General features: G+C 43.5%; 1 protein-coding gene across 1 annotated transcript; it reads right to left on the minus strand.

The window, feature by feature from the left end:
• Positions 1 to 10,167: 10,167 nt before the first annotated feature.
• LOC306928811 (guanylate-binding protein 1-like) lies at positions 10,168 to 54,375 on the minus strand (the record flags this gene model as incomplete). The annotated part of the gene is made up of 10 exons (XM_079509082.1): positions 10,168 to 10,371; positions 27,737 to 27,906; positions 34,623 to 34,725; positions 34,868 to 35,080; positions 44,742 to 45,019; positions 45,397 to 45,630; positions 45,746 to 45,930; positions 47,698 to 47,807; positions 47,960 to 48,087; positions 54,186 to 54,375. 10 exons carry the CDS (start codon positions 54,373 to 54,375, stop codon positions 10,195 to 10,197), a joined length of 1,788 nt encoding a protein of 595 aa, XP_079365208.1. The 3' UTR covers positions 10,168 to 10,194.
• Positions 54,376 to 72,089: the final 17,714 nt, after the last annotated feature.

Raw genomic sequence — 72,089 nt, forward strand, 5'->3', positions numbered from 1 at the left:
TGTGAAAAATTCCAGGCAAAGGTTTTTCCTTGGCCTCTATGGAGTTGGCATACAAAGTTATCCACAGATCCGTGCAGTTAGAGGTAAAAACACTTTTCGGCGAGTTATAGCGCCACCATGAGGCTGAGTTGAAAATGTTCACGTGGCATTTCTTTCTCGGCCTAGTGGGAATGTGCGTGCACAATTTCACGGAAATCACACGATGTGTTCATGATTTGCAGCATTTTGTTTGAAACTGAGCACTGCAAACTTTGGAAGCCAATCTTAGCCAATCAGGATGGAGTCTGAGAAATCTGAAAGACCCATTTCGTTGAATGGCTCGAGAGACTGTGTACCAATTTGCGTATGGACGGACGGAATGCAAAACATACTCTCTCACCATGCCGTTGGCCTGGTGGAGACAATAACTGATTACTTGAATAGCATAACCAAACCTTTATGTTCAATTCTCGAAAAACTCATGTACTTAAAAAAAGTAACACTTTACCCCAACACTGTCACTGGTAGAAACAAGGCAAAGAGATGATTTTAAATTACCCTATTGTCGCACTTCCAAACATCAATCTTTCATCAAATTTAGAGGCCCTTATCTATAGAATTCCCTAGATGCTTCACTTAAATCCTCATTATCCTTGCCAATATTCAAAAAACATCTAAAGAAATATCTTGTTTCTTCCTCTCTGTAGATTACATGATTTACTTTGATGTGTTATATTTTATTTTGTGTGTTTGTTGTTGTATTGTTTATTCCCTTTTTTTTGTGCAGTCTGTGTTTGTATTTCTTTATTGCACAGCTGCCCCCCTTGTAGACTTTTGTATTGTTCTTAATGAACTTTTAATCTGTTTAAATCAATGACCTCTTCCATACAGGAAAGGATTCCAAATAAGCCAGCTGATTTCTTCCCTTCCTTGCATTGTATTTTTGTTCTTTGATATGTTATTGTCTATTTTTTGTACTAGGTGCTAAATAAATAAACCTAAACCTAAACCTAAACCTTAATGTTCATCAGGAGTAACATTTATCAACTAGAGATATTAAGAACCTACTTATCAATAATGTTGACAAAGTCAATGAACATCATTTTAGATATGCTTTTAATGTAGGTACAGCAGGTGCTTATCCATTGAATAATAAAACCAATAAAAGAAATACAGAATTACAAAAAATTATAAACTTCAGTATGGTTAAAAAACGAATCAAAACAAAAAACATTAAAACCTAGAAAAAGTGCCCTTCTGGGCACAGGTCTCCACCAGGAGGATAGGAGTACTGTGTGTGATGTTTGGCAAAATGTTTAGGAGTAATATTGTGTGTGTGTGTGCGAGAGACGCGGCTTGACCTGTTGTAGCGCCACCATGAGGCTGATTTGAAATCTGTCAAGTGGCATTTCTTCCTCAGCCTAGTGGGAATATGCATGCACAGTTTCACCGCAATCGGACGCTGCGTTGAGTAGTTGTGGCAATTTGTACAAAGCGGGCTACTCCTGAAAGGTTTAGAAGCCAATCGTAGGCAATGGGGGTGGATTATGAGAAATCAAACAAACGCGTCTTGATCACATGACTATGGAAAGCATGTGTACCGATTTGCGTGAAATTTGGAGTAATATTAGAAAATGTGTTTTACATATGTCGGCCTCCTGGTGGCACTATAAAGAGCAGATGTGAAAAATTCCAGGCAAAGGTTTTTCCTTGGCCTCTAGGGAGTTGGCATACAAAGTTATCCACAGATCCGTGCAGTTAGAGGTAAAAACACTTTTAGGCGAGTTATAGCGCCACCATGAGGCTGAGTTGAAAATGTTCACGTGGCAACAGACCAACAGCACGTGCACCAAGGCCCACCCCACTCTATCATGATTGGAGGAAGGCCCCTCATCCTGATTGGATGAAAGCTTTGCCACCCAAAGCCCAAACTGAAACTAGGGTTTTTTGACTCCAGGGGCTCACTGGGGACAGGGAGGAACTCCTTATATGGTCAGCACACTTTATAGTAGGGAGGATTATCCAAAAAATAAGAAAAAATAAGTGATATTTGAATTAAGTGAAATCACTGAATATACCTTTAACAGACGACGTCACACTGATAAGCAACAGCATGCGCGCGCATAAAGGCTGCAGAAGAACAACACCTCTCATAAGATGCAATGGAAAAGTTCTAACTGCACTCACGTGTAAAAGATGCACCATCAAACTTTCAGATGCTGTTTTTCTCCCAGTGTGGAGGAAGAATGATTAGGATTTTTATTGTGATCTCTCGCCCTTGAAATACATAATCCTTGGTTTCTGCTGTGTTTGAACAATAATAGCAATTCAAAGCATTTGTCCTCAAAACCACACCTCCAGTCGCTGTCATAAGAACGGGAGGTGCGCTCATGAAGAGCCTGTTTGTCCTGTAGTATAATTTATGATTCGTCCCGCGATGGTGTCGCGCACGTAGACCTCTACGCTCACAACAGTCGCATCCGCGATGCGATATGAGCTTGTATATTATCTGTTCTCTGTGTGCAATACTGTTGCGCTTTGAAGTATAAATGTCTCCTAGGGTGCACCTCACTATCCAACACACAAGAGGAGGTTGTATGGACTGAAACCAGCGCTCCCCAAAACAACAGGTTTGGAGATCTGCTGGGAATTGATTACATGAAACAGTCACCCGTGCGCCCAGTCCCAATGTTTGTAAACAAATAATTGGTCTATAGCAAGAATCAACCCAAATTAAAATTATAAACGAAATAAGGAATTTAAAACAAAAATTGCCATCTTCAGTATGGTAAAAAAAAGAAAGCAAAATAAAAGAAAAAAGAAAAACAATCAGATAAAACAAAAACATATTGCTACACTATGAGGGAACCAGACCAGATTTCATTGACAGCGTCTCTGTAGAAGTGCTATAATAGAATACGAGACTGCTCGCCCCTTTACCAATTCGCCCCGGGCGTACAGCCGGCGGAACAGCGCGGCCTGGTATTCCTAAAGTAATCTAAGTAAATTATGCTTAAACGGTTAAACCTAACCTTATTCCTAACCTCAACCTCAGTAAAACGATGCCTAAACCTAACCCTATTCCTAAACTTAACCCCAGTAAAACTATGCCTAACCCTAAACTTATTTCTAACCTTATTCTCAGTAAAACAAAATAAAGAATACAAGAACCGCCGCACCGAGCTGTCGGCGTGAGGTCGGTGGAAAAAATCTGGGGCGAGATGGAATTGGGGCGACCTGACCCTATAATAGCAGTGTTGAGAGACATTTGCATTCTTAAAGGTGTAGTGAAATGAAAAATACGTTTTTCACACTTTTAGACCATATCCATGGTCAGCATATGGGCATACCTAACAATGGATGCCAAAATTTTTTGAAAATTCTCATGTTTGTGTGTTTTTATATCAAAAGTCCATAAATTATTACTTCCTGAAAACGAAAACGTGCTGCGTGATGACGTGTCGAGGCCAACATCGATAAAAGCCAATAAAAATGAAGCTCACCAGTTTAATTCCCCATATCTCCGCATCCGTCCAGCACAGGCTGCACAGCTGCTACTGATTACAGACATCTTCCGTTTTTATTCCCATTCAAGATAACATCCAGAGAGTGTATTACTCGGTTTCAACTTAATCATCACGCTAAAAATGTATCTGAAAACATTATCGGGTAGAAATAAGCCACATTAAGTGTAAACTGGTAAAGCTGGCTGACTATCTGATTTGTAAACAAACAACCACACGCTGTCCTGCGTAGCATAGCTACCCGTCCCTAGCTACCGTCCCATCCCCTGAAGGGATGCGACGCTCTGATTGGTTCAGAAACTTCATAGCGGTGTTTCAACTTGAGACCGTCTGAAACTTCAAAATAAAATGTCCACCATTTCCGTTTCACTACGCCTTTAACCCATTTTGGGCGGGAACCCCTTTTGGTGTTTTAAGCATCATGTTATACTTTAGCTATTGAAAAATAGCAGATCTACAAGCTCATAGTGCCGCGCTACGAGCTTGTAGATCTGCTATTTTTGAAAAATCGTGAAAATGTGGCGCAAATCTTTGAATATATACTTTCAGAGCGAGCGTTTTTAACTCAAATCTTTGCTTCTGGGGGGTCCCTGGAACAACATATTTTCAGATGGGGGTCGGCGTCCAAATACATAGATTTTTGGGAACCTGGACATGACAAAGGTTGAGCACCACAAACAAGGTTTTTCAGAAAACTGTCAGGATTTAGAAGCCATCTTTGTAGAATCGTCCTCAGGTCTAAATGTTGCATCCTTACTTTGCCAGGGTTTGTCTGCCCCAACATTCTAGGCTGGTCCAATTATTTCAATGCACGTTAACTCTGGCTCAACCAATAACATACTGAGTACACTCTGGCTCAGCCAATAACATACTGAGTACACTCTGGCTCAGCCAATAACATACTGAGTACACTCTGGCTCAACCAATAACATACTGAGTACATTTCAATGCACGTTAACTCTGGCTCAGCCAATAACATACTGAGTACATTTCCATACATCTAAATCTGGTTCCACAACTACAATTTTACAGATTACATTTTTTTTTTAAAGAATTACACTTAGTTGAAATCACTCCAATTCCCAGATGATTGATTGAACTCATGAGTGATTTCACAACCTCCAACACTCAGGTACATTCCCATATAGACAGTAATAACATACTGTATTACGTAATGCACCAGAGGTACATATCCATATAGACAGTAATAACATACTGTAATGCACCAGAGTTACAAATCCATGCTTCTAAAACACCTTGATTATATCCCATGACTTGATTAATTCATAATAATCTGTTTAACGGTATGATAAACTGATGAAAACGTAAAGCTCTTACTTGTTGCATATGCACAACAAAGGGACAGGAGTCTACCAGCGCGTCTCAGTCTAACACGGCTAGTCCGGTGCGTCACGGGAACAACCGTTGCATGATAAGGGAAAGACACTGGAGCAGCTGGGACAGTTTAAGCCTCTTTTTATTCAGGTGCTAGTACAAGAAAAATGACTGACATCTTGATCTTGTGATCTTCCTTAGAGTCATGAGGAGACCTGAATAACAAAGGCTTCAAGGGATAGTTCAGATTTTTTTTAATTTAAGATGTATGAAATACTTGCCATTAATATAGTGGTTGCAACTGTATTAATTGATTGCCCGAGTCCTGTGGTGGGAGTTCTGCTCTGGTTTTGGTCAATATTAACTTTTTTACTGCCATCTAGTTCCATCTTACGTTTATAAACGTAGATGGCAAGATAAGAATTAAGTAGTTCCGGTCATTTTGTGAGGGGCACTGGGGCCACGCAGTAAAAGTCAATTAATTCACAAAACTAACGTCATTTGTATTGCTGACCTATTTCAAAAATATTAGCGCAACTTTCGTTCAACTTTTACCCCTCTATCAAATGGAACTATTTTTTGGGCGTAGTGATATGGACACAAAAAACATAGTTCCGTGTGATAGAGGGGTCAAAAATGAACGAAAGTTGCACTACTATTTTAGAAATAGGTCAACAATACAAATGACGTTAGTTTTGTGGATTAATTTACTTTTACTGTGTGGACCCAGTGCCCCCCACAAAATGACCGGAACTACTTAATATTTCACCAAAACCAGAGCAGAACTCCCACCATGGGATTCGGGCAAACAATTAATGCAGTTGCAACCACCATATTAATGGCAAGTATTTCATACAGCTTAAAGGACCACTTCACCACTTTTCAACATCTCTTCATATAATTGGTCCTCACTAATGTTCATGATAAAACACCACCATTTTTTCCTACTCAGTCTGTGTCTCATAGGAGGGCTTTGGGAAGTTCGGACACCCGTCCACCAGTGACATCATCATTAGGCAGATTTTTTTTTAAACAAGATTTGTTTTAAAATATATTTAGATTTGTATTATCGTGAGAACGAGGGCTTCAACTTTTGCATTGCAACTTTTCAGGAAAAGAAAGCCTGCCGTTTCTATTAGCTTGGATTCACCATCGATGAAGTCACTGGTGGACGGGTTTCTGAACTGCTCACAGCCTTCCTATGAGACACAGACTGAGTAGGAAAAAATGGTGGTATTTTATCATGAACATTAGTTAGGACCAATTATAGGAAGAGAAGTTGAAAAGTGGTGAAGTGGTCCTTTAAGTTTAAAAAAATCTGAACTATCCCTTTAAACTGTCCGAGCTGTTTTGATTGATTGATTGATGTCAATACAGACAATGTTGACTTGTTCACATCAGGGTCTTCCATTTTTAATTCATCAGAGCCCAGTGTTTATCCCTTCTGCAAATGCTGCCTATGATGCATTCAGACAGTTCTCGTATTAATTTAATCCTTATTTACTCTAAAAGCTTCATAAACCGGCCCTACCACGGGGACGGCCTGAACGACCCATTCGAACCAATTTCTTTCATTCTTCTTCACAGCCTTTTCTTTCTCTTTCTCAGCCATTTCTTTCTTTTTCCCGAGAGCCTGATTCTCTTCTTTCAGCCGCTGTTCCTCCTTGATATGCTGAAATAAAACACACACATTAGACGACACTGTAATATATAAAAACACCATCTACACTTGGCACACAATGTTAATCTCTCATCAATTCTTGGTGAAGTATACCTTGGTGTCGGACGAGACGACATGCAGAGCACAGCATTTCAGTTTAAAAAGGAAGAATATACAGGTGTGTGTGTATATATATATATATATATATGTGTGTGTGTGTGTGTGTGTGTGTGTGTGTGTGTGTGTTAGGGCATTCACTTCTAGTCATTTTTACTAGTCGACTAGTTGCCTAGTTTACTTTTTTTTGTTTTTGTTTTTTTGGAAATAAATATTTGTACATTAAAAAACTGTGTACATTGGTGACTATAACTATAATCTACCTGCTATTGAGGCCTACAAAATCGGTAAAAAAAAAAAAAAAAAACTAGTACCAGCAAGGTCGACTAGTGGATTTACTAGTCGACTAGTAAACTAGTCGACTAGTTGCTTAATGACCTAGTGTGTGTGTGTGATTCTTTTAACAATCTAGAATGTTTTGGTATTTAGCAGACACTCTTATCAACAGACTTATAATAAGAAAGGTAGATAATCCTATCCATACATCACATGTAGGTGATTGCTCTGTACAGAAAGGTTTATGAATGACTTTTCGATCCTTACGGATCTTCTTCAGGTTTAAAAAGCTAAACGGATCCAAAAGAACAACAGGCCTTAACGCCATTCATATCATCACTTACAGCCATCTGCTCATCATGCCTCTCTTTGGCATCTTTCTTGTCATTTGCCATCTTCTCATTGAGCTGTTTGTTGTACTCCTCCTGGGTTTTCTTCTGCTGAGCCATCTCCACCTCCAGTGCCTTCTGTTTCTCCTCCGCGGCCCTTCTCTCTCTCTCTGCCTTCTCCCTTTCCACTTTCTCCTCTGTAGGAAACCAATAAGACAGAACCATTCAACAGAAAAACACTGTAGCCATCCTACAGATTCAGGATTGTACCTCTATGACCCATCAGCCCTGTGTTCTCCCACTCCCACAGCTGGACGATGAATTTAATTTTTAAGATCTTGATTTAGATTATTTTCTTTTAGATTTAGATTACAGCACTTCACAATCTGTGAAATACAAAAATGGAAACATCAGATTTTTAAGGGCATCTGCTTAACTTTAGTTTTAATGGATTCATGTTGAATATCAAACCAATAACTCCCATTTACCAATGCATACAGTGCCAAATCTGTATCCATTATGTCCTTTACTCACACAAGGGGTTTCACGAACTAGTCTACTACTATAAACACTAGTCGAGTAAGTACACACTGTGCAGTAGTCGAACTAGTCGAGGATTTATATTTAGTGTCTATCCCTTATGCAAATGTTGCATATGCATTCAGACAGTTCTTATATTCATTTATTTTATTTTATTTGCTGCTCTACGAATTGTATTAATCAACCCTGCCCCGGTTACTGCCAGAAGGCCCCATTCACACCACTCTCCTTTATTCTTCTGTTCATCCCATTGTCTCTGTTCTTCCAGCCGAAGTTTCTCCTTTTTATCCGCTTGTTTCTTCAAATCCTGAAATAAAACAGACACATGATTAGACGATACCATAAGATATAAAAACACCTTCTACACTTTGCACACAATATTAATTTCTGATCAATTCTTGGTGATCTATCCATTGGTGTTGGACCATATATTAGAGGTTCACAGATGTATCGGGCAACAATCGGTAGGGGCCGATATTTGCCTTGTTAAGTGCCATCGGCGCATCTGTAAATAACTTGACTTTCACCGATGACAATGGCTGATGGTCTGTTCTGCAGGCAAATCCGGTAATACACCTGTGTACGGATGTCGCTCAGTGCACTGAGTGCAGTGGTATTCCTCCTCCCCCCTCCGCCTCCCCTCACAGGCTCACACACAGGCAGCAGGCACCATTTCAGGAGTAAACTTTTTTTCTTTTTCTTTTCAGTTTACCAAACTATAATCCACAAGTTAGTGACGGTGTGAGCGCTATAGTGAATACCCTTGCGCAGTGCGGGGTAATTAACGCCAGCTGCAAACGATCAATGGTCTTTGATTGTGTGATTAACGGATTAATCATTCTGGGCCAAATAACAAATACAATACTGAGCATTGGGGGGTGCGTCAGCTCGGTCAACGTCAAAGTCCTCCACCAGGTTCTATGTTCCCCACCATGCAAAAAAGGTTATTTGTTCCCCACTTGGAATAAACCTAAACCTAAACCAGAAACTTAACCTAGTAATTTTAGTAATTCTAGTAAGACTAAAAGTATTTTAGCAACTAGTGTTACTTTTAGTAACAAATTCTGATTTAAGCTCAGTCTTTGAACAATCCATTGAACTTTAGGCCTGCCTAGGCTACTTAAACTATCTAGTCTTAGTCAACTAAAAATTAACACTGGCATAAAATAAACTAAAACATAATTGCCCCAGTTTCATCCATGCAATGTTTTTTCGTTCTGAGGTATTCTATTCATAGTGACTCATAGGAATAGACTATGTGACAACCAAGTATAGTCTGGTGACCACCGGAGAGACGGGTGACAGCCGGAATGTAGACGGCACCCCTGGAGCAGTGAGGAGGAAGCCCAAAAACCTTCGTTGAGGCCTTTAGGAGGGCCATTCGAGCCACAAGTGGAACCATTGCCCAGCGGTATACATCTTGGTGATGTATACCTTGGTGTCGGACTAGACGACATGAAGAGCACAGCATTTCAGTTTAAAAAGGAAGAATATACATGGTGTGTGTGTGTGTGTGTGTGTGTGCATGCGTGCGTGCGTGCGCGCGTGCATGTTTGTGTGGCTGTGTGCGTGTTATGTTATAACAATCTAGAATGTTTAAGTATTTAGCAGACACTCTTATCAACACGACTTATAATATGAAAGGTAAATAATCCTATCCATACATCACATGTATGTGATTGCTCTGTACAGAAAGGTTTATGAATGACTTTTCGATCCTTACGGATCTTCTTCAGGTTTAAAAAGCTAAACGGATCCAAAAGAACACCAGGCCTTAACGCCATTCATATCATCACTTACAGCCATCTGCTCATCATGCCTGTCTTTGGCATCTTTCTTGTCTTTTGCCATCTTCTCAATGAGCTCCTCCTGGGTTTTCTTCTGCTGAGCAATCTCCACCTCCAGTGCCTTCTGTTTCTCCTCCGCGGCCCTTCTCTCTCTCTCTGCCTTCTCCCTTTCCACTTTCTCCTCTGTAGGAAACCAATAAGACAGAACCATTCAACAGAAAAACACTTTCACCATCCTACAGAGTCAGGATTGTACCTCTATGTCCCATCAGCCCTGTGTTTCCTCAACCATAACCATAACCACACTCCTAACCCCAACCACAGAACTAACTCCCACAGCTGGACGATTGATTTAGATTATTTTCTTTTAGATTTAGATTACGGAACTTCACAATCTGTGAAATACAATGGATTCATTTTGAATATCAAACCAATCCCATTTACCAATGCATACAGTGCCAAATCTGTATCCATTATGTCCTTTACTCACACGAGGGGTTTCACGAACTAGTCTACTACTATAAACACTAGTCGAGTAAGTACACACTGTGCAGTAGTCAAACTAGTCGAGGATTTATATTTAGTGTCTATCCCTTCTGCAAATGTTGCATATGCATTCAGACAGTTCTTATATTAATTAATTTAATTTAATTTGCTGCTCTACGAATTTCATTAATCAACCCTGCCCCGGGGATTGCCAGAAGGCCCCATTCACACCACTCTCCTTTATTCTTCTGTTCATCCAATTGCCTCTGTTTCTCGAGAGCCTGCTTCTGTTCTTCCAGACGAAGTTTCTCCTTTGTATCCGCTTGTTTCTTCAAATCCTGAAATAAAACAGACACATGATTAGACGATACCATAAGGTATAAAACACCTTCTACACTTTGCACACAATATTAATTTCTGATCAATTCTTGGTGATCTATCCCTTGGTGTTGGACCATATATTAGAGGTTCACAGATGTATCGGCCAACAATCTGTAGGGCCGATATTTGCCTTGTGTAATGATACGCTTAGATATTCCAGGCCACTAGGTGGCACTGTGGTATGTGAGAATACACTGTTGGTAGTTGGAGGGAGAACACTGAATAAAGACTCATTCCTTGTTGACAAGCCCAGAGCGTCAGACGTCAACTCATTACATGGTGTCAGAATATACCCAGGGGGCAAAGGGGGTTGACCTGCATTTGTCATAACATACAAAGTTGTCCACCAGAAATAATATCTATGACCCCATAGGATCACAACCTAAATGGACAACTCGGTCAATTTTGTTGCGAAAGTCCAATATGGCCGCCCCCAATATTAGCCCCTATTAGTTATAATGGGGGGTGAATAGGGCAAAATTTTAAACTGAGAGATATTTCCACAAAACTTCTCAGGTTGATCAATGATATGAATACGAACATTTTTTGTATTGCAAGTTTCCATGAAATCCAATATGGCCGCCACAATATGGCCGCCACAATATTAGCACCAAGAAAATAGGTTTTGGCTCTAACTTCTGAACCAGATGAGCTAGAAATGCAAACTTGGTGTCTATTTCATGGTTTCTGACCATGAGAGACTCAATGGAATACCTATTTTTATTATTGGATGTGTCTGGACCCTTATTGTGCATATTTACAAGATGGTGGCTACCCGAAATAGTGCTTTACCATGATTTCTACCATGATTGTTGACTGTTTTGGCAAACACAAGCAATATTAATCCATTGGCTAAGATTCATGGCACAGAAGGAACATATTTTCTTGAGCTTGCATATTGTCAAAATGGCTGCAAAAGAAAAGAGACATTACCTGTCAGATCCTATTACCCAGGGGGGCAAACCACCCCTTTTTGGATACCTGCATTTGCCATAACATCAAAGGTTGTCCATCAGAAATATCTATGACCCAATAGAATCACAACCTATATGGACACACCGGTCAATTTCTTTGCTGGAAATCCAATATGGCCACCACAATATTAGCCCCCATTAGCCTATAATGCGGGTAAATAGGGCAACATTTTTAACTGAGGGATATTTCCACGAAACTTCACAGGTTGATCAATGATATGAATACCATAATGGTTTGTATTGGAAGTTTCCATGATATCCAATATGGCCACCACAATACTAGCACCCAGAAAATAGGTTTGGCTCTAAATTCTGATCCAGATGAGCTATAAATACAAACTCATGGTTTCTAACCACGAGAGATATATAAATATTTTAGCCATAATTTCCCTCTATTAAGTATTATTGTTCTGGGGTGTTTCTTTGCAGAAAGACATCCCTCTGGCTGTATTTTGGTTTTGTTCTACTGTTTCTGTTGGCATTTCCTCTGTTTATGTTGACAATCATCCCTGGCAGGGACGTGCATCGCCAAGCCGGACATCGCTTCACTGAGTATGGATGGTCTCTCAGTGATGGTCCCCTGTCCATCTAGAGCCAGCCTGGCCTATGCCAGAAAATCTGTTCATGTGCCAGGGACTGGAGACAAGATGCAGCAGGAGCTTCACTCCATTCCTGACTGGGGATGCATCACCATTACCTTGGACTCTGGCTGGCATCCTGTCATGAAAGGACGCGATGAGAGAGATCAATGTCCCTGGACAGCCAAACTTGCCAGGGATCTGCCACAGGCCCTCACGATTGACTGTGTGAAAGGCCTTGGTGAGGTCGACAAACACCATATAGAGACCCTTCTGCTCTCTGCACTTTTCTTGCAGCTGGCAAATGGAAAAGATCATGTTACAGGTACCTCTGCCTCCGTGGAAACCACATTGGGATCCAGGGAGAACATTCTCAGCATGGCTGATTAGCCGGTTGAGGATGATTCTCGCTAAGATCTTTCCTGTGATGTTCAGGACTCAGGAGGGCTATACCATGATGGTTATCGCAGTATGCCCCGTCCCCTTTTCTCTTGTAAACATGCACTATGGATGCATCCTTGAAGTCTTGAGGGACTTCCCCCTCTTCCAGATGACCTGGTACAGGTGCCAAGCCTCCATTCTTGTAGATGTCTGCGGGCAACCCATCACCTCCTGGTGCCTTTCCAGAAGTGGTTTGTTGGAGTGCTTTCACTGTCTCTGCACTGGTGGGGGGGGTCAGCCAGATCAGCTTTGATTGGCAGCTGGGGTATCGTGGCAATATCCTCTTCGGAAATTGAGGACTCTCTGTTTAAGTGTGCTAGGATGTCACTCTTGTCAGTGAGCAGGACACTTGTCAGAGGAGCGGACTGGAGTTGAGCCAGTGGTTTTGGGCCCATAAAGAGCACACAGAATGATGCATGCACCTGAGACATTCCCAGTCAGGAATGGAGTGAAGCTCCTGCTGCATCTTGTCTCCAGTCCCTGGCACATGAACAGATTTTCTGGCAGCCTTTGATACAGCTACATGATATTGTCTTGTTCATTGACATAGGCCAGGCTGGCTCTGTAGATGGACAGGGGACTGCATTCCCGTCACTGAGAGACCATCCAGACTCAGTGAAGGAAGGGATGTCCGGCTTGGCGATGCACGTCCCTGCCAGGAATGATTGTCAACATAAACAGAGGAAATGCCAACAAACAGTAGAACAAAACCAAAATACAGCCAGAAGGATGTCTTTCTGCAAAGAAACACCCCAGAACAATAATATATTTCGTGGTTAGAAACCATGAGTTTGTATTTCTAGCTCATCTGGTTCAGAATTTAGAGCCAAACCTATTTTCTGGGTGCTAGTATTGTGGTGGCCATATTGGATATCATGGAAACTTCCAATACAAAAAATTATGGTATTCATATCATTGATCAACCTGTGAAGTTTTGTGGAAATATCCCTCAGTTAAAAATGTTGCCCTATTCACCCGCATTATAGGCTAATGGGGGCTAATATTGTGGTGGCCATATTGGATTTCCAAAGAAATTGACCGGTGTGTCCACCCACATAGGTTGTGATTCTATTGGGTCATAGATATTTCTGGTGGACAACCTTTGATGTTATGGCAAATGCAGGTATTCAAAAAAGGAGTGGTTTGCCCCCCTGGGTAATAGGATCTGACAGGAAATGTAATGTCTTTTCTTTTTCATGTTTGCAGCCATTTTGACAATATGCAAGCTCAAGAAAATGTTCCTTCTGTGCCATGAATCTTAGCCAATGGATTAATATTGCTTGTGTTTGCCAAAACAGTCAACAATCATGGTAGAAATCATGGTAAAGCACTATTTCGGGTAGCCACCATCTTGTAAATATGCACAATAAGGGTCCAGACACACCCAATAATGAAAATAGGTATTCCATTGAGTCTCTCATGGTCAGAAACCATGAAATAGACACCAAGTTTGCATTTCTAGCTTATCTGGTTCAGAAGTTAGAGCCAAAACCTATTTTTTTAGTGCTAATAATGTGGCGGCCATATTGTGGTGGCCATATTGGATTTCATGGAAACTTGCAATACAAAAAATGTTCGTATTCATATCATTGATCAACCTGAGAAGTTTCGTGGAAATATCTCTCAGTTTAATTTTTTTCCCTATTCACCCCCCATTATAACTAATAGAGGCTAATATTGGGGACGGCCATATTGGACTTTCGCAACAAAATTGACCGAGTTGTCCATATAGGTTGTGATCCTATGGGGTCATAGATATTATTTCTGGTGGACAACTTTGTATGTTGTGACAAATGCAGGTTTCCTAAAAAAAGGGTGGTTTGCCCCCTGGGTAATATACGAATTATCGCCGACATGGATGGATTAAAAGCACCAGATGCATTGAACCTGGATGGAAATATTGCTGAGAACTGGAAAAGATGGAGACAAAAGTTTGAACTTTACATGAGAGCTACTGGCATTGAAACCAAGGCTCAGAAGGTACAGTCCAGCACGTTGCTGCATGTAATCGGGGATGAAGCTCTGGAGATTTACAACACATTTGTATTCGGGGCCGATGAAGATAAAACAAAGCTCAAAACCCTACTGGAGAAATTCGATGCACATTTTACACCCCAGAAAAACGTAACCTTTGAAAGACACGTGTTTATTAGGCGTGTTCAGGCTCCCAATGAAAACATTGACCAATTTGTCACGGACTTGAGAACAAAGGCAAAATCATGCGAATATGGGGATCTGCGTGACAGTCTAATAAATGACAGAATTGTTGTGGGAATAAGAGACGACCAAGTAAAGGCTAAACTGCTGAGAACTAAATATTTGGATTTGACCAAGGCTGTGTCAATATGTCGTGCTGCAGAAGCAAGTCGCACACAAATGGATCAGCTGCAAACTGCACAGGCTGAATGCACTATCAATGAAGTAAGAAAAGAGCGCCCAGAACATTCAAAAACGTCACGCATGGAGAACAAAGTGCAAGATTGCAAATACTGTGGCAGAGACCACCAGAAGGGGAAATGTCCAGCATATGGTGAGAAATGCAGGAAATGTAGCAAAATGAACCATTTTTCCACCAAATGCATGTCCAATTTACAATTTAGGCATTTAGCAGACACTCTTAATCCAGAGCGATTTACATTAGGCAAGAACAAAAGTATGGGAATACATCACATATATAAAATGCATTTATCAAGAAACATGCGTAAGCTAAGAACGTAACTAGAACATATCTATATAATGACACTATACATATTAACTATATACTATGCTATACATATGTACTATGATGTGCTATGACTACATACAATGCAATGTCCAAGACCTATTCAACAAAGAAGCCAGTACACATGGTGGAAGAACAGTCAGATTCAGAAACTGAATTCTATGTTGATATGGTGCAAGCAGACCACGGTGAAGACTGGGAAGTGAACTTGAAAATCAGTGGCCGTAAAATAAAATTTAAAATAGATACAGGTGCTCAATGTAATGTCATCCCTGCATCCATTCACAGAGACATTTGTGATAAACTGGAGAAGTCAAGAGCTAAGTTAGTGACATATGCAGGACATTGCTTAATGCCAAAGGGCAAATGCAGACTGTTGTCTGAGTACAAAGGAAAGTACCATGTCATCAAATTTCAAGTTGTGGATAAAAACGTGCAACCGGTGCTAGGACTAAAAAGCAGTGTGAGCCTGGGCCTCATAAAACGAGTTGGAGAGGTGAAGAAAATGCACAATCAAGACATACAAGAGAAGTAAAAGCAGAGCTGAAAAGGATGAAAAAACTGGATGTCATTGAAAAGGACGGAACCTAGGGCATGGGTGAGCAGCATGGTGACTGTATGGAAACCAGAAAAGCAAAAAATCTGAATATGTATGGACCCTAAAGATTTAAATGATGCCATTGAGAGGGAACACTACCCTATGAAGACCATTGAAGAAGCCATGACTCGAATGCCAGGAGCAAAGATTTTCAGCACTCTAGACGCACAATGTGGCTACTGCAGGCAGGTGAAATTAGACAAGAAAAGTTCAGAGCTTTGCACATTTAATACCCCCTTTGGTAGATATGCATACAAAAGGCTGCCCTTCGGAGTCAACACAGCCGGTGAAATATTCCAGAGACTCATGTCTGAGATGTTCGAGGACATAGAAGGCGTGGAGGTCATTGTCGATGACATCCTTGTGTGGGGGAAAGATGAAGAACAGCATGATCAGAGGCTCAAAAGAGTGATGGACAGGGTAAGAGAGAAACACATAAGGCTGAATCCTCAAAAATGCACATTCAAGGCAAAGAAAGTCAACTACATGGGACATATCCTGACAGCCGATGGATTAAACCCAGATCCAAAGAAAGTGGAAGCAGTCAGAAAAATGCAAAAACCCACTAATAAGACCGAGTTACAACAATATCTGGGGATGATAACATACCTGGGCAAGTTTCTACCACAGTTATCTACTGTCACTGCCCCACTACGGATCTTGCTGGAAAAGACCACGGAATGGAGCTGGATGGAGGAGCAGGACAAGTGCTTTGAGAACCTGATAAAAATGGTAACTGAAGCTCCAGTACTAATTTTTTATGATGATCTCGGCCTGTGAAACTGAGTGTGGATGCATCTAGCTGCGGAGCAGTGCTGTTCCAGGATGAGCGCCCCATAGCGTATGCATCAAAAGCATTTACGGACACTCAAAAACGATATGCACAAATAGAAAAGGAGTTGGCTGCTATCGTGTTCGGCTGTGACAAATTCTACCAATATCTCTTTGGACGGCCGTTTGAAGTGGAAACAGACCACAAGCCGTTGGAAAGTATAATGAAAAAACCTTTGGCGGAGACCCCATTAAGACTCCAGAAAATGCTCCTCAGACTACAGAAATACAACATGACAGTGAGGTACAAGAAAGGAAAATAACTGTATGTAGCAGACGCACTGAGCAGGAACTACATGAAGGAAACGGACGAAAGTGAAAATGATGATGATATACAGGTTTGTGCAGTCATGTGTTTACCAATAACACCTGCCGGACTAGAGGAAATTTGTACAGAGACTGCAAAGGACCAGATCCTCGCAGTGCTGAAAAGAGTCATCCTCCAGGGCTGGCCCAACGAAAAGTCAGAGACTCCAGACGAGGCCAAGCCGTACTGGGACTACAGGAGCGAACTGACTGTGGAGGATGAACTGATTTTCAAGGGAAACAGAGTAGTGATTCCAGGCACTCTGAGAAGGAACATGTTAAAGAAATTGCATGGCAGCCACCAAGGGATTGAAAAAAACAAAAGACTGGCAAGGGATATCATGTTTTGGCCAGGGATGTCAGCCCAGACAGCTGACGTGGTGTCAAAATGTCCCATGCAACACGTACAAAAGGCAGAATTGCAAAGAGCCTATGGTTGGTCATGACATACCAGACAGACCGTGGCAAAAGATAGCCACAGACCTCTTTGAATTGGATGGGGAACAATACTTGATCCTGGTTGACTACTATTCCAGCTTCTTTGAAGTTAATAAACTAACTAATACAAAAAGCCAGTCAGTCATAAACATCTGCAAACAGCAATTTGCACGTCATGGCATAGCAGACGAAGTTTTTTCAGATAATGCGACTCAGTACTCATCTGCAGAATTCAAGCAATTCAGTATGGACTATGGCTTTAAACACACCACCTCATCTCCTAAATATCCCCAATCTAATGGGAAAGCAGAGAAGGCTGTGCAGATCGCAAAGTCACTGCTGAAAAAGGCCAAGGCGGACAAAACAGACCCTTACCTCGCCCTGCTGGACTATCGAAATACACCTTTGGATGGCCTTCCTTCACCAGCACAGTTACTCATGGGCCGCAGAACGAAGACAAGGCTGCCCACATCAACAAAACTGCTGTTGCCAGAAAAAATGGATGGAGTGTGGGACAAGCTAAAGGCAAACCAAGACAAAAATAAACACTACTATGACAGAGGGTCACACACATTGCCAACCCTCAAACCAGGTGACGCTGTGAGAGGGTAAACAGTGGAGGCCAGCCAAAGTAGTGAGAACAACCCCTGAGCCATGGTCATATGTGGTTGAAGCAGATGGTCATCAGTACAGGCGAAACAGACGGGAGCTGATCAGAACATACGAGGAAACGCCGGCTGCTCCGACTGAAGCGGGACCAGAGGGGAAAATAACTCAGACTGAAGAGGGGACAAGACGTTACCCATACAGAGAGCACAAGCTCAGAGAAAAACTGGACTTATGAACAGTTGTCTCCTTACAGTCCGAAGTAACACGCACACATGCACGCACACACGTACACACACGCATGCACGCATTTTTGAAAAGTGTTCAGCATGCCCCCTTGTTGCCTTGCCCTGTTCTAATTGTTCAGTTTCTATCTATAAGAAAAGGGGAGATGTAATGATATGCTTAGGTATTCCAGGCCACTAGGTGGCACTGTGGTATGTGAGAATACACTGTTGGTACTTGGAGGGAGAACGCTGAATAAAGACTCATTCCTTGTTGACAAGCCCAGAGCGTCAGACGTCAACTCATTACACCTTGTTAAGTGCCATCGGCGCATCTGTAAAAACTTGACTTTCACCGATGGCAGTGGCCGATGGTCTGCTCTGCAGGCAAATCCGGTAATACACCTGTGTACGGATGTCGCTCAGTGCACTGAGTGCAGTGGTATTCCTCCTCCCCCCTCCGCCTCCCCTCACAGGCTCACACACAGGCAGCGGGCACTATTTCAGGAGTAAACTTTTTTTCTTTTTCTTTTCAGTTTACCAAACTAGAATCCACAAGTTAGTGACGGTGTGAACGCTATAGTGAATACCCTTGCGCAGTGCGGGGTAATTAACGCCAGCTGCAAACGATCAATGGTCTTTGATTGTGTGATTAACGGATTAAACATTTTGGGCCAAATAACAAATAGGCCTACAATACTGAGCATTGGGGGGTGTGCGTCAGCTCGGTCAACGTCAAAGTCATCACATCCCCAAAATAATAATTTGTGCCATACTCAGCCTATGCAGAACCGATTGTTTTAATTCAAAGTAGTATATATTCTGTGAAATGTTTATTGTCATCCTGTGTATCTACAAGTGTTGCGACCACATGCAGCGCGTTGTGAGCTTACTAGTTTGAGTATTTTTGGTGCGCACTCACCATGAATCCAAGCAGAGGTCCTCACAAGTATAGATAAAACACTGCCACCACAAAGTCCTCAGACATGGCCCGTTGCGCAAAAAGTTGAGATCTAACTCGTGCCATACTCGGCCAATCCTCAACCGATGTAATTCCAAGTGATCTATACTCCGTGAAGTGTATATTTTCCTTTTTGTGTATAAGTCATGTTTTTTATATGCCTTTATCAAACGATATGGAGAGAGATGGTAGGGTAAGCACCTGTTAGCCATGCAGCCTATATTGCATGAGCTGTGGTGGCTTGTTAGGCCTGCACTCTCTCAATTAGGGATTTTCCCAGCGGTTAATTTCACTGATGTGTACAACCTTTATTCAAATAGTTGAAAATGTATTCATTAAAAAACTGAGAACATGTATTTTTTATCTATAAGGCCAAACCTCATTTGAAAGAATATATTCAGAGTATAGACCCTCTCAGTCCCGGCATAGTAGTTCCGGAGTGGTTCCAACGGATTGTGTGGCCCTGGTCTTTCCCTAGTGGGTCTGATCGAGGGTAGCTACTGGGACGTAAGTCGGGACCTGATCACCCCAGCTGGGTCACCCGAGTGAGGCGTATGATGTTCGCGAGACCCGAAACCCCAATGACCTTGGGGTACATCACTGAGGATACGTCCCAGTTGCATCCATGCAATGTATTTTCGTTCTGAGGTATTCTATTCATAGTGACTCATAGGAATAGACTATGTGACAACCAGGTATAGTCTGTTGACCACCGGAGAGACAGGTGACAGCCGGAATGTAGACAGCACCCCGTGAGCACTATGGGTTAGCGCCCCAGCCTGCATCCTCTGTGAGGAGGAAGCCCAAAAACCTTCGTTGAGGCCTTTAGGAGGGCCATTCGAGCCGCAAGTGGAGCCCACTTGCCCAGCGGTGGAGTCTGCAGAACCATTGCGGCTCAAGAATGCACCACTCCTGAATGAAGTGTCTGGTGAGTGGTGATGGGAGTCTGGTACAATGCATAGGTCCTAGCTGTACTCCTGGTGAGAGCAGGAGTGGACCTGGTGAGATGTAGGAGGGGTCCGGACAGGAGTCAACCCACAGAGCCTAGTCCCTCCATAGCTACTGGGACGTAAATCGGGACTTGATCACCCCGGCTGGGTCACCCGAGTGAGGGGTATGATGTTCGTGAGACCAGAAACCCTGGTGACCTTGGGATACATCACTGAGGATACGTCCTAGTTGCATCCATGCGATGTATTTTCGTTCTGTTGTGACTAAATTTTACTGAGGGGCTGCCATTAGGTTTTTTGTTTTCATTTTTGTTTTCCATGTCATATGAAAGCAGGGAATCATAGCTTCAAATTCACATGTTGGTTGTTGAGTTTGACCCACCAGTTTTGGAGATATGGCTTATAGAGTAATGTCTTGCAGAAAACAGTGAGTTGAGAAAACAGGCTTGAAAGGTTCACTTCTGTGGTCTCTAACATTACACCTAGCTACATGTTTAAGCATTTATTTCATATTTACATGTCGATTTCAGACATGCTCTAGTATGTGAAGAGTCTCTCTGTGCTATTAACTCATTTTTTAAAGGAAAAAAAAAGGTTTTCTCCTGGTGAAAAGCTGGAGTTTACACGATGGCAGTCTCTCAGTCAAATCTGGTCACATATGACAGCCTTTTAAAATGTTTATAATATTAGAATTTTACACAGCTGTGCTACCAAACTAATTACATCATGTCAGTCCGTTTGCACAAATCTGGCTCAAATCTATTAGAGCTCCCCTATTCGCAATATTAAATCAAAAAGACAAAAGACTTTGCCTGCTATGTATGTTTATCGTACATTTTAATTTTGCACTAAATAAACATGCTCGACAATAAATAACGGCCTACTGCAAATAGCAGCCTAGTTCCTTATAAATGCCCGGGTCCAAATCGATTTAGCATATTAACACAATCAGCGCCAGGATTCCTTCAAAATAGAAGCTCTGGGGTGCCGGGAAGACATGGCCACTTTTACTCTCGTTTCCATAATATCGCAAAATATTATGGAAACGAGAGGTAGGCCTATATACTGTATATATACCTAAATTATAGATTGTTAAAACGTAATATACTAGAATTTTGCGGGCCTTCGGCCCGCTCATCCTAGCGCCATGCGATACGCAAATGGGAAGAAGGCAATGGCAACCCATGATGTTTTCATTTATGCATTTGCTTGGAAAGCGCAAAGTTGCCAAGCTGGCTGAGTGGCCTTGTTTGGTTTTGTGTATTTGCGTATGAAAGCGAGCATGGCAAGGCGCAGGAACAGTATACTGTACTGTACTGTACTGTGCTGTACTGTAAGTCTTTGTAGTGTACTGTACTGTACTCATGTGTACTGTACTGTTCTCTGTACTGTTGTTATTAGTGTTGTGTTCTTATTTTTTATTATTATTACATGGAGTAATATTCTGATGTACTGTACTGTACTCTGTACTGTTGATATTATAGTTATTAGTGTTGTGTTCTTATTTTTTATTATTATTATTATTACATGGATTAATATTCTGATGTGAGCTTTCTTTCTGTACTGTACTCATGTCTCATGTGTACTGTACTGTTCTCTGTACTGTTGATATTATTGTTGTTATTAGTGTAGTGTTCTTATTTTGTATTATTATTAGCGTTTGGGGCGTGTGTGTGTGTGTGTGTGCGTGCGTGCCATTTGAGCTGCATCGCGAGGCGATCCAAAATCCCCCCCCCCCCCCCCCCGCACGCACACACACACCACACACACGTGTATGCAGTGATACTGCGTTGTACGTAGCTGTTTTGTGTTGCAGCGCGTTGTTGCAGCGCGCGCGTGTGCGTGTAGTGTTGGTGTTGTTGTTCTTATCCATATAAGCGCCTCGGTTCATCCCGTTTGTTCCACGCCAGGTGTCGACGCAGTTGTTCGCGCAATTTTCGTGTTTGCATTATTTTAACTGTGTATGTAATCGCGGCGCTCTCCATCCAAGTTAGAATCAGTGTGTGCGGTGTGTTGTTGTTGTTCTTCTTCTTCTTCTACTTGTGTTTTCCGGCAGGCTGTACAGTGTGTGTGTGTGTGTGTGTGTGTGTGTGTGTGTGTGTGTGTGTGGCTGGCAAGCGTGTGTGTGTGTGTGTGTGTGTGTGTGTTTGTGTGTGTGTGTGTGTGTGTGTGTGTGTGTGTGTGGCTGGCAAGCGTTCGTCTTGTTGTTATCCTAATGTGTGTGTGTGTGTAGTGTGTAACGTCCGGTGGTGCATCCGGATGTGAGATACGTATCCTAAAAACTCGTGGGTGACGTGGTGGGCTTTGAGCAAATGGGAGAGGGAATATAGTGTTGCCAGGTCCGCGTATTGTAAGCGAGTGGTAGTGTGTGTAAGTAGCGTGTTAATGGCATTTTTTCTGTGCTTGTTTTCATAGACGTGGCAACAAATTAGCAACAGTAGCCAATGGGAAAAAAGGATGCAGTGTTGCCAGGTCCGCGAGTTTTAAGCGTGTTGTAGCGTGTTGTAGTGTGTGTGAGTAGCGTGTTGTATGGCATTTTTTCTGGGCTTGTTTGCATAGACCTGGCAACAGTGTTCCGTGGCCCGTGTGTGAGTGCGGGGGTGTCGGTGCTTGTGGCGTTTGTGTTTATTATTGATATTGATATTATTTGTGAGTGTGGAAGGCTGCCGGCTTTAGTGGCAGTGCAATGACAATTGTTCCGGGGGTTGTGTTGAGTGTCAGTGTGCTGCGCGACATGAGGAGATAGCCGTGGATCGACGCGGAGGGTAAGTCTGTGACGTCACTGTCGTGTGAGTGTAGCGTGTTGCAGTGTGTCAGTGATGTGTCAGTGTCGTATGCAGTGTGTGACTTTGGGTCCCTTTTCCTGGGTTGGGTACACCTTTTCAATTGTATAATAGATATATATATATATATAGGGTGCATCAAAATTCAATGCAAAACATTTAACAACAAATCTGTTCTTTTGGAATTGTGTTCCAATGGCTATAGAAATGATCTTTGCAAAGTTTGGGGAAAATTCATTCAGATTTACAGGTCCAACGCAGCATGTGAAATTTAGGTAAAATGCCAAAAAGTGCCATTTTCGGTGCTTTTATAACTCCCATTTTCTATTAACATGACATGTCAATTTATCAAAAATACAACAAATAGTTTTTGAGAAGATGTTATTGGAAAGAGCAAAATGTGTTTATTTAACAATAAACATTACATTGTCATTTAAATCATCACTGAAAAATTTGAAAATGGAGTCTTAGTCCTTCACTGTGTTCATGTTCAGCCGGCGCTTGCAGCAGCTAAGATTGGGCTGCTCACAGCTGTAATGCTCAACTGCTTGCAGCACATTCTGCAGATGTTGCTCACTGCTGCCACAAAGTCTGTTGTGAGTTTGACCCCATGCTCAACGTCGTCATTGACGACGTTGATGGCACGCACATTCACCAGTCACCACACCTGCCTGGAATGATGCACTGGTAGCCCAATCCTCTACATTGAGTGAGATAAATGCTGGATCGATCTGCAGCTGGTGCATACCGGTTGGCAAGGTCAGCCAACCTGGTGGTCGGCGAGAGGACTGGAAACTTTGGTCAGCCACCATGTTGCGTAGATGTGCGTAATGAAGTTGGCAAACGTCCGAATCTTCTGCACCTGCTGCCGTGTGGTGCCCTGGGGAAGCAAGGTGATATGCCGCTCCAGCATAGCCAACTTGAGAGTGTAGAGTAACTTGGCCATCCAGCATGCCTTGTGCAGCGCTCCCGGTCTTTGGAAGTTTACTGGAGTGCATCATCTGCACCCAGATAGACAAGACACAGCTGCACAAACTCGTGGTAGTCGCCTCGCTTGTAGTCTATCATTGCCACAGCACATGCAGTGAGTTCAGCACGTAACCTGCCCAGGAACGGTTGTTCGGCGTTGGCAGTAATGCAGCGGTACAATGGGTCACTGTATTTGTGCGGCAATCCTGCAGATGCCTAAACAAGGTAACCTCTGGTGAGCGTGAGGACTCCACCTTGAGGCCAGTGAAAATGTGGCTGAGGATCACCTCACCAATGTGATGCTGGCACCGGGCCAGAGCAGTGGTCTACCACGTGAGAGCTGGATGGCAATGCAGGCTGCTGTGAGATGGCCTGTGTTTGATGCAGTGTTGTAAAATGCCATGTTGACAATCTGGTCGGCACAGCACCACTCCTGCAGTAGCTTACATGTCAGCCTGGCAATGATCTCTACACACGCCTCGTCTTTACCCTGTCGCACTCACTTCCACGATCATGAAGTGTTTCGAGAGGCTGGTCCTGGCCCACCTCAAAGCTGGCCTCTCTCCATCCCTCGACAGGCATCAATTTGCCTATCGAGAGAACAGGGGCACTGATGGCGCCATCTCCTCCGCCCTACACTGTGCACTCACTCACCTGGACAAGAGCAACACTCACGTACGGATGCTGTTTATCGACTTCAGTTCGGCATTCAACACTATCATCCCATCCAAACTCATCACTAAGCTGGGTGTCCCACAAGGCTGTGTGCTGAGCCCCCTTCTCTACTCCCTCTTCACCCACGACTGCACCCCTATGCACGGCACCAATACCATCATAAAGTTTGCTGATGACACAACGGTGGTGGGTCTCATCAAAAATAACGATGAGACGGCCTACAGGGAGGAGATCCAGCATCTGGCGTTGTGGTGTGCCGATAACAACCTGGCGTTGAACACCAAGAAGACCAAGGAGCTCATAGTGGACTTCAGGAGGACTAGGGCTGTCACTCACGCTCCCATTCACATCAACGGAGCAGAGGTCGAACGGGTCCCCAACTTTAAATTCCTGGGGGTCCACATCTCTGAGGACCTCTCCTGGACCCTCAACAAGAAGGCCCACCAGCGTCTCTTCTTCTTGAGGAGACTGAGGAAAGCACACCTATCTCCTCAGATACTGGGGAATTTCTACCGCTGTGCCATCGAGAGCATCCTCACGTACTGCACCACGGTCTGGTACGGAAACTGTACAGCCTCTGACCGGAAGGCACTGCAGAGGGTGGTGAAAGCTGCCCAACGCATCACCTCTCCCTGTCATTAAGTCCATCTATGACAGACGGTGCCTGAGGAAGGCTCATAACATCATAAAGCACCCTTCTCACCCCAACCACAGTCTGTTTGCCCTCCTCCCCTCTGGGAGACGTTATAGGAACCTTGGTTCCAAGTCCAGCAGACTTAGGAACAGCTTCTTCCCCTCCACTGTCATCTACCTAAACTCCTCTTCCACTCCTCTCCCCCCCAGTGTCAGCCCCCAACCCATCCACCATCCCTGTCGAGACTCTAGACTCATCCTAGTCTTGCACTATGTGGACTCGTGTGATATGCCCACTGGACTTGTGGAATATGGTCTCTGGACCTTAGTTTAGCACTTTGTGCATTGGGCCACGTGCAATAAGGGCTACGTGCAATATGGACAGATCTTGTTTTTTCTCTTCCTTCTCATATCCTTATTTATTTATTTATTTATTTAAATGACTACTGCTCAGCCCATATCTACTGTTACTACTGTACTACTGTATTAATGTATCCTCCTCCTTACTGACATGTTTGCACTATTGGTGAGATGCGAAAATACTTTTCGCTGTGCTGTACTTGTACTGTACATTGACAATAAATTGAATCTCATCTCATCTCATCTTTGTATATGCTGGCACGCCAAGCAATTTCAGCTGCTCTGCATCTCCAACCACCACTGTCAAACGCTCCTCCAACTGGCGCACATCGCTTAGCGTCGGTGTCAACTTGCCGTCCCAGTGCAGGGTGCACATAGGAGGTGGTGTCCACTGCTTGTGGTGTTCTTTATTGACAGCCTCCAGCACTTTGCGCTGTGATCGAACTGTTGTGTATGATGCTGAAATCATTTCACAATTACTGCCCGACTCTGTGATCAGGGCGCACATGAAGGCAGCCTGCTGCTGCATTGGTGTGATCTTAAACCGTGTAGCCAGTGACATAAGACTCGGCCGTAGATGCTGCATGGAATGAACTCACACTCTACCACAACCTGCACACTTGCTTACAAGTCTGTTGACGAGGGCATTGCAATATCAGCCATGAAAGCACTGGAGAGGCACCTCTGGTACCTGACTGCTGAGATGCTGCCCCTGGCACTCTTCAACACCAACGTACCAGCTGAAGAGTGACGTGTACTTGCGGATGCCATCTTGGATAACAAGCCGGATGATCTTCCCATGCTAACAGCAGCGCTTTGGCACTGGTGCAAGCCAAAGTTTCCAGTCCTCTCGCCGACCACCAGGCTCTCCGACATTGCCAACCCAGACTGCTGGTTCGGTATACACCGGCTGCAGATCGATCCAGCATTTATCTCACTCAATGTAGAGGATTGGGCTACCAGTGCATCATTCCAGGCAGGTGTGGTGACTGGTGAATGTGTGTGCTATCAACGTTGTCAATGACTGCGCCGAGCATGGGGTCAAACTCACAACAGTTTGTGGCAGCAGTGAAGAGTGAGCAAGATCTGCAGAGGTCCTGCAAGCAGTTGAGCATTATCGCTGTGAGCAGCCAAATCTTCGCTGCTGCAAGCACCAGTTGAACATGAACACATTGAAGGACTAAAACTCCATTTTCAAACATTTTTCAGTGATGATTTAAATTAAAATGTAATGTAGCTCTTTCCAAAAACATCTTCTCCAAAAATATTTGTTGTAAACTTGATGAATTGACGTGTTATGTTAATAGAAAATGGGAGTTATAAAAGGACCGAAAATTGCACTTTTACCCACATTTGACATGCTGCGTTGGACCTGTAAATCACCATATATTGAAAAAATATTTTGCACATGTTCTTAAAACATGAAGTGGCACATTTTATCAAAGGAACAGATCAGGAGGTTAAACTTGCAAATTTTGATGCACCCTAATATATATATATATATATATATATATATATATATATATTTATTATACATATAGAAATTCAATTTCAAGTTCAAAGTAATTTAATAGTCACTGTGCTGTGTTAATGGTATATGCGAGTATTTTTTATACATAGAAGGGGGGTTTGAAAAATAAAGTGCCCCCATTGGAAAAAAAAATATGCCGTCCTGCTGATTTGTGCCTGGAGCCGGCACTGTAAATAATCCGGATACCGGAGAACTCGCCAGTTTACCAAGTCGCCGAGGTGAAAATTCTTCATCAATGTCTTCATCGTTATACTAACATGCTGTTTTCATCAGTGTAGTATGTCAAACCCACGGATGTTATAGTTCATTTCCAAAGTGATCAAATTATTTTGTGCAATTAAATGGTCAGCTAGATAATGATAAAAAGGTGAGTATGTGAATTCCAATTGTTTACTAATTAATTACATTGTTTCGGTACTTTGTTGTTTAAACTTTTAGCATTCCTACTTTCTCTAGTGTTAACTCTAAACAACTATCCTCTCTCTCTCTCTCTCTTCAATGCAATTTAAATGAAGGTGAAGTAAAACTATAATGCACTAAACCGCGAGTTCTCCGGATACCAATAATCCTATCAATACATCAAATGTATGTGATTGCTATGTACAGAAAGTTTTTAGTGCAGAAGGTTTTTGAATGACTTTTCAATAATTATGAATATTCTTCAGGTTTAAAAAATAAACAAAATGAAACATGAAGAAGATCCAAAAGAACAGGCCTTAACGCCATTCATATCATCACTTACAGCTATCTGCTTATCATGCCTGTCGTCGGCATCTTTCATGTCTTTTGCCATCTTCTCATTGTGCTCCTCCTGGGTTTTCTTCTGCTGAGCCATCTCCACCTCCAGTGCCTTCTGTTGCTCCTCCGCGGCCCGTCTCTCTCTCTCTGCCTTCTCCATTTCCACTTTCTGCTCTGTAGGAAACCAATAAGACAGAACCATTCAACAGAAAAACACTGTCACCATCCTAGAGTCAGGATTGTACCTCTATGTCCCATCAGCCCTGTGTTTTCTCAACCTAGGGCATTAACCAAACGTGATTTTTGATAGTCGACACGACTACCATCAAAATCGGTTTATAGTCGATTAGTCGGCGGTAAAATATGATATTTTTTTCCATCCAATCAAGCATTAAAACATTGTGTTCTGAAACGGCCAGCGCTCGTGAAGGTTAACTGCAAAACAGAGCCGGTGAATGCAGGCCGAGTGGAATAGTAAGAGAGTGGAGACACGCTTTGATCTCACCACAAAGCGGGTGCCTATGGGCTATAGTTCCAAACATTGGAACTATCCCATTGAGATAGAATGAGCACTTCCGCATTCCATTGTTACAATGGGAGTCAACGCTAGTGTCGCCACTCTCTTACTAGATTACGCTGAATGCCGCTCTGATTGGCCGAAATTCACATCAACTGTTAAAAGTCAAGTCAAAGTTGCAAGTCCACAATGACTCACGGATGGACGCGCTGTGAGCTTGTAGATCTGCTATTTTTGATGCGCAAGACCTTTCTACGGCGCAGCATAGCATGTTACGTTGTTGAAAATGTTTGTTCAGTAGGAGAGTGGAGATAGAGGAGGAGGAGGAATGAACGATGCAAAGTTTTTCATACAACCCTAAATGTTCAACAACAAGTTACAACCACAGTTCCTTTGGTTTTTAGAAGGAGCTACAAGCTAGGAGGAGGTTGTTATGATTACATTCTAGGCTTGCTAGCTAGCAGGCTTGCCAGGCTATGAATCAGATGATCAACTACTTCACTCCATCGCGACTATTATAAGTCACTCATTCTTGAGATGAGGGACAAAAGTGGAAAAAACATGTCCCACACATAAGAGCCTTATTTATGTTAAAAATAAATTAATTCATAAAAATAAAAGCACTTGCAAAGTTAAATGCAATACAGTTGTGTATTATTATGCCATTCATTTCATTATATATTTTTTCATATGCCATCTAAATGAGTTAAAAGCAGGCACTGTACCCAAAAAGGCCTGTATTTAGCCTGTCCCCAGCAAGTTGTCACAATTTCAAACTGCCAAAAAAGTGTCTAATACTGTCACAATCACATAAATATACATACTAAATGAAAGTAGATTGTCAACAACATAGCAAACAATATACACAGTTCATTTTAATTTATATTTTAAATTAAATATCTCATATCAAATGTGTGTCCCACGTCTCCGTCAGGTTTTTTGAAAGTCTTAAATTAATCAGAAAATATTGTCGACAGATTTGGCCTGAAGACTCCTTTTCCAAGTCCTGTTTATATTTGTTGCAACAGTGGAGCACCTGGTCTGACAAGCATTCAATTGTTTGATATTTTAAACAAACAATGTTGATATCAATGTGGTCACAGCTTTTACATGTCAACTCCGTCAGGACATTATTATGATCTTTGTTAAGAATTCCAAAATAATGTTTAGTATTTTAGTTTAGGGTTAGGTTTAGCTAACAACTGAAGAAAAACTAAATGGATAAATTGTACTACAGAGGGTTAAGATGAAAACAAATGCCATTTTGTCAACTCCGTCAGACGTCAACTCCATCAGGTTTTGTGTCTGACGGAGTTGACATGTATCTGACGGAGTTGACAAAAGTGTTCCCAAAACAATAAAATGATAGTTTTTGAATAATGGGAAGTATTCTAATTTGGCAGACAGTTAGAGCATGCCTTAAGGAACATTTTTGGCTATAGGGCCATCACAGATTTGTCTCGTGGTGACCATGGCAGCCATCTTCCAAAATGGCCGCCACCTGATGTTATTTTACAATAACTCAAGTTCTACACCACCTAGGATCTTGATTCTGGTGACTAATATTACATTTTCAAGGATGAGGGATACAGTGGTACAATTTAGATTTTCCCTATGACCATGGCAGCCATTTTTCAAAATGGCCCCGCCACCTGCTGTTATTTTACAATAACTCAAGTTTTAGACCACCTAGGATCTTGATTCTGGTGACTAATCATACATTTTAAAAGATGAGGAATACAGTGGTACTATTTAGATTGGTCCTGTGACCATGCCAGCCATTGTTTTTCAAAATGGCCACCAACCTGCTGTTATTTTACCAATAATTCAAGTTATAGACCAGGGGTTCTCAACCCGTGGGTCGAGACCCCTCGGGGGGTCGCCAAATTATTTTAGGGGGTCCCCAAATTATTAAAAAAAAAAAAAAAAAAAAAGGTTTTTTAAATTTTATTTTCACGGTTTTTCAAAAATAGCAGACCTACAAGCTCTGAGCTTGTAGATCTGCTATTTTTCAATAGCTAAATTATAACGATATTTAAAACACCAAAAGGGGTTCCCGCCCAAAATGGTTTAAGGTTATTGTAGCAGTCAATTTCGGGAGGGGGCGGGGCGGGGGTCCCGAGACATTGCCAAAGCATTTCCAGGGGTCCCCGGCCAAAAACGTTGAGAACCCCTGTTATAGACCACCTAGGATCTTGATTCTGGTGACTAATCAATGTAATCATACATTTTAAAAGATGAGGAATACAGTGGTACTATTTAGATTTGTCCTGTGACCATGGAAACCATTGTTTTTCAAAATGGCCACCAACCTGCTGTTATTTTACCAATAACTAACTAAGTTTTAGACCACCAAGGATCTTGGATCTGGCGACTAATCATTACATTTTCAAGGATGAACTTTCTCTGGGAGGGGTCAGGGCTTATTTCAGGTGCAGGTTGAGTTGCTACTGACAGGACATTACAGTAGGTGGGCTTTATGGCCTTTGACTTGTCCCTTTCAGGCACAGACGCACAGTTTGACTTCACTGGCCACTGCAGGGAACTGTGGGGGAGAAACTTTGGTCTCTTGACACCCCGATTAGGTTCAGGGTTTTTTTGGTAGAGACTTGCCTTTCATGACATCGTTGCTGCAGCAGTTGATCTCCTTACTGCGAGCGGTGGCACACTCTGGGTCTCTTGGGCATTGTATCTTGGTGGCCTCCTGCCAGTGTTTCTCCGTCCTCATGAGCTCTGTGTTCTGGGGCTCTTACATTGTCTTGGCTGGAGATTGCTTTCCTGCAGGGTCCAGCCCAGTCTTGTGCAGATGGCTGCTGGCCCACCTGGAGGCCCCAACCTCAATTGTTCGGTTGGTGTGATTAGGTGGGGTGGTCTTCCCCAATCAGGATGAGGGGTTTGACCCTTTCAAACCGTTGTAGCGGCAGTCTGGCCAAGTGTCTGTATTTAGTTGTGAGGCTAGATACAGGATACGATTGCTCACCCAGCCCCAGGTGACTTGAGGTGAAGGCTCCTTTGATTTGGTAACATTGCTTTGGTTGACATGCTGGGGACACAGAGAACGACACTGATGCCTTCAGTGTCTGCACATCCTGCCTGATAGTTCTGAAGGCAGATCTTCAGGTTTTCCGTTGAGGCAGAGCTTGTTGAGGAGTCGTGCAACTTGTGAGCCGCATCTAAGTGCTGTGTCACCCTCTGGGCCTAGGGTTGTTAGCATGCCTACCAGCGACTGTACTTGAAGCGCAAACTTCTCAAAGGCCACCCCATCGCCTCGACAGATGTTGGCTGCCTCCAAGACACTTGCTATTTTCCGTAACACTAATTCGTGGGGCTGTCCAAACTTGTTGTTTAGGTGTCACCCGGGTCTCTGTTGGTGAAGTCGGGTCTATAGGTGGTCTAGAACATTATTAGAACGTTATTTAGTATGGGGATATTAATAAAATCTGGTAATAAATTCCTTACCAAGAACTTTCTTCACCAATGTGTTTGGAAGGGTGTCTACTAACATATCCCACATTGCTTTATATTCAACCACCCTAGGGGAACTTTTGACAGCTGCTGAAAGTTGGGGTACCATCAACAACCAATATAAGGCAAAATGTTCATTATGCTTATAGCATGTGACATGTCAAACTAGGGGGTTTTCATGATTCTGAATGCATTCCAAGCATTAGCTATGCACGAAAAACACTCATTGGGCTGAAAACGGCCATAGCCGTCATCACAAATGTGATTAGGTCAGCACATTTGGGCACATTTGGGCAAGTGGATATGGCCGAATTTAGCCCAAGGAGTTTGACCCCTAGTTTGGCCATAGACCCCCTAGTTTGGCCATAGCCACTTGCCCAAATGTGCCCAAATGTGCTTACCTCATCACATCTGTGATGATGGCTATGGCCGTTTTTAGACCAAGGAGTGTTTTTCGTGCAAAACTAATGCTTGGAATGGATTCAGAATCATGAAAACCCCCTCGTTTGACATGCCACATGCTACTTAAAGCATAATGAAAATTAGAACATTTAGCCTTATATTGGTTGTTGATGGTACCCAACTTTCAGCAGCTGTCAAAAATTCCCCTAGGGTGGTTCAATAGAAACCAATGTGGGATATGTTAGTAGACACCTTTACAAACAAGAACATTCTTGGTAAGAAATGTATTCCCAGATTTGACATTCTGATAATATTCCCTGACTAATTGGTAAAATAATAGCAGGTCCGCCATTTTTGAAAATGGCTGCCATTGTCACAGGATAAATCGAAATAGTACTACTGTATTCCTCATCCTTGACAATGTAGTATTAGTCACCAGAATCAAGATCCTAGGTGGTGTAGAACTTGAGTTATTGGGAAATAACAGAAAGTTGGTGGCCATTTTGAAAAATGTCTACCATGGTCACAGGACAAATCTAAATAGTACCAATGTATCCCACATCCTTGAAAATGTATGATTAGTCACCAGAATCAAGATCCTAGGTGGTGTAGAACTTGAGTTATTGTAAAGTAACAGCAGGTGGCGGCCATTTTGAAAAATGGCTGCCATGGTCACAGGGCAAATCTAAATAGTACCACTGTATTCCTCATCCTTGAAAATGTGGGATTAGTTACCAGAATCAAGATCCTAGGTGGTCTAGAACCTAAATCAGTTCAACTTGTCAACTCCGTCAGATGTCCGTCAACTCCGTCAGACGTTGGTCACATGATGTTTTTGTTAATTTCCAAAGAAATAGATGATTCAATGTCAAATATTTTGTGCTTATGTATTGAAACACCAACTGAAATACTACTTAATTATGCTTTTTATTTTTTTTAACATGGTTTGTATGTTATAATATTGAAAGTAAAGGTTGAAAATGAAGGATTTGAGAAATGGGATATTTCATAATAGTGTGATATTGGAATAAAACAATATTAAATTAATTGTATTACTTAACTTGACTACTAAAAGCCATTATAAGATAACTGAGGACTTTATAGTATTGTTGAAATTATCAAATTAAAATAAAAGGGATTTTAGTGTGTCTGACGGAGTTGACATAAATCAGTTATAAAGTGCATAAATGTCCCATTTTAGAAATAAATGTTATGCGAAAAACCTGTTCCTTCTCAAGATTGGTAGTTGAGACCTGTGTCTACAAATACATCCATTTCATTTTAATGGTTCTTAAAATAAAACAAAATCTGATTTGAAAAAGGTTTTGTCCCTTATCTCAAGAATGAGTGAACTATGATCACGCGGCATAGCTGTTTGTTTTTAATAATGCTGCACGCCTGCACTTTTGTTGGATAAGCATGAAGGAAGATGAATAAGAAAAAGAAACATGACTACAAATCCTACAAATGGTCTCCTAAGTAGGCATGGTTTGCTCCTCCCTGACCTCCCCAAGGTCACCCCAATCTCGTGAGAGTTTGTTGCTGGGATAAAGAAAGGTCGATAAAGTAGATTTTCTACTGATTTGTCTCGCTAAAAGAAGCCATATGAATATCTTGGAAATATTGTGTGCCTTGTGATGATTGGGTCCAGTATTTAGTTCAGTGACCATGGAGTTAAGGAATGGTTCATAAGCTGGGTTCACGTTCACTGTCCCTTTGGAAATTAATAGACTCCAAACTGCTTCCCGTCTCCTAAAAAGGCGTGTGCCCACGTCACACAGATATGGGAAGTAAAGCAAAGTTGGGACCTCTTGCCATTGGCCTCTTGGCAAGACTGCATGCTTCTTCCTGCCTTCCTTCTGCATATGGTTCCTGGTTGTTGTTATGTGATGTTTGCTCCCACCGCCACCGGTGGGCTCTGTTATTGCTGTTCCCCATGGGGGGTTGTTATTGTATATCTATCTCCCTGCACTTAATGTTTAATGATGGTGTTTAATTGTGCCGAGCAGAGAGCAAAATGTAGCAGAGCCGAACGCCAAGATAACATATGAAATGCACACTTGTATTCTCATTCTATAATAAATATTGGTTAAATCTATTTGTGAGTTATCTGACTGAACTCCCATTTAATACTAGCGCAGTCACAATTCATACAGTGCCAAATCTGTATCCATATCTATTACTCACACGAGGGCTTTCACCTACTAGTCAACTACTGTAACCACTAGTCGAGTAAGTACACACTGTGCAGTAGTCAAACTAGTCGAGGATTTATTTTTAAATTATGATTTAAATGATTAATCATTGTTTTTATGAATCAGGGCAGTATGTGTACTGCAGATCTGCAGCTGTGGGACCTAAAGGAATCAATCTTATCTTAATACAGCTACAAGTAACTGTCGTCAAACAATCATATGTTCAGCTGTAACTTCAGTGTGTTGGGGCGCTCAAGCAGCAGACATGAGTCTTTAAATCACACCCAGGTTTGTCCCGTTTTATACTTTACCTTCTGCTATGCGCTGTCCCTCAGAGAGGCTTTTATCTGCTGCCAGTATGGTCTTGCCGACGATCTCTTTCTTATCCAGGTATGTCTTCAGCACCTCCTCAGCCTGGACGGACGGACGGACGGACGGACGGGCGGGCGCACACGCACACACACACACACACACACACACACACCTCTCATCAGTATGGTTTAATTAATTTAACATTCTCTGACTCAGATCAGAAGTTGGCAGGAATCAGACTTGCCTTGACTCCTTTGCCTTCTTCACGTCTGTATGTACCAGTCATCTCCTGGAGGTCCTGGCAGAACGTCTTGTGTCCTCCAGGGACTGTGTACAGACCAGCTCCCAGGTTGTTATCCAGAGGTTCAAAGACTCGTTGGATGATTAGTTCACATGCATTCCTGGACTCGTTGATGTTCTTCTCAGAGATCTGATTGTATTCCCCCTGAAGTGCAATCTAAAAAACACAACAAACAACAAACACAATGAACACGGTTTACTGGTCATGGGGTTTACTGGTCATGGAGTGTACTGGTCATGGGGTGCACTGGTCATGGGGTGTACTGGTCATGGGGTGCACTGGTCATGGGGTGTACTGGTCATGGGGTGCACTGGTCATGGAGTGTACTGGTCATGGGGTGCACTGGTCATGGAGTTAAAAACGGCCAAGGGCTAAAAACGGCCAATGCCATCATCACAAATTGATGATGTCAGCACATTTGGGCATGGCCGTTTTAAGCCCAATGAGTGTTTTTTTTGCAAAACTAATGCTTGGAATGGATTCAGCATCATGAAAACCCCCTAGTTTGACACATCACATGCTAGATAAAGCATTTTGAATATTTTGCCTTCTATAGGTTGTTAATGGTATGGTCACATATTATGCCAATTATGAAAATTGCTCAACATATGCAAGTTAGCATCCGGCAGTTTCTACATGCTGGGGACCCATACTAAACATTTCTAACATAAAACGTTGGTGTACTCAACATGTCCGGGTTCACTTTTTGGCTACTAGGCTAGATCTATATCGACACCTTGTGAGCTTGTAGATCGCCTATTTGAACTATTTTAAAAGGTTTTTCAAAATAGTAAAAAATGACAAAATAAGTTTAGGGATAAGGGGTAAGGGGTGGCACAAGATGGAGCCCTTTATCTTTACTGCAGTGCAGTATTAAATACAAGAGGGAGGGAGGGTTAAACAACAACGGCAGTGGCGGCTCCAGACCATTTTTACTGGGGGTGCTATAAGGGAGCTTGACTAATAATGGAGGTGCTATGATGATTTTCTCCGGGTTTAGCCCCCCAAAACACGCCTCTGGGTGGGTTTTTTTTGCACGTTTCCTCCAAAAAAAAACAGCCTTTGGGGAGCAATTTCACACCAGCAAACAAGCAACTTGCAATAATGTAGTTATTAATGTGCAGGCTACTGTTTTCAAAAGCAATACATTAAGTTCATCAATCATACACCTATTGCTCTAAGGCTGCAGTCCATTAACCTTCCCTGACTCCGCCAGATGGTGGCAGTATTGGGGGATATTAGCCCATGCCTATCCAACAATCTTGAGCATTATGGATTATCAGTAAACCATGTAACCGACACAAAATCATACACACACACACACACACACACACACACACACACACATGCATACATTATGTAGTTAGAGGGACCACGGCCAACCGTTTCTTTAAACAAGTGTTTTATTTTAATTGTGCTGCTGGGACTATATCACTATATAGTCAATAACTTGTAATCACACACAATCTGAGAGCACATTATATTGGCCGCTATATACACGCACAGCAGCAATATACAAAACAAGAACAGAATCAGACTTACGGTAATGAAATAAATCCACCCTACTAGAGCAGCGGCCTGCAGCCCTGGACATACAAATAAAGCTGACTATTGGAATAATGCCACGGTGCCTTCCTGGCCATCATGACACACACTTATAGCTATAGGGAGTGCAGTGGCAGTGCCCAGTCTTCCCAGTATCCACTCAAACGGCGTATATGGTAATAAAATAAAACAGTCACTCACCAACTTCACAGAAGAACGATGCGTCTGTTGTTGTGATTGCCGGCAAAGGCATCGATAATCTGGTCTATCTATAGCGCTTTTATCGTCCTGAATAATAACATCCTCCCGGTGTATCGGGCTCTCCCTCTCCGTCATGTTCAGACTCTGAATTCTTGTCCTCCGCCTCCAGTCCATATCAAGAACAGGATTCGCATTGCTATCGTGCTGCACGACTCACTCGAGGCTGCCTGACCACAAACGTATCCATTTTGTATCTCGTTATGATCTGTCTCACTGTCTGTCTGTCTTGTTCTGTGACTGTGCTGCTGAGCAAAACCAAAACCACCCGCCAAGTTCCACCAACTAGTACAACTACACCTGGTTGGTTCAAAGCATGTCAGGTGATGTGCACCGCTTGCGTAACGTTACGTAAATAACGTACGTTATGTATGGCAAAAAAAAATGGCAAATGTTGGTTGCCATTTTTTTCGAGGTCGGTAAAGCAGCCATCTTGGAGCTTTAAAAATGGCTACTTTCAAAAACGAATTTCTCAATATCACGCCTCCTAGATCAGGGGTTCTCAACATTTTTGGCCGGGGACCCCCGGAAATGCTTTGGGAATGTCTCGGGACCCCCGCCCCGCCCCCTCCCGACCCCCAATATAAATGGACTGCTACAATAACCTTAATAATAGAGACAATACACCATAAATAAATACTGAAACCAGATATAATCATTAGGGAAGGTGTATGCATGTAATATGTGTACTAAATGTAAACTCTTCATTTCCACTTTCCAGCCATTCAAAAAGCCTTTTTTTTTAATGATTTGGGGACCCCCCAAAATCAAGATTGCAGTGGTTAAATCTACATTTTTGGGGGCAAGTAATCCAATGGAGCTGATTACATTCTATATGAGGCATGTATGGGTGGGTATTTCACATTTTTACATGATATATCACGTAAAAATGCTAATTTCCAACATTGGGGAACCCCCTTTTTTTAGATTTCTTCATTTTCCCTGCTATAAAAGGTTGGCCACCAGAAATAATATCTATGAACCAGTAGGAACACAATCTATATGGACACCCGGTCAATCGGTCATCTTGCTGCTGGAAATCCAATATGGCCGCCTCAATATTGGCCCCTATCAGAAAGTACCTTTGGTGATAACCAGGCCCGAACGGAATACGCGGCCGCGGTGTTCCGATGAAAACGCAGCAGATTTCATGTTGTAGTTTACTTTACCCAGGCCAGCATAATATTAACTAGTGGATGCATCCCGTCCCTCCCTCCTCTGCTCATTCTCTACTGCTGACTAATATGTTGGAGGCTCTGGACGAGAATATTTAATATAGCTTTATATCAAAACTTAAAAAGCTGTCGGAAGTCTTTTTTTTCAAGTGCCGTATCTGTTACCTTCGCTGCCCTGGCTGCATGGCTGGCTGTCACTAGTGTCCAAATGCCGGTGGTCGCATATTGCTCGCGCTCGTGCACAACGCAACAAACAAACTTCGGGAGAGAACGCCACTATAAGCACTTTTCATGGCCACGGACAACGAGAGCACAGTCTAACTGCGGAGGGAGAGTGAGAGCTGTTTCTGTTTGTGGCATGACGTGCTGCGAGCTCGCAGATCTACGCTTCATGCAACGAATGTACCCGTACGTTTGTTCTATTAAAGGGTAGATCGCTACCGTTTGGGGGCTTAGCAGCCCCCCAGACGGTAGCCGATCTAGCCTTATAGAACGAACGTACCGATATGCTGTGAGCCTAGCCTGTTGCTAACGCGACCCCCCTCCTCTCTCTCTCTCTGCGTATCTCTCTCGCTCGCGTCTCTCTCTCTCTCTCTCCTCTCTCTCTCTCTCTAACGCAACTCTCTAACGCGACTCTCTCTCCCCCATTGAAGTTGCAATAGTTGGATCACTGCAGTGTTGCACTGTTCATATTAGCTGCTTTGATATTATAGGAAATGGCCTACCATACATTTTTTATTTTACATTTTATGTTATTAGTATTTGCATCTGAACTTGTCATTAGCCTAACTGTAGGCATAGATACATACCATACCATAGCCTATTTGAATAATAATAAATAGGATAGTAAATAGTACTGTGACCAGATTTGACTGAGGGACTGCCATTGGATTTCATTTCATGTCATATGAAAGCAGGGAATCATAGTTTAAAATTGATGTTGATTTTATTATGGTATTACCATAGGCAATATGCCAATATTGTTATAAAACAACGTTAAAATGACCAGTGAGCACCTGCAACTGCACTTTTTAATATTTTACGAGGACTTGGTTTCAATAAATGAGTCCAGTACATTTTACAGGGTTCTAACTGTCTAACAGACCCAAAATGTGATTTATTCATTATGATCAGTTTGAAAAGTAGAAATATAGGCCTCCTTCTTATAGCTGCCTCCTTCCAATAAAAGCCTGGTATCAGAATCGGTTAAGACAAATAAAAGCCCCGGATTATAAATGAGGATTTACGGTAGATCTTAATTACTTTGTTGTGGTACTTTAAGGTTTATTTGGCATATTTAGAGTTATTTTTGCTCTAAACACATTGATTATAGTCCTGGATAACTGTCTAAAACCTTAAAAGAAAAAAAAAAACATCCTGCAGATTTTCCTCCGGAGTCACCGCAGAAAAAAAGAAAAAAACCTGCAGATTCCGTTTGGCCTTAGTGATAACTTTTGAACCAGATGGGATAGAAATGCCAACTTGGTAATTATTTCATAATTTATGAGCATGAGAAACTCATTGGAATACTTATCTTTATGATTGGGTGTGCCTGGGCCCTGTAATGGAATTATTAGAATGCCAAATAGATCGACACATATATATACATTATTGTGTATTGATCTTCCATTAAGTCTTTTCCTTCACCAATGCTCAGTCTAATTCATGCAGCTGTCTCCAAGCCAGTATACCAAGCATGTTTGTTTCCTGTCAGGCAGTTAAGGTGTTACTATTAAATGTGTATTCGTATACCTATCCCTATTTAGAACAGAAAGGAGACTGAGACTGTCTTCCTCTCCCAAACAACTACTAACTACAGCTGTCAATCTGACAGCTGGAGTCATACATGTATTTGTGTAAATATCCCATTTAGAGTAGTCTTCCTGTCGCAAGCAAACACCATGAAAGGAGATGATTGAGTCACCACCTGTTATTATTTGTCTATTCCCCTGTTGTATATTGAGACATGCCTGATAATAAAAGGGGGTTGTATGTCATTGATGATGAAGGGCTGGGGGAGAGTGCTGGTGGAACCGTGCTACTTTGACTGTACTGAGATGATCTGACAACAATGAATAAAGATGCCTGACTCCTTGACGCTGTGTCGTGCCTCCAACTCTGTCTGCTGATCACAAATAATGAGACCATAATCCTCCCTTAACAGCCCCTAATTAGCATATTTCCAAAATGGACGCCACCTAAAAATGAGTTTTACTGTGACTTTTACAGTGACATCTGACTGTTATGGCAAAAAGATTGCTTTTTAAGCAATGTGAGCACATATGGTCAGTTTGAACTTTCATTTCTATATTGACAATATGGCTGCAGTCATAAATAATGTATGGTATTATAGTCCGGCAGCCGACAGGCTTCTTTTGTTTAAAGCGGGAAATTTGGTATATAGTCTTTTTTATTGGCCTAAAATATTGTCTATATACATACATACATGAATCCACTTGCTGACCGGCTGTTAGTATTGGGCAATCTTTTTTATAGGGGTTTCTTGTGACCCTACCATTAACATCATATGGCAGGCAAAAATGTCAAATTTTCCTTTTGCTTTAAGTAGCATGTGACATGTCAAACTAGGGGTTTTTCATGATTCCATTCCATTCCAAGCATTAGTTTTGCACAAAATACACTCCTTGGGCTAAAAGCAGCCATAGCCACTTGCCCAAATGTGCCCAAAATCTTCACATTTGTCATGATGTCTATGGCTGTTTTTAGCCCAACCTCACAATTGCTTTATATACATCCAAAGCTGACCACCCAGAGGATTTTGACCTTGGGTAAGCTTAGAGTGTACACGTTCCTCAATAATAGATCAACCCTCTGAAAGCTGCTAGCTCTCTAGGTCTCTCTTGCCCTCCATGCAAGTGCCTTCCTCACTTTAAGATCTTGCTCTGTTGAATTGACCCATGCGTGCAGGTAGTTGAAGTCCTTGACTTCCTTCAAAGCAGTGCCTTCTGTTGTTGTCAGAAGTGGATGTTCCAAAGGGATGTTATAGTTGATAACTTCAGTTTTCTTGGCATTCAGCCGAAGGCCAACCTTGGCGCACACTCTTGTCAGGAGTTCCTGAGCTTGTTCCACGTGGTCGGAGAGCAGGTTGATGTCGTCTGCGTAGTCAGGTCTGTCTGACAGTGGGGTGTCTCTCTCATGCTCTCGTCCACTGATAGCCTTCCTTAGCGCGTAGTCCAGGACTATGACTAAGAGGAAGTACCCCAGCCAAGATGTCAAACTCCTCGCTGTTGCCATCTGGGGTCAAAACCTTGGCCCTTGTTGCTGTGTACATGGTCTCTATTGCCCGGAGTAAGGTGGGAGGGACACAACAGAGAATGCCTTTGACCTGCACCTGAGAAAAGCTGCTCTAGCAACCATAATGGATGAACGTGCACACATCGCCATGCCAGATAATCCTTCTTTCACAGAGTATGGATCGTCTCTCAGTGATAGCAATGCAGTCCCCCTTGCATACCGAGCCAACCTGACCTATGTCAATGAACAATGCAATATCCTGCAGCTGTATCAAAGGCTGCCAGAAAAACTGTTCCTGTGCAAAGAAGGTAATTTCATGCTACTTAGGATGCCGTTGCCAATAACTGGAGACACGATGCAGCGGGATCAGTGACAACAGTGACCGTGAATAGCATCATACCATAGTATCATTGGGCCTCATGCGCCAATAAGTTCCTAACTTTTCCTCTTACATTTCTTCCTAAGTGAATCCCTAAGAGAAGTCCAGTCAGATTCATGAAATGTTCTTAAGTAGGCAGAATTGTTCGTAAGCATGTTCTTATGATGATGAATCCAAATCCTCGTAACTTGAAGGGGTGTGCCAGTTTATTCAAATTATCATAGGTAGACGCCCCACATATCCTAATTAGCATCCTAATTACCATAGGGAACCGCCCCACCAATCCCATATAAGGCATTGGGAATTCACTTTCCTACCTGTGTTCACCCAGGTGGGTGTAGTTTTGCATGACTCCATGGCCTTGCCTGCAGTCACACCTGTGTGTGATTGCAGCTCACAGGACCTCACACATAGAAATAAAGTTGAGTGAAGTCAAGAATACCTAAACTAAAGTCTAAATATGGTGGAACACCAGACTCCAAACATTAAAAATCAATAATACTGTGTGAACAGAAATTTTCACATTTTCAATATTTCAATATTTTAATATTTTCAATATTCATGAATGTATTTTATTATTTATCTCACAATAGTCAACTGGGGGGTTATGTGGTGGGTATGGTGCGTTTGTTTGGGTTGGGTTGTGAACTCTAAACCAGTGGTTCTCAAACATTTTCATGTCAAGGACCCCCAAATTGACATGCATTCTGCAGACCCCCATATGAAAATATTTTCTGCTAGGGTAATGTTTTGAAGATTTATCAAAATGTTTTGAAAATAGACGATCTACAAGCTCAAAATGGGCAGTAATGGGACGCGTTTGTGAGCTTGTATATTGGCTATTTTCAAAGTTTCAAATGGGATTAAAGTGGTAAAATATTCCATATTTTGCTGTGGACTGCCTGGAACTTCCTCAAGGACCTCTTGAGGTCCTCAGACCAAACTTTGAGCATCATGCAGATGGCGCCGTTTTCCCTTTATGTTTTCAGATTGCACTTAAGAACGAAAAAGGCACCCTAAGAGTGCTCCACAGTGTGCGTAGATTCTGTTCTTACCTACGAACAAATCACAGCTAAGAAAAGATTGAGGGATCCCAAAACCTTCTTAAAAACCTCCTAAGTGGGTCTAAGAACAAATTTCCTCTTAAGAACCTCTTAAGAACGGTTGGCGCATGAGGCCCATTGGCTTTAGAAGCAGGCAAGACAGCACCATAGAGGTAAACATGAACCTTTTGTAGGCAACCTCAACACCGCTTCACTCAGTTTGTCACTAAGTAGTCTATATTTTGTTCTGTTACAAGCATAACACTGTGTGTGTGTGTGTGTGTGTGTGTGTGTGTGTGTGTGTGTGTGTGTGTGTGTGTGTGTGTGTGTGTGTGTGTGTGTGTGTGTGTGTGTGTGTGTGTGCCATCTTAAAGTTACATTGTGGGCATTTTCTGAGGTGTGTGCCATCTTAAAGTTACATTGTGGGCGTTTTCTGATTTTTCTTTGCAATCATCCCCACAACACTAGATAGAATCAGAGGGAAGATGACAATACCATACATTATGACTGCAGACATATTGTCAATATAGAAATGAAAGCTCAAACTGACCAAATGTGCTCAAATTGCTTAAAAAGCAGACTTTTTGCCATAACGGTCAACTGTCACTGTAAAAGTCACAGTAAAACTCATTTTTGTGTGGCGTCCATCTTGGAAATATGCAAATTAGGGGTCCAGACACACCCAATCATAAAGGTAAGTATTCCATTGAGTTTCTCATGCTCATAAATTATGAAATAGACATTTCTATTCCATCTGGTTCAAAAGTTATTGCCAAAGCTACTGTACTTTCTGATAGGGGCCAATATTGAGGCGGCCATATTGGATTTCCAGCAGCAAGTTCACTGGTTTGTCCATATAGGTTGTGTTCCTACTCATTCATAGATATTATTTCTGGTGGCCAACCTTTTATAGCAGGGCAAATGAAGAAATTTAAAAAAGGGGGTTACCCAAGGTGGGTATTTTGCATTTTTACATGATATATCATGTAAAAATGTGAAATACCTTGCCCCCAAAAATGTAGATTTAACCACTGCAATCTTGATTTTAGGTCATCTAGGAGGCGAGATATTGAGAAATTCGTTTTTGAAAGTAGCCATTTTTAAAGATCCAAGATGGCTGCTTTACCGACCTCGAAAAAAATGGCAACACACATTTTCTGATTCGTTAGGCTATAAGGTTTCCAAAAATATATAGTTTTAAAAATCTTCGTCTTCAGCCTACAAAATTACATAAAGAACCTGACTATTCTGGGCACAGGTCTCCACCAGGAGGATAGGAGTATGTGTGATGTTTGGCAAAATGTTTAGGAGTAATATAAACTCTGTAAATGTATTTTTTTTGTTTGTTTGTTTGTTTGTTTTTTGCAACAATTTTCTTCAGTTTGTTGAGGAAATGCAGAGCCAGATCAATCACAGCATCTCTGAGGATAGAATTCTGGATGAGCAGGACATTTGCAGCATTTTGTACGAAACGGGCCACTCCTGAAAACTTTGGAAGGCAATCTTAGCCAATCAGTGTAGAATCTGCGAAATCCAAGAGACTCGTCTTGATCACATGACTACAGAGATCATGTGTAACGATTTGCACAAGATTTGGATGACATCTGTGCGACTAATATAAACAATGTGTTTTGTAGAAATCGGCCTCATGGTGGCGCTATAACTGGCAGATGTGGAGGGATGCAGGTTAATGTTTTTCCATGGCCTCTAGGGAGTGTGCATACAAAGTTGTACACAGATCGATACAGTTATAGGTAAAAACAGGAATTGCCCTGTTATAGCACCACCGTGAGGCTGATTTGGAAAGAAATTAGTGGTATGCTGTCCTCGGCCTAGTGGAAATTGCACACTGCCAATCAGGATGGAAGATGGGAAATGATGAAGATCCGTGTTGATCACATGACTATGGAGATAGTGTATACCTAATCGTGTGATGTATGGATACAATGTGTACGAGTAATCTACAGAAATGTGTTTTGCCAAAATCAGCCTCATGTGGGCGCTATAACAGGCCGTTGTGGAATATTTGGGTTGGGGCAGAGGTTCGTCATTGGCATCCAGGGAGTGCGTGTGCACAGTTTGGCATAAACCGGACACACACACACACACACGGAGTGCAAAACATACTCTCTCCCCATGCCTTCGGCCTGGTGAACACATACCACAAGTTTCTTCTGATATTCTTGGTTGTCATCTCTGAAAGAACGTTCCATGAAGAGTGCCAGGGCGTGCGTCTCACTGGACGCATGGATTGCAGACAGCTCCTCCAAGGTGTTGGTGGGGAAGCATACCGACTTCATCCTCTGTACATAGAGGACCCGGGCCTGCTCAACAGCTCTGGTATTCTCAGCCTCAGCCAGTGCCACCACAGCATTTTCCAGACAGGGAACCTTTCCACTACGGATGGCTTTCATGTACGTCTCTGCCAGCTGACCAAGCACTGTGGAAGATAGAACCATTCAGCAAGTCTGTTACAACTAGTCATGATAGTTCAGAGATTGATGTTTATGCTGGAGCAGACAAAAGTCAAGTCAATTCCAATATCACCTTACAACAGCAACAGAGTCCGGCAGGTATAACTAATATCATGTTATACTGTCATGAATCCACACAAATGAAAGGTAATTATTTTTAATGAAAAACTGAAATATTTATATAGGCCTAATATTTGATGATATCACATAATATATTCTTCACAATACATTTGTCAGAATGTAAAGTGAGCACGTACTTATTTCAATTCCTCAAATGCTGTTGGCTGACAGAAATGCCAGATACCCAGTGAATGTAGTGTACATTTATTTAAATCCCACTTACATCTGCCAGTGACCTTTATGCCATCCCCGACAAACTTGGTGTCAGACTCGGTGTAGATGTGTTCAGTGAACTTGTTGGCCTGTTTAACAAACTCTGGCTCCAGCTCAGCATCTTTCACTTCCTCCATTCGTTTCAATATCTTAGCATTGGCCGGACTCTCAAGCACAAAACAATGGCGAGGCAAGAAGAATTTACGAAGGCAGGCACGGGGTTCGTTGTACTGCGGCTTCCCACCTTTGGCAAAATGAACAGAACACAATACCTTTTAGTGTAAAGACCTTCTGATGCCTATAGTTTAAATGATTGAAATCTCAATTATATTCAAATCATTTTCAGCAGTTCATGAAACCTTTTATCTCCTTGAGACCGTGTTCCAGGTACTCGTCTGCTGTACAGGGTGTCTCATCGATCTCCAGATCGAGTGAAAAATCTCGCACAGCCCACACAAAGGAGGGAAGGTAACGTACAATCGTACAATCATCATCCTTCTCCTTGGACTTAATTTTGATATTCTTTGTCAGTTCTGTCACATAGCTGTAAGGGGTGGTGTTAAGGATGACAAGAGAACCTCACACAACACTGTTGTTTGTAAACCTTTTTACAGGAGGGTAGATTGAGCAGGTAAAGACAGACATGCCTACATGAGATACATTTATTTAGTATTAAATACTGAATAAATGTTTGTTTAATAGGAAAACTGTCCCTGAAACGCTGTTTGGAGCTAGAAATAATGTTATTGATGTGCCCCTCCCGGGGACTGCCCATAAGTTTTAAGTCAGTTAAAACTGAGGTTAGGGTTAGTGACCTACGTGGCCGGTTAAAACTGAGGTTAGGGTTTGGGCGACTGTGGCTCAGGAGGTAGAGCAGGTCGTCCAATGATCCATGGGTCGGCGGTTCGAATCCCGGCTCCTCCTGTCTACATGTCGAAGTGTCCTTGGGCAAGACACTGAACCCCAAATTGCTCCCGATGTGCTGGTTGGTACCTTGCATGGCTTCCGCCACAATCGGTGTATGAATGGGTGAATGTAATGCACAATCTATGTAAAGCGCCTTGGATAAAGGCGCTATATAAATGCACCATTTACCATTTATTTACCATTTAACACTGTTTGGAGCTAGAAATAATGTTATTGATGTGCCCCTCCCGGGGACTGCCCATAAGTTTTAAGTCAGTTAAAACTGAGGTTAGGGTTAGTGACCTACGTGGCCGGTTAAAACTGAGGTTAGGGTTTAGGATAGTGTTAGTAATTGTGTGACAAATGCACATAATGGTTTTGTATTTATTTGCTTGACCTATGCATGTTATTATGTACGTGTGATGTATGTACATGTGGAGTGACTTTACAGTTAATTATAACATTTCTGGTTCACATGAGGTACGGGTCTGATACAGGGGGTAATTGAATGATTGGCGGTGTCACCCAACTTTATTTATAGAGGAAGTGACACAGGGAATGGGATCTCAAATGGACAAACGAACCTAGGTTTGACAGAGAGGAGCTCCATGGCGCCAGATAGGCCGACCGTTTAAATCACCGTTAGGTTTAAACGTGTATATCTGCAGCCAAGAGGAAGGACAGACGAACCAACGGGAACAGGAACGCGCTGTTGCTGCCGTTGGATACTATTGATCGTTTGGATCACAGTGTGCGTGGGGACAGACAGAGACGTCACGTCAATACTGGTGAGGTCTTTCCAAACATCTCGTCCTTGTTGGAGTATCATAGGGGCACCCCGAACGCTCGCTACGCCGTCGGGAGCGGACTCTTCATGCTGTGTGGATTATAGGAACTTTAAGAGACTATAGTGCGCGTGCACGCGGAGAGGAGGACCGACGCGAGCAGCCTTCTATTTATTATTTAATACCGTGGGCGTGCGGTAGCGTGCCGCTAACGCCGTATGAACTTTGTTTATTGTTTACGTTTGGCTGGGACTGGGACCCATTTGGGTTGGGAGGGGGGTTGAGTTGTGATTATTGATTGTTGATTCCGGTTGTTTCCAATGTAAACTGTGTGTATATTGCTTGCCATTCTGTCCGCTTAACATCCTTTTGTGGCTTCTATATAAAATACCGCAGAGTTAACCCGACGATCCCGTTGTTTTTTCCTTTAGCAATAATTATCCTTTCAATGTAAAAGGCCGATTGTTACAATTGGTTGGACTAACTATTGGAACAACCAAGCTATAAGCATGAGGCTGGTTCAAATGTTTCAAAAGATTAAAGAACATTTAAGCATTCCCAAAACAATATACTTGAGCTTGGCAAAAGAGTGAATAATGAGTGAATAATGTCAAGGATACTGAAGGTTCTCCATTGATTTATTATCAATGGTTCCCATGCTGTTGTAGACCAGGGTGCTGCTGAGCAGAACTGCCATGGCAAAGATCCAGTTGTCATGCTTCGTATCTCCCTGAAAACACAATACATTGTTTGGACGTCATGTTTTATGTAGTATTAGAATAAGTGTGGTGGGGTGAATGTCCAACTCCACTAACCCCCAGGTTCTGACGTAAATTATTAAATGCAACGTGATTTGAACATGAATCAAAATGGTGTCTCAACCTTCTCAACATCTCCCAGTCCCTCTGTGTCCAGCAGCACCAGAGTGTGGTCAGTCTTTTTGGGGTGAGGTACACACCACATCCAGATGCCCTTTGTCTTGGATTGGATGGTGGATCCCAGAGGGAATCCTGGACGATGGAATATGGGACAATAACAAACCAAAATATAGCTGCAAGCAGCGATAAGACAGGGCCAAGCAATAAGAAAAAAATCACACCTGTGTGAACTGAGCGGTGCAGACTGCTCAACAACAGCGCTGGCTGCAGTTATAGTTATAGTACTCACTGTGACTGGCATTTTTTGGCATTACAGCGGTATTACAGTGGTATTGCTACTAGCCTGGGCAGCATTCCATTTCGGGTTCATGATCCGTTCGGGAACGGATGGTAACTTTCGTCATGTTGTAGTCAATGATTTGTAGTCATCTGGCAGGAAACCACAAGGTGGAATCAGTATTATGAATGGAATGGGTACTTCTTATTCCGCCTTGTGGTTTCCTGCCTAATGACTACAAACATGACGTAAATTACCATCCGCTCCATACCGGTACACACTTTTAGTTATGCCTGTTCAAAGGTTTCATTTTCGATTGCTATAGCGCCTTCCTTTGGCCAATTGGAGTAAGACTGGTTTCAGAGCTAATTTGGCGCTATTTGAAGAGGCTCGAGACATTCTTCTAAACTGGTGAGATCGTTCGTCTTTTATTTATTTTGATATCCCGCAAGGATCCTTGTTTGTTTTCTCCTTTGGCGTATCGAAACATTCTGTTGGGTTACTTTCGCTTCTAGAATGGTTTACGTTTATTTTGGATTTACTTTGCCTTGGAGGGACCTTTACGTTCGGGAGGGAGCATGTGGAGTAACAAACTTTGTTGGGAAAACACTATACGGAACTACTGGAGACAATAAGAAACACTATACGGAACTACTGGAGACAATAAGAAACACTATAGAGAACTACTGGAGACAATAAGAAACACTATACGGAACTACTGGAGACAATAAGAAACACAATACGGAACTACTGGAGACAATAAGAAACACAATACGGAACTACTGGAGACAATAAGAAACACTATACGGAACTACTGAAGACAATAAGAAACACTATACGGAACTACTGGAGACAATAAGAAACACTATAGGCCTACGGAGCTACTCGAGACAATAAGAAACACTGTACGGAACTACTGGAGACAATAAGAAACACTATACGGAACTACTGGAGACAATAAGAAACACAATACGGAACTACTGGAGACAATAAGAAACACTATACGGAACTACTGGAGACAATAAGAAACACAATACGGAACTACTGGAGACAATAAGAAACACTATACGGAACTACTCGAGACAATAAGAAACACTATACGGAACTACTGGAGACAATAAGAAACACAATACGGAACTACTGGAGACAATAAGAAACACTATACGGAACTACTGAAGACAATAAGAAACACTATACGGAACTACTGGAGACAATAAGAAACACTATACGGAGCTACTGGAGACAATAAGAAACACTATACGGAACTACTGAAGACAATAAGAAACACTATAGAGAACTACTGGAGACAATAAGAAACACTATACGGAACTACTGGAGACAATAAGAAACACTATACGGAGCTACTGGAGACAATAAGAAACACTATACGGAACTACTGGAGACAATAAGAAACACTATACGGAACTACTCGAGACAATAAGCGTGTGCGTGGGTGCGTGCGAGACGCAAACTTGCGTCTTGTAATCTGTATTATTATATTGATTCATTGCTTTGATGAGATAAAAGGGTACTAAACGTGAGCTTTGTTTCTGTCTGTATTTGCTGCTTGTTTATGTTATGTATTGTAGGCTATTTCCTTGCATTTCAACTTAAAGGAGCATTCAGTGATTTGGGTGATTTGGAAAACCACCCAGTCCACCCCGGTAACAAAATATGCACATGCACACGCTCTGCAGTGGGGGGAAGTGCAACAGGCCAACAGCATGTGCCCCCACTCGATCATGATTGGAGGAAGGCCCCTCTCATCCTGATTAGATGAAGGCTTTGCCACCCGCCACCAAAACTGAAACTAGGGTTTTTTGACCCCAGGGGCTCACTGGGGACAGGGAGGAACTCCTTATATGGTCAGCACACTCTATGGTAGGGAGGATTATCAAAAAAAAAAGGAAAAAAAAGTGATATTTGGATGAAGTGAAATCACTGAATATACCTTTAAAGGGAGATCATTGACAACCCGTGATTTAAAATTAGTAATTGTTTATATCTAATATCTAACTGTTACAACCTCTCTACCATACTGTAAATGTGGCTCTGCATACATGTATTAGGGGCAGAAGGATTTCCATAAAACTGTTATTTTCATTGGCTCACAAAACCTTAATTTTTTTAACTTTTAAAATGTACTGCCGATTTTTTGGTCGATATAGGTCCAAAGTTCACATGTAGACATGTTGGTGCATTTTGATCAACGATCCCGGGAGAAGATAGCTTTTAACTGCTTTTCATATAATTCAAAATGGCGGGTGATCTAAAGGTCAGAGATCAAAAGTCAGAACATGAAAGTTGTGTATCAAAGTTTCATTGCTGACGGTCAAATGATTCATGAGCTATGCCTTAATCAAGTGCTATAGCGCCACCCTTTGGCCAATGGTTGTGGGCCTTGCGTCATCACCGTTTGGTATAGCCCTCTACCATATTGCCAAGTTTTATGAAAACCGCCTGCACGGTTAAAGGACCACTTCACCACTTTTCAACCTATCTTCATATAATAGGTCCTCACTAATACTCATGATAAAATGGCATGATTTTTTTCTACTCAGTCTGGGTCTCATAGGAGGGCTGTGGGCAGTTCAGAAACCCGTCCACCAGTGACATCATCGTTAAGGCAGATATTTTTTTAAACAATATTTTTTCACAAAAATGTTTAGATTTGTTTTAGATTAGATGCCTGCAGTTTCTATTCGCTTGGATTCCCTAACGATGATGTCACTGGTGGACGGGTTTCTGAACTGCCCACAGCCCTCCTATGGGACACAGACAGAGTAGAAAAAAATTGTGCCATTTTATCATGATTATTAGTGAGGACATATTATATCAAGACAGTTTGACAAGTGGTGAAGTGGTCCTTTAACACTAGCATGTCTGAGATAAATTCTCTACTACTATGACGGCTAACGGTCAGGATGACCGTGTTTTTCGTGCGATTTGATTGGCCATTCTCTCCCCCACTCGTCTAATGATCTTCACACCTCCCTGCACCCGTTGACGGCTTGCCATTGTCTTCTAAATGTTACATTCCAACTAATTCAAGGCAGCAGTTTCAACTGACAGGACAACTCAAGTTATTTTTTCTTTTTCATTTCAGTTTACCAAACTATAATTATAGTGACGATGTGAGCGCTATATTGAATACCCTTGCGCAGCACTGTCCGACTTTGTATTGAGACAATACAATAGGCTACCACACGTTATTGTAATAGCCAGAGCCAGGCACATTGCTCAGAGTCAGACGAAATACGACATTAGAGTTATATATTGTCATTTTTATATAGAGGGGCAACATTATAGGGAGGGAGGTCTATCGCGTTGGAATGATTCATGTCATTGATGTCATTTTTACACTGTTCGTTTTAGCGTGCCCTCCGAAAAATAAAGTCACAAACAATGTCTGTTTATTTCTCCCGAAAAAGTTTGGGAGCGGATAAAACACTGTCCGACTTTGTTTTACCATTGGGTAGGTTTTTGGGAAGGCTAAGCCTTGCCTAGCCTTACAGACCCGCTGCCTATGATCGATGTAATTTATATATATTTGATTGATTGTGCCAGCAGAGAGGTCCGTAGCAGAAGTTTTATAGCAGCACGGTTTATATATACACCATAGGATAGATCAAGTCATGTGACGCATCACCGCCACAAATAGTGCTACAGCGTTATCTAAAATGCACTTCCGCATACCTCACCGTCAGTTACTTGGATCCATGAACATATTCTCTCCCTCTCCACGAGAGAGGGAGAGAGAAAAAAAAGAGAGCCGTGATGCGTGGAAATCAGTTCCACTGGTCGCGTGCAGAAAAGTTTACAGGCAAAGAAGGACGGACAGAACTGTTATCTTTTCACTGACAAAACATTTAGAGGTTCGGGACGTCTATCGGGTTGGACTGATTTACACTGTCATTTTTATTTGGAATCGCGCATCGGCAAGCATTCTCGCTCCAAGGAAAGGAAATGTCGGTCGTGTCAAACATGACCATGCTATAAACTTATTAACAAATATAACCTCTAAAACAACATTTAGTCTTGTAAGTTTGCCTACATGTGGCAGTTGAAATGCAAATGAACAATGCCGTCTCCAGCTGTCGGGAGGTGTGAAACTTCACTGCTTGCGGGGGAAGAATGGGGGACGGCGGTCAATGTGACCGAAAAAGTTCAGTCATAGTAGGTATAAGTATGTCTAAAATCATATTTACAAAACGTTTCAGATGGGAAAAAAAACAGAGATGATTTGAATCGAACATTTAGAAAAGGTCATGCAAGGGGAACTTTCTCAGGACTTCATGGGCAAAGAAAATCCACTTAAAAATGTCAAAATCGGTCAGAAAGACCGCTCCGACGTGCTAGTGTTAAGTCAGAACTGCTATTTTTGGCGGAAGGAGAAGAAAAAAAAACAGATAAATACAATAAGGGACCAAATACCCGTAAGTCCCTTCAGGCTTGGCCCCTTAATTTCATGAAAAATATTTCTAGACTATCCTTATAGACGGGGTCATCTTAAAGGTATATTCAGTGATTTCACTTAAATCAAATATCACTTTTTTTGTTTTGTTGTGATAATCCTCCCTACTATAGAGTGTGCTGACCATGTGCACATCTTGTTACCAGGGTGGACCGGGGGCTTTTCCAAATCACCCAAATCACTGAATGCTCCTTTAAAATCATCTCATATAAGAATTGAAGAATCAAGCCAAAATGTAACAAATTCAGCAGCAGTAACAATAGCGTTTTCTCTCAGTCAGTTGATTCATCATATCCATATGAGTGAAACGGCCGGGATGATTTGTTTATTTTTCAAACAAAGTTCTTATATGAGGCGATCTAAGATCCCCCTATGGGGATTATAATACAAATAAAACAGAACATGAGGCGATGTAAGATGGGGGATCTTACATTGCCTCATATAAGAACTGTGTTTTATTTGCATAAACGAACCCTGGGAACAGCGCCCTCTGAACCCTGGGAACAGCGCCCTCTGAACCCTGGGAACAGCGCCCTCTGAACCCTGGGAACAGCGCCCTCTGAACCCTGGGAACAGTGCCCTCTGAACCCTGGGAACAGTGCCCTCTGAACCTTGGGAACAGCGCCCTCTGAACCCTGGGAACAGTTCCCTCTGAACCCTGGGAACAGCGCCCTCTGAACCCTGGGAACAGTGCCCTCTGAACCCTGGGAACAGCGCCCTCTGAACCCTGGGAACAGCGCCCTCTGAACCCTGGGAACAGCGCCCTCTGAACCCTGGGAACAGTGCCCTCTGAACCCTGGGAACAGCGCCCTCTGAACCTTGGGAACAGCGCCCTCTGAACCCTGGGAACAGCGCCCTCTGAACCCTGGGAACAGTGCCCTCTGAACCCTGGGAACAGCGCCCTCTGAACCCTGGGAACAGCGCCCTCTGAACCCTGGGAACAGCGCCCTCTGAACCCTGGGAACAGCGCCCTCTGAACCCTGGGAACAGCGCCCTCTGAACCCTGGGAACAGCGCCCTCTGAACCTTGGGAACAGCGCCCTCTGAACCCTGGGAACAGCGCCCTCTGAACCCTGGGAACAGCGCCCTCTGAACCCTGGGAACAGTGCCCACTGAACCCTGGGAACAGCGCCCTCTGAACCCTGGGAACAGCGCCCTCTGAACCCTGGGAACAGCGCCCTCTGAACCCTGGGAACAGCGCCCTCTGAACCCTGGGAACAGCGCCCTCTGAACCCTGGGAACAGCGCCCTCTGAACCTTGGGAACAGCGCCCTCTGCCAATATTGACGTCAGACTTCGGTGCTCTATTGATAGCGAATCCTAAAGAGAAATACCAAATTGATGTCCAAGAAAAGATAGCTTTTATCTAGTGATAATGATCTGAAGTAGGATTTTCTATTTTGTGGACTTTGGAACACACACTGTGAGTATGTGTGTATGCCTTAGGAATTAGACGTATACCTTATAATGAAAAAGCTCACCTTTGTTTGCCCCAGCCAGCCTGTTCATCAGGTAGGACTTTCCGGTTCGGTACGGACCCACTACTGACACCACCACCACTTTCTGCTCGATCTGCTGTAAAATCTTCAGAGCACTGGGAACCACACGGAGACTCCCTTCACTGTCACTCTCTATCAGACATACTGGCTTCTCCATGCTGTGGGCTGCCATGACACTGCTATAGTGGAGAAAACACACACAACGCATCCTTCATGCTGCAGGCTGCCATGACACTGCTATAGTGGAGAAAACACAAACAACACAGAGAGACATGAGGACAATAATGTACACTGCTACCTAAATAAATGCGCCAAACTTCTCTGAGCACCTCGTACACCACCCCTCCACACACTAATCTATAGAGCGTCGCAGTCCCGCCCCCTTTCATGACGACACCAGGCCCAGGAAATAATTCCCAATGCATTTTCCCCATAGACATTTCAAAACGTATTTATTTAAAGACCTTTTAAGCGTCATACAAAACCAACTCGAGTCGTGACAAATCATGACGAACAAAAACAATATTTTGGACAGTGTGATTGAGGCCTTAGCAGGGGGTAGGTCTAGTGTCTATAGTGCTATGAGACTGAAATTGTAAATGATCAACACCTTTGCAAAGCACTGTACAAAAACAGTTAATGTGTCCAACAGACCTGGTCGATTCACAAGATATATAGATATTAGATAACAAATCACCTCTGTAATTATTACAAATTATCAGAGGTTCCCAGCAGCAGTGGTGTCACTAGTAACTGAATACATTTACATACTGTACGTATACTTTACTGGAGTATTTGCAATTGTCAGTTCTTTATAGACCAATTATTTGTTTACAAACATTGGGACTGGGCGCACGTATGACTGTTTCATGTAATCAATTCCCAACAGATCTCCAAACCTGTTGTTTTGGGGAGCGCTGGTTTCAGTCCTTTCAACCTCCTCTTGTGAGTTGGCTAGTGAGATGCACCCTAGGAGACATTTATACTTCAAAGCCCAACAGTATTGCGCACAGAGAACAGCTGATATACAAGCTCACATCGCATCGCGTGAGCGTAGAGGTCTGCGTGCGCGACACCATCACGGGACGGAGCATAAATTATACTTGATGGGCGTGCAGCCAAGATGGCGCCGTCTAGGGCTGCTGTGGTGTTGGCGTGTGCTGTGTTTTGTCTGTCCTGTTCTGTTTACGTGTCTTGTTTAACTTCTTACACAAAATAAGTGCTTCTGCACATTGGGTGTTCAACACCACCAGGCATTTTACCAATATTACTCACCCGATCCACGGATATATTGGATATCCTGGTGCGAGGGACGGCGTTCTTCGCCAGTGCCGTGCGTTGGACTAGAAGGCAACGGGGAAGAAGAGGAGGTTGCCTGGCTCGTCTACGCCGGAGAGGATCGCGTCCACCACTCCCAGGTATATTCCTTGGAAACGTGAACTCTCTACCCAATAAAATGGATGAACTCCGGTTGTTGGTCTCAAGGAATAATGACTTCCACTCCACGGCTTTCTTCGCGTTAGTAGAGACCCATCTAACGCCGGCAGTCCCAGACGAGGCTGTACAGCTGGAGGGCTTTTCCGCGTTTCGAGCTGACAGAGACTTTGAGGCGGTTGGCAAGTCGCGTGGAGGCGGATTAATGTTTTTTGTGAACAATCGCTGGTGTTCTGACGTGACAGTGATTCATCAACACTGTTCTACTACAATTGAATCTCTCTTCATTCTCTGTCGTCCATTCTATTCCCCACGTGAGTTTAATGCGTTCATCCTCGTGTGTGTTTACATTCCTCTGGATGCTGACGTCACAGCAGCAGTGGACACACTAGCAGAACAGCTGTCGGGGGCGGAGCGTAATTACCCGGACAGTTTTGCTGTAGTTTTGGGGGACTTCAACCAGGCTCATTTGAGTCGGGCTCTCCCCAAATACAGGCAGCAGGTCACGTGCCCAACTCGGGGAGTGAACACTCTGGATCACTGATACTGTACCATCAAGCAAGCTTACCACTCTGTCCCCCGTGCTGCGCTGGGCAAAGGTGATCATCTGATCCCTCACTACAGGCAGAGATTAAAAATCTCCAAACCTGTAGTGCGGAGTTACAGAGTATGGTCCAGTGACGCATGTGAGCGACTCCGTGCCTGGCTGGAGAGCGCTGGCGTGGGCGGGGCCTGAGGCTGGAAACAACCTGGATGAATACACAGACACTGTGACATCATTCATCAGCCTCGGTGAGGAGGTGTGTGTCCCACTCTGCTCCAGGATGGTTTACAACAACGACAAGCCCTGGTTCTCAGCCCAACTCAGGAGGCTAAGGACGGAGAAGGAGGTGGCCAGGCGAAACAGAGACGTGGTTCTGTTCAGGCAAGCTAAGTACAGCTTTGCCAAAGCGGAGAAGGAGGCGAAACATCGCTTCTCAGAGAAACTGCGGCAGCAGCTCTCTGAGGGGAATTCCTCCTCCGTCTGTAAAGGTCTCAAGACCATCACAAACTACAAGCCAAAGTCCCCACAGGCAACTGACAACCTCCCCCTTGCAAACAAGCTCAAGAGTTCTACTGTAGGTTTGAGAAAGAGAGGTTCCCCCCCACCCTCTTCCTCCACCCCCCCCCCCTGCCACAACCACCATCCACACACCCCCCTCTCTCTGTCACGGAAAGAGAGGTAAAACTGCTGCTGAGGAGCCAGAATCCCCGTAAGGCAGACGACCCGGATTCTGTCTCTCCCTCCGTCCTGAAGCACTGCGCTGACCAGCTCGCCCCGGTGTTCACCAACATCTTCAATGCCTCGCTGGAGCAGTGTCACGTCCCAGCGTGCTTCAAGGTCTCGACCATCATCCCCGCCCCCAAGAAGGCCAAGGTGTCGGGCCTTAATGACTACAGACCCGTCGCCCTGACCTCTGTGGTCATGAAGGTCCTGGAGCGCCTTGTCCTGGCTCACCTGAAGAGCATCACAGATCCTGTACTGGACCCACTGCAGTTCGCGTATAGAGCCAACAGATCCACGGAGGATGCCGTGAACATGGCTCTACACTACACCCTACAACATCTGGACACTGCAGGCGACTACGCCAGGATCCTGTTCGTGGACTTCAGCTCGGTCTTCAATACCATCCTGCCATCCATCCTAGAGCACCAGCTGTCCCTGCTGCAAGTGCCGGACTCCACTCGGAGGTGGATTACGAGCTTCCTGACCAACAGGTCGCAGCGGGTGAAGCTGGGGAAGAGAATTTCCAGCTCTAGGTCCACCAACACCGGTTCCCCGCAGGGCTGTGTCCTGTCCCCACTCCTGTTCTCCCTGTACACCAACAGCTGTGTTTCCCTCCACCCATCCGTCAAGCTCCTGAAGTTTGCGGATGACACCACCCTGGTGGGCCTCATCTCCAAAGGGGATGAGTCGGCCTACAGGAGGGAGATCGAGCGGCTGCGGAGTTGGTGCAGCATCAACAACTTAGAGCTAAATGCTCTAAAGACAGTGGAGTCAGGCATGCAAACAGGCCCAAGGTGAAAAAGGTGACAGTGTGCGGGGCACGGCGCTGTGCCGCGGGCGAAGCGTTTATCGGTACTAAACAGGGCTGGACTGGCCACAGGTCATACCGGGCATTTTCCCGGTGGGCCGCGACCATAGGGGGCCGCCAAAAAAAAGTGTGGAGGGATGGTATGACAGACTGACTGGTATAAACAGTGCCCCCAGTGGGGAGGGATGGTATGACAGACTGACTGGTATAAACAGCGCCCCCAGTGGGGAGGGATGGTATGACAGACTGACTGGTATAAACAGCGCCCCCGGTGTAGAGGGATGGTATGACAGACTGGTATAAACAGCGCCCCCAGTGGGGAGGGATGGCATGACAGACTGGTATAAACAGTGCCCCCAGTGGGGAGGGATGGTATGACAGACTGACTGGTATAAACAGTGCCCCCAGTGGGGAGGGATGCTATGACAGAGAGACTGGTATAAACAACGTCCCCAGTGGGGAGGGATGGTATAAACAGCACCCCCAGTGTAGAGGGATGGTATAAACAGCGCCCCCAGTGGGGAGGGATGGTATGACAGACTGACTGGTATAAACAGCGCCCCCAGTGGGGAGGGATGGTATGACAGAGACTGGTATAAACAGCGCCCCCAGTGGGGAGGGATGGTATGACAAACTGACTGGTATAAACAGTGCTCCCAGTGGGGAGGGATGGTATGACAGAGAGACTGGTATAAACAGCGTCCCCAGTGGGGAGGGATGGTATGACAGACTGACTGGTATAAACAGCGTCCAGTATATACTACACTTAAGAGTCATCAGTACAAATCTATTACTCTCAGTATGTAGAAAGATGTTCAAATTAATTACTTCCTGTACTGTACTAACTAGTCTGTGTGTTAGGCTGTGCAACAGTGACACTTGGTGGTGAACAAACGCTATAACGCTATGTTCGTGCTCGGACACAGCCAGGGACACAGGGACACAGCTAGGGACACAGGGACACAGCCAGGGACACAGCCAGGGACACAGGGAAACAGCCAGGGACCCAGGGACACAGCCAGGGACACAGCTAGGGACACAGGGACACAGCCAGGGACCCAGGGGCACAGCCAGGGACACACCCAGGGACACAGCCAGGGACACAGCCAGGGACCCATGGACCCAGGGACACAGCCAGGGACACAGCCAGGGACCCAGGGACACATCCAGGGACACATCCAGGGACACAGGGACACAGCTAGGGACACAGGGACACAGCCAGGGACAGACCCAGTGACACAGGGACAGACCCAGGGACACAGCCAGGGACAGACCCAGGGACACAGCCAGGGACACAGGGACACAGCCAGGGACACAGCTAGGGACACAGGGACACAGCCAGGGACACAGCCAGGGACACAGGGAAACAGCCAGGGACCCAGGGACACAGCCAGGGACACAGCTAGGGACACAGGGACACAGCCAGGGACCCAGGGGCACAGCCAGGGACACACCCAGGGACACAGCCAGGGACACAGCCAGGGACCCATGGACCCAGGGACACAGCCAGGGACACAGCCAGGGACCCAGGGACACATCCAGGGACACATCCAGGGACACAGGGACACAGCTAGGGACACAGGGACACAGCCAGGGACAGACCCAGTGACACAGGGACAGACCCAGGGACACAGCCAGGGACAGACCCAGGGACACAGCCAGGGACACAGGGACACAGCCAGGGACAGACCCAGGGACACAGCCAGGGACAGACCCAGGGACACAGCCAGGGACGCAGGGACACAGCCAGGGACAGACCCAATGACACAGGGACACAGCCAGGGACACAGGGACACAGCCAGGGACAGACCCAATGACACAGCCAGGGACACAGGGACAGACCCAGTGACACAGGGACACAGCCAGGGACACAGGGACACAGCCAGGGACAGACCCAGGGACACAGCCACACACACATACTGTAGCTGTCTATAGTGTGGTTGAGTGGTTGCACCACTCAAAAATGACAGATGATTATTTACTAAATCAGTACAAATCTATAGTCAGTATTGAGCAAGATGTTAACATTCATTTCCTGATAGTCATAGAAGAACAATTCATTTACTCCAACAGTTTGAGGAGTGCTAGCCCCTCCTATATTCAGCTATAGTGTAGATTTGTCCTAAATGCCATTGACAATGAATGGAGAATAATTGTCATATATCGGCTATTTTTGTCCTACACATTCATTGTCACAAAAATGACAATGAATGGATGATGTATGATGATACTGTAAGAGTGCCGCTCACTTCACACAGGTGTGATTTTTAAAAACAGGTCCAACACTCCCATCTCAAAATCCCTTATAGTTACACTCTTCACATCATGTCAAATAGAAATTATATTCACTGGCAAAATAATAAATTATAATAAAAATTGTTTTGGAACAGGGTCAGTTTACTTCATTATTTTAGCCTTAGTCAATTTAAGACATGTAGATAAGAGTAACATCCTCTCCTTATTCAACAGTTGAGCTGCATGTTTTCTTTTTTAATATATCTATTTAGTATATGTAAGCACTGGGGGGGGGGGGTGTAGGACTACAAGTTGTATGTATCAAGCGTTTTATTTATTTACTCACACGCACGCACGCACGCACGCACACACACACACACGTGCGCGTGCTTTATTTATTTACTCGCATGCATGTATGCACACACGCGAGCACACACACACACACACACACACACACACAGCGAGAGAAACTGACGCCGGCGTGTCCACACCACAGACAGTATAACGCAAGGTGCTAACGTTGCTAATGCTAACTAGTAGCAGCTGCACTTGCAGCTAAACTATGGGATTGACTGGCGAGTCCCGCCCGTCCCGCCGAGTCCAGCGTCCACACAAAAAGGTTTTCTTCCGCGGAGCGGCCAGCGGTGGCGCACATCATGATCATGATGCCGCCCAGATACAAGCAGAATATCGTTCAGAATCATTACAGTTCGTGTCTCGTGAGTCCGTCAGAGAATGCTCCGGGCAGCGGGCTCGGGCTCCACCCCCACCCACAGACCCCCTCACCCCCCCCCAAACATTTTTTTAACGGATTTGCATGAATCACACTGGTGCCTTATTTGGAATAAAAACGGCGATTTTCGCCGAAAAGCTACACTTTTGCATGTCTGGGAGATGGTGGTGGACTTCAGGAGGAACGCAGCCCCGCCCCCTCCCATCATGCTGGGAGGCACCCAGGTGACCCCAGTAGAGTCATGTCGGTTCCTAGGCATGATCCTCTCTCGGGACCTGAAGTGGGAACTCAACATCATGGCCCTCCTGAAGAAGGCCCAGAAGAGGCTGTACTTCCTCAGGCAGCTGAGGAAGTTCAGACTATCAAGAACCATGATGGCTCAGTTTTACACAGCCATCATTGAGTCCATCCTCACACACTCCATCATCACCTGGTTCCCCGCTGCAGCTGCAAAAGATCTCGCCAAGCTGCAACGGGTGATACGCTCTGCGGAGAGGGTGATTGGCCGACCCCTCCCACCCTGGCCACGGCCGCCACAGACTGAGCTTTTCCCCTCAGCCGCCAGGCTGCTAAATGACTCTGGTTTCCCTCCCACCCCTGCCCCCTAGGGAGTGTCACCGGACATGTTTGCACTATGTTCCATAAACTCTGCACTTTATATTTATCCTCCACACTGGGAGAAAAACAGCATCTGAAAGTTTGATGGGGCATTTTTGACACGTGAGTGCAGTTAGAACTTTTCCATTGCATCTTATGAGAGGTGGTGTTCTTGTGCTGCCCCTGTGCGTGCGCATGATGACGCTTATCAGTGTGACGTCGTCTGTTAAGGCGTCTATACTTCTACTCCACTAAATGTTGTACTTCTGCTCCACTACAATTATTTGAAAACTTTTAGTAGATTTTATAGATTTAGTTTTATTATTACAAAACCACATCAGCCCTATTTAAACTATTTGAAAATAGCAGATCTACAATGCCACAATGCATCACATCAGCTATTTAAAAACATATATTTTATTGAATTAGTACTTTTACCTTTGGTACTATAAGTAAATTATAATATTTATATTGTATGAGTGTCATCGTGGTAGTTTAGACTAGAGTGGCTGAAAGCAACACCTGATAAAAGTGTAGATGTTCTTTTCGGCAAGCGACACCATCGTACAACACATAGACATGGTTCCACTTGTACAAACCCCATTCAACACATGGTTCCACCTGTACAAACCCCATTCAACACATGGTTCCACCTGTACAACCCCCATTCAACACATGGTTCCACCTGCGACCTCCCAGACCTCCCAAGTGGAGTAGAAGCTCCTACTTGGCCTCACCCCCCGAACCCACCTCACCCCTGCCCACTTTGACAGGCTGGAATGGCTTAGGGTCGACAGAGTACAGAGGGTCTGGTCCACAAGATTCGATACACCACCAAGATACCCATGTACCCAGATTCGGCACAAACAAGGGACTAAATTATTTTCGCTCCTATGCCACCAAAATGTGGAACGCCCTACCAACAGTCATTAAGACATGTGAATCCATTGACTCCTTCAAAACCGCTCTCAAAGGGCACCTACGGACGGCTGCAATTCGAAACTGGCCCCCGTAAAATCTGAATCCCCCCCCACCCACCCACCCCCCTTTTTCCCCTCGCTGTATATGTCTCTTTTCCCTTTTTACCTCCATTATGATGAATTCCTGTTCTGTTCTTTGTCTATATAGAAGTGTCTATCTGTAAGTCTCTAAATGTTTTGATGAATTGAACATGGTAGACCCTCTTGTAAACAAGTGTAACGCTTAATTGAGTCGTCCACTCACAGTTAACAGTCTTTGTATTGAGTTTGTGCTTGAAATGTACTGTAATTCTGCAAACTGTTAATACATATTTCAATCAATCAATAAATCAATCAATCTGTACAAACCCCATTCAACACATGGTTCCACCTGTACAGACCCCATTCAACACATGGTTCCACCTGTACAAACCCCATTAAACACATGGTTCCACCTGTACAAACCCCATTGAACACATGGTTCCACCTGTACAAACCCCATTGAACACATGGTTCCACCTGTACAAACCCCATTCAACACATGGTTCCACCTGTACAAACCCCATTGAACACATGGTTCCACCTGTACAAACCCCATTCAACACATGGTTCCACCTGTACAAACCCCATTCAACACATGGTTCCACCTGTACAGACCCCATTCAACACATGGTTCCACCTGTACAAACCCCATTCAACACATGGTTCCACCTGTGCAGACCCCATTCACCACACATATACATGGTTCCACCATGTTTTGATGAATTGAACATGGTGGACCCTCTTGTAAACAAGTGTAATGCTTAATTGAGTCGTCCACTCACAGTTAACAGTATTTGTATTGAGTTTGTGCTTGAAATGTACTGTAATTCTGCAAACTGTTAATAAATATTTCAATCAATCTGTACAAACCCCATTCAACACATGGTTCCACCTGTACAGACCCCATTCAACACATGGTTCCACCTGTACAAACCCCATTAAACACATGGTTCCACCTGTACAAACCCCATTCAACACATGGTTCCACCTGTACAAACCCCATTCAACACATGGTTCCACCTGTACAGACCCCATTCAACACATGGTTCCACCTGTACAAACCCCATTCAACACATATACATGGTTCCACCTGTACAAACCCCATTCAACACATATACATGGTTCCACCTGTACAAACCCCATTCAACACATGGTTCCACCTGTGCAGACCCCATTCACCACATATACATGGTTCCACCTGTACAAACCCCATTCACCATATATACATGGTTCCACCTGTACAAACCCCATTCAACACATGGTTCCACCTGTACAAACCCCATTCAACACATGGTTCCACCTGTACAAACCCCATTCAACACATTGTTCCACCTGTACAAACCCCATTCATCGCATGGTTCCACCTGTACAAACCCCATTCAACACATGGTTCCACCTGTACAAACCCCATTCAACACATGGTTCCACCTGTACAACCCCCATTCAACACATAGACATGTACAGTACATCGATTATACCGTTATAACATGCTCAACTACATATAATTCACAATATGAGCCTCATTTGACTGCAGTGTTTATGAAAGGAAGACTAGAATGAAATGAATAAAATGTAACTACACTACACTACACTACACTACACTACACTACACTACACTACACTACACACACTACACTACACTACACTACACTACACTACACTACACTACACTACACTACACACACTACACTACACTACACTACACTACACTACACTACACTACACACACTACACTACACTACACTACACTACACTACACTACACTGTGCTATGACCAGTGGCGGCTGGCAGTGATTTTGGGTGGAGGGGCTATAAGTCATCCATTATACCAGTGATTCCCAAACTTTTTCATGTCAAGGACCCCCAAATTGACACTAATTAGCCCGCGGACCCCCATTTGAAAAGATATGCCCGGGATCCCAATAAAATAACATTTGTATGTCTCTAGCAGTGATTTTCAACCCGTTTAATTTTAAGGACCCCCAGTTTGACATGCATTAGTCTATGGACCCCTATTTAATTGCATTTCTATCTCTGGGACCCCCGATTTATATTGTAAAATAAATGCTAATTTAACTCTGAGAGCGTACAAATGGAACCGGGGGTCCATTTGGTTCCATTTGTACACTCTCAGAGTTACAGACCCATAAGGGTCCATTTGGTTCCAAATGATCATTTATAGCTGGGTCCCCCCTGAAACTCCCTCAAGTACCCCTGGGGGTCCCCGGACCCCACTTTGGGAACCACTGCATTATATATGCTACTAGTTCAACCTGCAGCAATAGCATCATATTCCAGATATCAACGTACAGCGATGACACTAGTCACACTACTACAGGCCTATGTACAGATAGCTGCTCTTACTGTCATTAATAATGACGACAGTACGCATGCGCGCGCGCACGCACGCACGCACGCACACACACACACACACACGAATCAAACACACACACACGCGCAACTGGCGCAAACGGCACCGACCAAAATGGAATAAAGATGCAAGCAACTTGCAAGGCACACACACATGCACGCACGCGCGCGCGGCACCAAAACAACACTAACACACTGCACAAACACAGCCTCTCTCTCTCTCTCTCTTCCCAACTCAATGAGAGCTCGAGCCACTTTCAATGTGATTAAACCAGCGATTATGTTTCTTAACTTTGTGAGATGAATGAAGCAGACCACAATACCTTTCTGTGGGTCCGGTGTGCGGTCAGCTGTCTGCCCCAAGCAAGAATTGCAAACTCTGACAAAACGTATTTTGTCACCTTTCCTTTTGTTATATCCAAAATGGACGATATGCTCCCAGTCTCATAACTTAATTTTCCCCTCCACGGAAACGGGACAAAACGGATTATAAAGTAAATAATAAACTTATTTCATTTAAAGGAGCATTCAGTGATTTGGGTGATTTGGAAAACCACCCAGTCCGCCCCGGTAACAAAATGTGCACATGCACGCTCTACAGTGGGGGGAAGTGCAACAGGCCAACAGCATGTGCACCAAGGCCCGCCCCCAGTCGATCATGATTGGAGAAAGGCCCCTCTCATCCTGATTGGCTGAAGGCTTTGCCACCCGCTACCAAAACTGAAACTAGGGTTTTTTGACCCCAGGTGCTCACTGGGGACAGGGAGGAACTCCTTATATGGTCAGCACACTCTATAGTAGGGAGGATTATCCAGAAAAAAATAAAAAATAAGTGATATTTGAATTAAGTAAAATCACTGAATATACCTTTAAAATACTTCCACCCGCTAGTCTTTCACATCAAAACAACCACACACGAGCAGGTGCTGTGATTGGTCAAAAGCCAATGACCTCACAGTCTGAGGCGGGCATTAGGGCTGAGCACAGCCCTCTATTGGCTGAGAGATGTTAGCCCCAATGGCAAGTAAACCAAGCAGGCGTGTCTTGGCAGCTGTCAATCATTCTACGCAATGAAAGCCAATGGAAGCCTTTTGGGCTGTAAAAAAATCAGCCCATTTTGACCTATTTTGTGTTTTTCTTGTAACTATTTGATGCTGTTGCTGCTTTAGATTATACCAGAATATAAAATTATCTATTCTAAAACATTTTAATAATAATTTCTCATCTTTACTCCATAAGATAGGGAGGGCTGAGCCCCACTTGCCCATTGATACGAGCCACCCCTGGCTATGACTACATAAAATGCAATTCTAGTGCTGTCTACGTAACGTGCTAAGAGTGGGACTTCTTAAAAATAAAAATGTGTGATGATTCAAAGCATCATACAAAATGGACAAACAGTTGGTGTGTCCTACAAACACGAGCGATTCACAAGAGATATTAGATAACAGATAACCTCTGTAATTAGTACAAATCACCAGAGGTTCGAATTAAGGTAATACTAGTCCTGTGCAAATACGGCTACACTTTCTGCACTAAAAGACAAGTGGTCTCAGGGTCTTACCTGCTGCAGTGTTGAAGTCCTGATGTAGGTCTGGAGAGACAGAGGAAGTATAAAGACAGGCTATGAAGTGTAATCACCAATGCAGTGTTGAAGTCCTGATGTACAGTACGTCTGGAGAGCCCACTGGCTGCTTGTCCTTTTATACAGTAGCTTACAGTCTGCAATGCCTCCAGTAGGGGGAGCCAGAGAGACATCTCTGGTATTTACAATAAGTGAGACCATTTCTTGTAAATACTTACTGTGGGTTAATGCACGGGTTCCCAACCCGTGGGTTGCGACCCCTCGGGGGGGTCACCAAATGATTTTTGGGGGGTCCCCAAATTATTTTCAAAACAAATAATAATAATAAATAAAATTGCAACTGAATGGCTGGAAAATGGAAATGAAGAGTTTACATATAGTACACAGTACATCTGTCAGTACAGTACAGTGTACAGTCTCCATCCCCTGGAGTGTGCAGTCCCTCCCTCCAGGTTAATAATAACCCACAGTAACTATTTACAAGAAATGGTCTCACTTCTTGTAAATACCAGAGATGTCTCTCTGGCTCCCCCTACTGGAGGCATTGCAGACTGTAAGCTACTGTATAAAAGGACATTCTAGGTTGGTTAAAAAGCTAGTAAGCTACTTGCGTGCGTGCGTGCGTGCGTGCGTGCGTGCATGCGCCTGCTACTTTAAAAGTACCAACTGAGCATTTTTTGTCTAATATTCGTCTAAAGGGCCGTCTAAAAATGCAATAAACGGCTAAAAATGAGTGCGTGCGCACTAATATAGCATCAAAATCAGTTTACCCACTTTAATATTTTATATAGCCGATCTACATGGTCGCAACGCATCACGCAACATGTTGTGAGCTTGTAGATCAGCTTGTCTTCTCTCTTTTATTTTTATTTTTATTTTTTGGTGTGTCTGTTAGAATTACAGTATGTTTAAATCTAGAATGAATCTCGGGTCCCTATGGCATAAACTGTGTATTTGGCCAAATCAATGCAGTATTTGGCTAATCATAACTGAGGAACAGCTTTGTCCCTATGTGAGTGTTACTATGGGACTATGTTACTATGTTACTATGTTTAGCGTACCAATAGGGGGTGCTGTTGCACCACTCGCTTCAGACTGGTCTGATTTTTCTTTAATATCAACTATTCTCAGAGATTGTACAGTATAGATTTCATAATAGCCATAGTATATTAATTTGTGGCCCATGTTTTGACCAGTATGGCACGGATATTGACCATCAGGTCAGACTTTGTGTCAGATCCTGTGTCTAGGTGACCTTTGACATGATCTTAAACCACATTCTGGACGGGAACCCCTCTTGGTGTTTTAAGCATTATCTTATTTAGCTATTGAAAAATCGCAGATCTACAAGCTCGTAGTGCGACACCACTCACTGCAGTCTTAGTAGTGGTGCAGCTCACTGCAGAAACACACCAGTCTTAGTAGTGGTGCAGCTCACGGCTATATGAGGTTTCCTCCTTGTCATATATTAATGTTCATATAATGAAATGATATGTGGTTGTGGCTCACTACATGTAGGCTGCTACGCAGCCTACATGTAACGACAGTGCCGTAAAGCACTACAGATTAGATTATGACAAGTACCTGGTCTGTCTATATGATATCTGTACCTGCTAAGAGTTACTATTAAAGTCACTGGAACATAAAGTCGTTGTCCGCCTCATCGATACATCAAACTCCTCATATCCAACAATAATGTATTGAGTTATTATGTGCAACAACAATATGTAAAAATGTAGCATGTCATTGAAGTACACAACATAGGTATGCTAGGCTAATGACAGGTAGCTCATTTCACATTTATGCCTCTTTACCAAGTAATTACTTTATTTCTGTTATTACATCTTAATTTACATTTGAGTTGTGTATTTGAGATAAAACGTGTTATATTCTTACTTTTGCAAAAGAAAAGCTGAAGAAAATAGGACTGTTAAGGCAGCATATTCTTCACCCTCCATCCCCCCCCCCCCCCCCCCCCCCAACTCTGGTCATAAGTTTTAATTTTTTACCAGAACAATGCATCTTGGGATGCATGTTGCCTGTTGCCCAAAATTACTGTTGCCCTATTTCTCATCATGTTGCCCGTTGATGTTGATGTTGTCAGTTGATATTGACGAAAAAATCCAGGGCCTTGGAAACAGTGCCTCTTATAGATTTTATGAGATATTTTTGAGAGGTTTTATGAACTCCTGTATTTCTTTTTTAAGTGGTGCAACCACTTCCTTAAGTGACTATGTGTGTGGGTAGGTGGCTGGGTGGGTGCGTCTGAGCACGAAAACAGCCTGGTTGTTTTTCACCACCTGTGCGTAACCACACACACACACACACACACACACACACACACACACACACACACACACACACACACACACACACACACACACACACACACACACACACACACACACACACACACACACACACACACACACACACACACACACACACACACACAGTATATATGGTGATTTTGGGTGTGCCAGTATAGTACAGTGACAGTACAGTACAGTACAGTACAGTAGAGTAGAGGGTACAGTAGAGGGACCCCCACACGGTAACTCTGTCATTTCTCAACCGTTTTGGACACGGGGCGGGTCGCCGGAATCGGGCCGGCACCCTGGATGCGTTCCAAGTACGTGTCTGTCGCTGTGTATCGTTTCAACTTGGCTCACCGAGGGACAGTGGTGTTGCTGACTTGCGTTGCCCTAAAGTAACAACAGCGGCGCGCGTCTTTGCATTGCTCCATCTGACCGCAGCGATGATCATCATCATAACAAAATAACCGTCCCTCGGCGATACAATCCGTGATCATTTTCTTGTTTGTTCGAGTTTGATGAAGGAAGGGAGACCCGACTTTAGATCCGTGTCCATCATGGAGCCGGAACATGTCACCGACAGACACTACACGAGACACAAGACGCCTCCCCTGAAAAAAACAGGAGCCCTCCCTCCCCTGAGACATGCAGGGGGGGAGAGGCATTTTTTCTTCTTTTTTTGGGATCACGTGATCGAGTGTTGTGCTATATGTTGCTATGAGTTGACACATTGCCCGGGTGTGTAGAAAGGTGATTGAAAGTAATCAATAAAAAAATGCGCTAAACGTAGAAATCCCTTTACCGCACCGCTGGGATTTGAACCACGTAGAAATCCCTTTCCCGCAATTAATGTGTTAAGGTTTCCAGGTAAATTATCCGGTGCATTGGATTTAGGTTTGTGCAATCCAAATGGACAAATGGAGTCCGAATGGAACCAAAATTGGAGTCCATTTGGTTCTACTTGTATACTCTCAGAGTTCTGGTGGTCGTTGAAATGTAAAAGTTTGAGAACCACTGACCGTGTGATGAAACCACTTACGCAAACGGTTCCAAATGTATAATATACCGTTTCCGGTTCCTCAATGATGGATTTGTTTCTTCTGATTCCGGATCCCGACCCTAATTAGATTCTCCATTAAAGTAATATGTTTTGTTAAAAACAAAACAGTGTTGTTAAAACGTAAAAGCTCTATACTCTATATAATATAGTCATTGCTATAGTGTATGGTAAATAAAAGCTCTATACTGCGTTTAGTCTGTGAGTGGTCATTGTTTATAGATAATTCACCGACCTTGTTTATAGATAACCGACTCGACAGCGGAGGTGGTTAATCAGGCAGAAGGTGATTTATACAGTATATAACAATGACCACTCAGCCATACATTATCCCACTTATTACAAATAGAATCCATTTTTGGGTACTGCTTCGTCTATTTCTCGCTCAAATGTTTTCAAAAACATTTTTGAGAGCAATGTTTTGCTGTAAATGACACTGCGTGTGCGTTTACATGGCTGTCATTTTAGAAACAGCAGTAAACCAGCGGAGCACAGCAGGTGCTCCGAGGGTTTGATTTGGCATCGACATTTGACCAATCTACAAACTCACAACGCGGCACAGGGTGAGCTTGCAGATTGGCTATGTTTAAACAAAAAATATTTGAGCAGACTTAGTTCAGAACATTATGAAAATTATAAAAAATATAATTGTTTGGGTAAAAATCACCCGTGTTTAGTGTTCTAGGGTTAAAATGTGGATAATTCATCACTCTGACTCTGTTAGAAAAGGACATGCAGGAACATTACTGAACTAGAAAAGTGTGCTCCTCTGAGCACAGGTCTCCACCAGGCCGGGTTGCCTACCCAGGCCTGTGGAATTTGGAAGTTAAGACTGTGTGTCCTGCATTGTTTAGGACTGTACAATAGTTTAAGACAGGTTTGTGTATCCTGCATTGGTTTGGACTTTGGACTGTGTCGTGACTCTGGCAAAGAATATACCTCCACACAAACTGTCAGACTATAATTCTGTTCACTAAACAATTCTATTTGCCCATTATTGCATACATGTCATCCCTTCTACATGGTACAGAAATCAAAGCTAATTTCATTTCACTCAAGGTTGTTAAAACAGTTCAAATGTTGTTCTAAAAACGTCCATAAAGTACATTGAAACTTGTCTGTAGTTACTATGCTTTTCAGTGGGAGAATGATCTCTGTCCATGGTGCTGAATGTGTTAAATCTAGAACTGGGGGAGTGGTCTCTGCCCAAGATGAAATGGTGTGTGTGTGTGTGTGTGTGTGTGTGTGCGTGCGTGCGTGCGTGCGTGCGTGCGTGCGTGCGTGCGTGCGTGAAACGGGATCTTCCAGACAAAGATAATTTGTTCTCAGTGAACCAAACTAAAAACATCAACATCTATAGTTTAAACGTTTCTTAATAGATTAACTCTTTATTCTATGGGTGTATGGACTATGGACACAGCACAACAAGAGAACATGTTAATGTCTTGCTACTCACAGTGACACGCATATTTACAAGAATATAGCTATATGTGATTCTCTCTATCTTTTTATAATGGTTTGTGTGTGGTTGTGGTCAGGGCTTAATTTCAGCCGGAGCTTGGCTGAGCTCAGCTGCGGTACCTGTCACTTGAGCTCCCCTACCTGTAGAGGCAGCTCCGGTATCTGTAGGGGGCGTACCGCCACCCCAAATGCACATTACACTATACAATACATCTCTATTCATATTTTAGTTTCATTTTCAAGTCAACTAGGCTCCTTCCTGGTCATAGCACAAACAATTTATTTTGAAATGTGCGCCCGCTTTGAGAGGAAATAGGTGGCTACTACTACTATACTTGACACATCGTCAAGCCAGTGTTATGACGGTCTCTCGACTTATAAAGAGTAGCAGGAGGAAGTGGAGGGACAACAACAACAACAGCATGCAGGTATTTAGGATTGCGTATTGTTCTGATGATGGGCCACCATAACATGTTAGTGTATTTTATACAATATCGAATGTTATACTGTAGTGTTGGGCCACTGTGCCAACTGAACTGCAAATGCCTATTGTAGTGTGTTCTACGGTCGGCGCGTCCCTGTGGAAACTGCTGCTACAAATGTTGTTAAACTATGGTTATGGTCTTATTTGGGGAAATATCGGCTTGTCAATAAACTGTGTACGTGCTGCGTGCTAAATTACTATTGTATTAGTAACAATGATCGCGTGCTGGTGCACTGTCTGTCTGCTGCCTCCGTTGTGACATATAGTCCACCCTCCCACGTCAAACTGGCCCCGTCCATCGAGACTTTTAAATTCTGTCTTAAAACCCACCGTACACCTTGGCCCTTAACCCCAATTGAGAGTCTCTATGGTCCACATTTTGTTTCACTGTCTGCTGACGCTGCTGCGTCTTGTATTTTTCAGTTTGTGTTGTGTTTTTAGTTTTTACTTTGTGTTCTTCTTGCTGTTGCTTTTCTGTGTTTTTGGTAGTGTATTTAGTCTTATATACTTTCCTGTACAGCACTTTGTTAACCTTGTGT

This window comes from Electrona antarctica, assembly GCF_951216825.1.
Source record: "Electrona antarctica genome assembly, chromosome: 8".
Taxonomy (NCBI): Eukaryota; Metazoa; Chordata; class Actinopteri; order Myctophiformes; family Myctophidae; genus Electrona; species Electrona antarctica.